This window comes from Panicum hallii, chromosome 7 (assembly GCF_002211085.1).
Source record: "Panicum hallii strain FIL2 chromosome 7, PHallii_v3.1, whole genome shotgun sequence".
Taxonomy (NCBI): Eukaryota; Viridiplantae; Streptophyta; class Magnoliopsida; order Poales; family Poaceae; genus Panicum; species Panicum hallii.
In genome coordinates, this window is record NC_038048.1 from 4,625,468 (window position 1) to 4,695,450 (window position 69,983).

At 44.6% G+C, this 69,983-nt stretch overlaps 6 protein-coding genes across 7 annotated transcripts; 3 read left to right on the forward strand and 3 right to left on the reverse strand.

The window, feature by feature from the left end:
• The first annotated feature begins 655 nt into the window (after positions 1-655).
• On the forward strand, positions 656-4,995 carry LOC112900215 (9-cis-epoxycarotenoid dioxygenase NCED5, chloroplastic-like). The gene is made up of 2 exons (XM_025968996.1): positions 656-2,100; positions 4,305-4,995. Exons 1-2 carry the CDS (start codon positions 1,019-1,021, stop codon positions 4,951-4,953), a joined length of 1,731 nt encoding a protein of 576 aa, XP_025824781.1. The 5' UTR covers positions 656-1,018; the 3' UTR covers positions 4,954-4,995.
• A 2,489-nt stretch (positions 4,996-7,484) lies between these two features.
• LOC112899759 (sterol 3-beta-glucosyltransferase UGT80A2) lies at positions 7,485-18,052 on the reverse strand. Of its 2 annotated transcripts, none has more exons than XM_025968360.1 (14): positions 17,632-18,052; positions 15,232-15,413; positions 14,756-14,995; positions 14,506-14,617; positions 14,256-14,426; positions 13,342-13,405; positions 13,200-13,257; positions 12,371-12,548; positions 10,900-11,030; positions 9,464-9,566; positions 9,300-9,376; positions 9,077-9,124; positions 8,631-8,780; positions 7,485-8,020 (listed from the first exon to the last, which is right to left on the reverse strand). In XM_025968360.1, exons 1-14 carry the CDS (start codon positions 17,753-17,755, stop codon positions 7,844-7,846), a joined length of 1,815 nt encoding a protein of 604 aa, XP_025824145.1. In that variant the 5' UTR covers positions 17,756-18,052; the 3' UTR covers positions 7,485-7,843. The 2 variants fall into 2 exon arrangements, with proteins under 2 accessions (XP_025824145.1, XP_025824144.1); XM_025968359.1 differs by having other exon boundaries at positions 15,232-15,416.
• Positions 18,053-19,374: 1,322 nt separating this feature from the next.
• On the reverse strand, positions 19,375-22,431 carry LOC112899739 (succinate dehydrogenase subunit 3-1, mitochondrial-like). Its single transcript, XM_025968330.1, has 3 exons — positions 22,101-22,431; positions 20,421-20,486; positions 19,375-19,907 (listed from the first exon to the last, which is right to left on the reverse strand). Exons 1-3 carry the CDS (start codon positions 22,429-22,431, stop codon positions 19,618-19,620), a joined length of 687 nt encoding a protein of 228 aa, XP_025824115.1. The 3' UTR covers positions 19,375-19,617.
• LOC112899738 (protein AAR2 homolog) lies at positions 22,372-31,540 on the forward strand. Its single transcript, XM_025968329.1, has 13 exons — positions 22,372-22,555; positions 22,676-22,758; positions 24,436-24,493; positions 25,164-25,223; positions 26,115-26,244; positions 26,354-26,580; positions 27,504-27,596; positions 27,679-27,750; positions 28,623-28,655; positions 28,782-28,919; positions 30,666-30,722; positions 30,957-31,043; positions 31,119-31,540. The coding sequence occupies exons 1-13, from the start codon at positions 22,430-22,432 to the stop codon at positions 31,152-31,154; spliced, it is 1,200 nt and encodes a 399-aa protein (XP_025824114.1). The 5' UTR covers positions 22,372-22,429; the 3' UTR covers positions 31,155-31,540.
• A 10,511-nt stretch (positions 31,541-42,051) lies between these two features.
• LOC112900313 (receptor-like protein kinase 2) lies at positions 42,052-46,289 on the forward strand. The gene is made up of 2 exons (XM_025969128.1): positions 42,052-45,362; positions 45,470-46,289. The coding sequence occupies exons 1-2, from the start codon at positions 42,395-42,397 to the stop codon at positions 46,000-46,002; spliced, it is 3,501 nt and encodes a 1,166-aa protein (XP_025824913.1). The 5' UTR covers positions 42,052-42,394; the 3' UTR covers positions 46,003-46,289.
• A 388-nt stretch (positions 46,290-46,677) lies between these two features.
• On the reverse strand, positions 46,678-54,145 carry LOC112901257 (tRNA-specific adenosine deaminase TAD3-like). The gene is made up of 10 exons (XM_025970127.1): positions 53,874-54,145; positions 51,632-51,714; positions 51,504-51,555; positions 50,927-50,997; positions 50,204-50,325; positions 49,875-49,957; positions 49,006-49,087; positions 47,386-47,841; positions 47,160-47,269; positions 46,678-47,078 (listed from the first exon to the last, which is right to left on the reverse strand). Exons 2-10 carry the CDS (start codon positions 51,690-51,692, stop codon positions 46,886-46,888), a joined length of 1,230 nt encoding a protein of 409 aa, XP_025825912.1. The 5' UTR covers positions 51,693-51,714; positions 53,874-54,145; the 3' UTR covers positions 46,678-46,885.
• Between the last annotated feature and the right edge of the window lie 15,838 nt (positions 54,146-69,983).

Genomic DNA, 69,983 nt, shown 5'->3' on the forward strand with positions numbered 1-69,983 from the left:
GCAGGGACAAGCCTTCATGGCGAGGTCATCCGTGTGACACGGGTGATAACCAACGGAGCAGTGGTGTAGTGATTATGAGGTTCTGTTCATTCGGAGTCTTGGTTCATCAATGTCGTGTTCTCCATCAATCAAGTTTACCGTACCTCTCGGAAGATCGAGACTCATCCTCCTATCACCAAGAATATCAAAACGTACAAAATAGTATATCTTGGGTAGAGAAATAATTGTAATGTATGTCTCTAAATAGCTTAATTATAATAGTAGATCTTCGAACTTGAGTATTTGCAATGGTACTAATTAACCTTAAATCTAATTGTGACCATTGTTATACTTCTTTGATTGTGTCTGGTCACAGTTTTGGGAGGTATCATGTCTAGTGACACTAGGTTGAGATCTCGCTCGAAATCTCGTTGAAAAATGTTAAATTCCTTAGAAATCCACTCATACTCTGTGTCTGCAAGAAATCTCTAGCTCTCATTGGAAATTTTCGGTCAGTGTTTAAGTTGACATGGTAGAAATCTCCGGCCCGTAGCGCAGTTTTCTAAGAACATTCGAGGGCAAAGTGGTCTTTGTACCGTGATTTTCACATCACTTTATATTTGTGTCTGTCTTTGCGACTTTGCCTCATCACCAAGACTCATGCATGCTGCTCTGTTGTTCCCGGCCGGTTACTTCACTTCATAGCGTGCCACTTCCTCAGCTACGTTGTTCCTGCACTCTGTAGTCTTTTCGCGCATCACTAAGGTGTTCTCCTACTTAACACACGTTTGAAAACTGAACTGACAATAAAAAAGCAAAAATGCTGATTTTCCAGCAGAGATACAACTACACTACACACATGCATGCTACATTTTCATCCAGCTCGCATCCAGCCCGTTATTCCCTCTCAACTCCAGCAAGGCAGGAAATATTCACAAATTAAATGCATGGCTAGAATGCACTATAAATACACACACATTCATTTCCCCAACACGCGCTGCATCAAGCAGGACGGCCGATCACCACGTTTACCTCGATCATGTCGCATATCGTGATGGCACGGTGCGTAGCTTCTTCCCTCACAACCACACCACTGCTCCCGAAGCCGCCGCCGCCGCCGCCATCGCGACCTCGCACTGCTCTACTCACCACCCACCCATGCAAGCCAGCAACCCTAAACCCCATCCAACGCCTCCTCGCCGCGGCCCTCGACGTCGTAGAAGACCGTGTCCTCTCCCCGCTCGAGTCGAAGAGGGCGCTTCCATGGTGCGTCGACCCGGCGGTACAGCTCGCCGGCAACTTTGCTCCCGTGTTCGAGTCGCCATCGCCGGTGAGAGACCTACGTGTCACCGGGGAGATACCTCCGGCCCTGGTGGGCGGAGTCTACATCAGGAACGGTGCGAACCCGTTGCTGCCGCCCCAGGCCGGGCACCACCTCTTCGACGGCGACGGGATGCTCCACGCGGTGGCGTTTACTTCGTCGGCGACGGGCGGCGCGGCGCCGTCGTACGCGGCGCGGTTCACGCGCACCAACCGGCTCGTACAGGAGGCCGCGCTGGGGCGGTGCGCGTTCCCCAAGGCCATTGGCGAGCTCCACGGGCACACGGGGCTCGCCCGGCTCATGCTGCTCGGCCTCCGCGCGGCTGCCGGAGTGATCGACACGAGCCGCGGCGCCGGCGCCGCCAACGCCGGGCTCGTCTACTTCGACGGCAGGCTCCTCGCGCTGTCCGAGGACGACCTGCCGTACCACGTGCACATCGGCCCTGACCACGGCGACCTCACCACCGTCGGCCGGTTCGACTTCGCCGGGCAGCTGCGGACGCCGATGATCGCGCACCCCAAGGTCGACCCCGTCACCGGCGAGCTCTTCGCGCTGAGCTACGACGTCGCCCGGAGACCGTATCTCAGGTACTTCCACGTGGACCCCGCCACCGGGGAGAAGTCCCCCGACGTGGCGGTGGAGCTCCGGCGGCCGACGATGGTGCACGACTTCGCCGTCACCGAGAGCTACGCCGTCGTCCCCGACCAGCAGGTGGTGTTCGACCTGTGGCGCATGCTACGTGGCGGCTCCCCCGTCGTGTACGACAACGGCAAGGCCTCCCGCTTCGGCCTCCTCCCACGGTGCGTACGACACCTTGCATGCATGTGTCAACACACTCCTGCGGGCACATGCACTGATGCGCGATAGATACATCCTATCTGCACGCATGTACAAAAACGCCTTAGCTTCGGATGACGAGATGCATATATGTCACACATTCCTCCTGTACATTCCATCGGCACACAAGTACAAACTAAGGAGTTTCTTCGAGTCCCTCTCCAAATAAACATATGATATGCACAAAAGTATATAAAACATCGAGTGCTATACATTAGATCTGCACATAAACATTGGTATATATGGAAAATATTCCTAACAAAAGCAAACAATGTTTTGCTGTTATAGTTTTAAAATGATGTTTTAGCGAACTAAACGTGTCTATTTTCCATCTTTTGACATTAATTTCGCAACTATGGCCCAAGAGCATTATTTCTCTTCAGAATTTGTTCTCGCCTGGCTGATTATTTTCTAGTGTTTACAAAGATTAGGCAAGTTAGTGCTGACTAATTTCTAACAAGAGCATAACACGTTATTCAGATCAATTGTATTGTACCATCGTCGGCCACTTGATAATATTACCATAGGCAATTGAATTTAGGGAGAGAGAGAAACACACACACATAGAAAAAGTGTGCACTAGACATCGTACGACAGCAAGTGCACAACATGTAACATACGAAAAGAATTATGATCCTAAGAGCTATGAAATAATGTAAAGATGAGACGGATCTTTTTTGTGGTTGCTCTTAACACTAAATAAACCAGTATAGCAAAACAGAGGCACCTGCATTTTAAAATGTAGGAGAACATGTCACAACACTTGGTTAGTCGGTTTCTTCATGTTCTCTCGACTAAAATAGTTTAATCATGTATAAGCAGTTTAAGGGAAAAACATCTTAGATCCATAGCTAATATCTTCTCTGATATGTGTGGACACTGTTACTAGTGATAGTGAGTATTTTAAATTTCTAAACATAATGTTCTTAGGTATAAGTGTGGTTATCAAAGTCTACACACCAACCAGTACCAAAATCTTGTCATAGCCTCATAGGCCACATGTGTGCTTGAATCTCAAACAAGGTAGAGATAAAAACTAGTTGTGTACTATATATCATAATAACCAGATCCTTCAAGAGCCCTTCCATATATGCTCTAATACAAATACCTCACATGCGCATGAGTAGCAGCACCTCAGTTAGTGAGAAAGCACATCCCCAAGCTTACTCTCTTGGCTGTCCCCTCCCTCCCAATCATATATGTTGACAGCTCTAAAAAAATCATATATGCTGACAGAATTTTTGGACCCAATCTTCTACAATAATCTAGCTAAGTTGGCAAGCGAAAACCATATCAATAGATATCACTATCAAATTCTATTTTTCAATTTGCTTTCGGTGCAATTAGGATAAATATTAATGTTGTATAAATTTCTATTTTCATATCTATCATATATCAACAGTAGTGTGGGTGTAATGTTATCCTCAAGGATATGAGGAAACTAACTGTAGTTCATCCTAAAACGAAGAGAAATAGGCAATGAAATATAAAATACCAACAACAATTCCTTTCTCCAAGCCACTTCAGTTTCATCTATGCTAACAATAATTGAAGGTGTTATCTAAGACCTTCTTTGAAATGTAGGAAGTGGGAAATGAAAACACTGGAATGGGTGATGCGTTTAAATGGTGCATAGGATAGAGGATATGAATATTAGAGAGAGAGAGAGAGGGGCATTGGACTTTAAAAACTGAGCTTCATGTTTGTTTTCCAATGGAATGGGGCACAAGAATGCATCCCTAGAAATTTTGACAGCTCCAATCCTTTGTTCTAATTAAAGGGCCTCTATATATAGGAAATTTTGATAGGGATTAGGATCCTCCAAAATTCATATGAAAATCCTTCAATCCAAAGAAGGTATAGGAGAGTAAATGCGTTGGCGACATGACCATATTGACAAAATTTACACTATAAATGCTTGTTTTTCGTTTACCTACTTTTATTCTTTTTACAGGAAAAAGGTAACAGTAAGCACCAATGAATGAAGTTAGGGTCGGAATGTCTCTCATCGATAGTGGGCAAAAATGCTACAGTGTATCAAAAAGTGATATAAAAAAATTATAACTTATATTCGCCAAAAGAAAGAAATTAAATGACGGGAGAAATGGGTAAGATGGAAATCGATACCGGTCGTTTTGATTACTTTTCTTCTGATGATCACTTGCAGATACGACCGTGACGGCTCCAGGATGCGGTGGTTCGACGTGCCGGACTGCTTCTGCTTCCACATCTGGAACGCATGGGAGGACGCCGATGCCGTCGTGATCATCTGCTCCTGCATGACGCCGCCGGACGCGCTGTTCTCCGACGGCGGCGGGGGTGCGGATAGCGTTCGCGCCACCCTTTCGGAGATCCGGCTGGACCTCGTAACGGGGCAATCGTGCCGGCGGGAGATCGCGCCGGGGCTCAACCTCGAGGCCGGCACGGTGAACCGGTCCCGGCTGGGCCGGAGGACCCGGTACGCGTACCTCGCCGTGGCCGAGCCGTGGCCGCGGTGTCGCGGCGTGGCCAAGGTGGATCTGGGCACGGGGGAGCTAGCCGTGCGTGAGTTCGGCGCCGGCCGGTTCGGCGGCGAGCCGGCGTTCGTGCCGGCGGCTGGCGCGTCGTCGTCAGAGGAGGAGGAAGATGAGGGGCACGTGGTGGTGCTTGTTCATGACGAGGCGGCGGGCGCGTCGGAGCTGGTGGTGATGGACGCGCGCAGCATGGAGGTGGCAGCGACGGTGGCGCTGCCGTGCCGGGTGCCGTATGGCTTCCACGGCGTGTTCGTCACACGGGAGCAGCTCGCCGCGCAGAGGGCAGCTTGCCTTGCTTGCTAGTGGGAGAGAATATGATTGCTATGCTCCAGATATTTGTGCCGACCTCCCACTTCCTTTTGATGTTCGTATTCATATATGCTGCCCTGTCTTCTACTCCACAATGTAACGAAATAAATTGCACTTTTACCATTTTCCGTCATGCAAATAAACTATGGCTTTATTTGCCATTTATTCGTTCACTCCAGCTTTGAATACTTCCTCCGTTACAAATTATATGTTGTTTTAGGATGTCTAAATATGTAATTTTTACTATACATATAGATATATCCTATATCTACATATATAGCAAAAACTACACATCTAAATTTGCCAAAACGATTTACAATTTGGAATGAAGAGAAGGGAGTAGTAATCTTAATTAAAAATTTGCAATTTCTATATGTTTTAAGCAGGTTCGGTCGGGTTGCTCAACTCTTAGAAAAATGGTATAAGTGAAGCTATACATTCACGGGCGCAAATGGCAAATTATATGTATTAACAAGTCCAAAAGCAACATGTATTTTTTTATTTCCTCATATTTTGCCCTTCTCGTACTGGGGTCATGCTTTTATAAGGGGGCATATAGATGCAAGTAAAATAAGACAGTCTGATTTTTTGGATTCTTGAATATCTTGGTATGTTTAATGCTTTTGTACTTCAAACTTATTCCTTACCACTAAGTAGAAAAAGTTCTAAAGATCCACATCAAAAGTACCTGTAGAAAAATGACCCGGTACTAATTCTAACATTAGTACCGGGTTATCTTCCTCCCGGTACTTTTGAGGTGGATGGAAATATCTAGAGATCTTTTAATACCGGGTGGAGGTCACTTTTAGTACTAGGTGGTATTACTACCCGGTACTAATATCAGATAACAGATTACTTTAAATAGAAAGTATCCCCCTCTCAATCACAACTGCTGTATAGGTGAAATGGCAAGGGAGGTTTGCCTGAGGTAAGAGGTTGCGGGTTTAAATCCTGGCCACTGCACGCGCGTATATTTCGCTTGAAAAAATCACGTGACTTGTGACTATCTGTCAACTTCTCAACTTTTCGGGTGCCGGCCTATTCCTAGGTTTAATATATTTTTTTTGACCAAAACATTTTAGTACCGGGTGGAACCTTTACCCGGTACTAAAAGGAAGCTTTAGGCACCGGGCGAAACACCCGATGACGAAGCCCGTGACTTTTAGTCTCGGCTTCGTAATACCATTCCTAGAACCGCTGGCCGTTTGTACTTGGTATTGAAGGCTCGCTTTCTAGTAGTGTATGCTTGTTCGGCACTGCGTAACTGATTCTTTCCAAAAATTTCATTGAAATAATTTTAGCCATTTTAAATTACAAAGCTATCCGACAATTTTTCAAAGATTTAAATTCGACATAAAAAGAGCATCTCCTTCCAACAACATTTTTCTTGCACAATTTGAAAGCTAATATCTTGCATGATTAGGTATATTACACATAAACCCGTGTAAAAGAGGAATCCTTTTAGCGCACCGTGTTTATCAGGCCCCTCATCAGGAAAAGTTAACTTCCATTTAAATTGCGAACCCCAACAACCCCTGTCCCCCCACCCACCATCCCAACCCAACCCTTAGCCATACAACAACAAAAAAATGCTTATAATTCTACCAAGTTCATTGAAGATGTTCATATTTTTGTCATGCCCATCCGCCCATTTGCTGAAGCAAAGCCAAAGATCTCACGTGCCATGATAAGACTTTGTGCGTTTTGAGGATAAATAAACAAAATGACTCAAGTATCTCAAAAGGCAGCCCATGTCCATAGGGTTCTAAATTTTGCTAATTAATGGTGATTAAGGCTACCACCATATTTGATATTGTAGTATTATTTCGAGGAGGAGCTAGATGTAGTTGCTACGTGCTAGAGCTAAGACGGCAGTTAGGCGGATGTTAGATGATTGGTTATGTAATTTTGGACAGGAGGTTTTAATCAGGACTCTTCTTGGGCTTGCAGACCTATAATCCTTTTTGTACATTTTTTTTACATAAAATGAAAAAATAGGTAGGGGCATCCCCTACCGACTTCGGTAAAAAAAGAAATAGCAACTAAAGCCACAACTGCTGCTTTGGACTCAATAGCAAACTATGGCGATCAGGTGTGCAGTTTTGCTGTAGTGGCATTCGGGAGATTTGAGGTCGAAATGATTAAGTGAAGCTGATCAGATCAAGTTTTGGGTGTAGGACCGGAAGAGCATAAGAGCTCGGAGTTTGCAATTGCTTCAGAATATCTAGGAAGAGTACTGCTCTATATGCGCGCACAAGCACTACTCAGCAAGTACAGCTCAAACGTAGTACAGTCATACGGGTAGTGTTTCTCATCAAGGAATCGAGCACGGGTTTTAGAATTTTTTAGTCCGTCTGAGTCACTGTGAATAGGCAGCAGGCTTACAAATGGGGTGGACGACGCTGCGCCGTTTCTCTGATGCTGCCAAAACAAGTTGGCAGAAAAAATGTTCTGTTTCGCATATCAATGCTGCCTATTTTTCAGATGATGCAATCGTGACTTTCTCAAAATGAAGGAACAAGCGATAACGATGTTGCTACAAGCAATTGAACTAAAATCGAACCTCTTCAGTCTGTCATATACAAAATGGATTGGCCATGCAGATGTGAGATCCTCGTTTGCTGCACGTCAAACTTGCACATCAAAATTACGCACGCCGCAAGCTAACCACACCAGACAAGCACTCTTTACACATCAAATACCCAGAGGGGTAAAAAGGGGTAAACAAGAAAAGAACTGCAAAACGCACACTCCAGGCCCTGGCTTCTTACATTGGGCGTAACATTCTTTAACCACATACTGACATAGAGCACATTCCATGAGATACGATAACTCCTCTCTTCCTCAAACGAGGAATTGTATACCGTGATCGATGTGTTTTGCACTATGAGCAGCCCAAACATTTACTTACTGGACCGAGGAACTCCAGGAAGCTTGATGATTGCGGTGGACTCTGATCCTCAGTTTTTGAAGGCAGGTGTCTGAGGAATGCCCTAACAGCACCTGTCACCCCATCTTCAGATTCCATGGCTTTAGCCAGCTCCACAGCCTTCTCTTTCACCTGAAATTACATGGGGTATTTATTCGTTACATTTAGGGTGGATGAGTCTCCTCTGACTACTTCCATCTGACATGGTCACAGACGTGTGGGCCAAGTGTGTCAACAACACAAGAAAGTTAAATCAGAACCCGCTCCCTGCTACTCAACACTAGGCTACTAGTGAAATAACACATCCAACACTACTTTTATGTGGCATAGGAGCTCTAATTGTAGTTTGCACGTGTGTATTCCAACCTGTCCCACGTCAATTGCCAAGAGATACAAGCTGTTGGCACCAAAATATACTAAATGTTTGTGATACATGCTAGAATTGAAGAATTTATATTCTACACGAAACAGAAACCACATGTTACCACTAGTCTTCTTGTTAAGCTTAACCCCCATGGGAAATTAATGGTGGGGGAGCATAATACTTAAGGTGCAGCAACCCTCGCTCATTAGACTAGTTGTTTGGGTTGAGTCAGGCCCGAGGCCTTTGTTGGTTGTGGGCTCCGGGAGACTTGGGCCTGGTGGTTCTTGCTATCTATCTCCTCAGTATCGAGTCGCAGGGAAAAACAGCAATATCAAGAAAACAATTTATGCTCTCTAGCCCAAAAATTGCATAACTTACCGCTGGTTCCATCATGAACTTTATAGCATCGACCAATTTCTGCAAACCAAACTGATCAACTGGAATTGGTGGAGGTCCTAGCCCTCTTGCATGCACCCGGTCGCCCCAGAAAGGTTGGTCACCGAAGAAAGGTACAATAGTTGTAGGACACTGCAAAGTCAGACACTAACATGAACAACTAAATTAAGTACAAGAAACCTCCTACAGTACTGGTGTGCAGCAAGAAATGTGTTTTAACATATGCTTGATTCCATCCTATTGCAAGCATAGGCTGAAAGGCTAGTGGTGGTAGTTTAAAATGTCCCCCTCTTCTCAACATGTGTTTGCGTCAAGGATAGTGTGAACCACTTCCAGAGCCAGAACAAAAAGTCTGTTGTTCAGTGAAACTTACAAGAACAACGAACAAACTATTGTGCATAGAACTAAGACGTGGAGAGAGCGCTTACCGCCGCTTTAAGACCAGCAGCTGTAGTTCCAGCACCACCATGATGCACCTATGTAGGCAGGGGGGGGAAAAGACTAAAGCATAAACCTCCACTCAAATCTTAAGTAGCATAAAGTCACCATCAAAGTATCGAATGCGAACTTGCAGTCACTATAATTAAAATTTTACAAGGTAAGACAACAAGCTAAAAGAGAGATGTTCCAAAAGTTCAAGCAGTGGCTTACCACTGCCTTACACTGCAGAAAAAGCCAGTCGTGAGGGCAGTTGTCCAGTAGATACACAAAATCTTTTGGTTCTGCCACTGCCAAAAATTCTGGATTCTGTTAGAATAGAATCAGAATATATGCCAGGCAAAAAACTGCAAAACAAACTAAGGATAGGAACTTACAGGTCCCAAGGCCACCCCAGCCTTTGTTAATGATACCTCTCTGTCCAGTAATTTCCAGTGCTTTGACAATAATTTCAGTCATCTTTTGTGGCTCTTGAACTGGCTAGTATATCAGGAGAAAATACAAGTCAAATGCCAGAAAGTTGTTAAGGGGAACCTATGATGGCATTGGCTTGATTGCTCTACAACCTGAGAAGATATTGACAGACGCACAGAGCCCCTATCACTATTTTCATTCATTCAAGTGTATAATTAACTTTGTAGCTTATCCATATGCAAGCTTATAAAAGACATAATCAAGTAACACATATTTATACATAAAACAATCAAAGGTGGCAGCAGTTCATATGCGATCACTTTTTATAGTGATATATCGGAACACAGATTTCGAATGAATGAAATACTACAGATCTAGAGATGTTCATGTCACGTTTAGTATTTTGAGGAGAAAATCACAAAATTCTGACATACCAGCTGGCAAAGGGTGTTCAGGGGTGATAGCACAAACTAATCCATTAGCAAAAATTAGTCTCTGGTGTCAAAATGAGAGCGAGAGCGCAAGGGGGAGGAGTGAGTAAGGAGAGTACTAAGAGTACTAGAGCTGATCAGTTTGTGAGTGAAGCAAGTTGATCAGTGAGAGGGGGAGAGTGAGGGGAGTGTAGAGCTGGTCAGTTTGTGAGTGAAGCAAACTGGTCAGTTTGTGAGTGAAGCACGGAGTGTGTGCATAGTTGACAGATTAGCATACAGCAGTAGTGGCTGTGCGCTAATTGGAGTCAGCAAAGTAAAAAAGTGTTGGCGTGTATGCAGGAATTAGTGGAGGTGATTCTGCATACACGTATGTTAGTGGAGCTTGTTGCATGAGTGTTTTGGCTGAGTTGTGCAGTTAAATTGCAGCATATCGTGTGCGTGTGTGTGTGGTGTTAAAATCAGTGTAATCATTGTGTTGAGCTGTGGTGAAATAGAGCAAGAGGGTGCTGGTGTGCAGTGCAACATTAGTGTGTGTATTTGAGTTTTCTCTAGTGTTAGAGTGGGTGATCCTGGGAGCTGGTGAGCTAGTGAGGCTAACAGTTACATTCACATATAAATGCTACCAAAAGACTACAAAGCTCCAAATGGATAAACTGCACTGTTTTCAGTTATCATAACTAGTGAACATAGCTTTTAAGATGTTGCTATGCAGTAAAACAGCTAAGGGTGCTTATGGTACAAGCACTGTCAATGGCATTAGGATATAATTAACAAAATACATCATATGCATGTAACCCTATTTAGACAGGAAGATTTAAGTACAAACTACATACACAAGTGCAAGCCAAAGAAAATTGCCAGCATGTCTAGAATACTTTAATACAATGAATTAAACAATACAGTTGATCAGATCAAACAAGATTACAACTTGTATAAATTAAAAATAAAGCCAGGTTAGCTGATCTTACAAGGCTACCAAAACCAACATATATGGGCTTGTCACCAGCTTCAAGCCATTTCACAAGTGGTTCAGGAGGTACATAATTGGAAGCCAGATCAAGGAAGCAAAATCCAACAACATCAATCTTGGGGCCCCAATCTGCACTTCAATACATGAAAATTATATTGAGATGCTGGCCCATTCAAAAGTTAAAAAAAATGCTTGAGGCTAAACCATAATATGCAAATGTAACACAAAATGTTTTGACAACAAGCTACTACAGTAGTGCATTATGTCTCCTTAAAATTAACTATATAGGAAAGCTCCTTACAACTACAGTTAAACAAGCAATTTTTCATGTTATACTTCAAATGACAGTTCCCAGAAATTTTAGACTCCTGAAAACTACAGGCAATTATGATGTTACTAACCAACCAGTTAGGCAGTCATAACTGAGTAACTGACACATGCTTTAATATAATAAGAAGTCTACAAGAGCCCTCCCGTAAGTCATTCAAAAGCTCAGGTACATTACTTCTCTAGTGCCATGAACAGTTAGGTTCTTCACTTATGCAAAATTTGTAATGTAATGTAAGTTCCTTTTCAGTTAAACCAACTAGCACATGTGTTTACTCTCTTCAGAAACCCTGACTCTCCTATGACAATCTTTTTTATTCATTGCCACTAAGGTCTTGCAAGTGACAACATAGCCCAAAAGAGTGGCAGATGGATGAATGATGACCATGATCACACCAGCATCAGGACGGTGCCATGGCTTAGCTAAGAAGGTGAGCATGTGCCACAGGGTCGAAGCACAAGATCAAGAGAAAGTTGGGAAGGAGGGACTTCTATTTCCTTTCTTCAGCAACAACATTGCCATGTCTCTTATTATCGAGCATAGCCTACAGATGGAGTTTGGAACCAGCAAAAGATAGCCTAATTTAGAAACATAGTTCCTGACTCATATAGACCAAATCAAGATGAAGTCCATTGGAGATAAATTACTAGCCAGGTGAGCCACTGCTGGACATCAAGATGAAGTCCCTTGGCTGACATCTGGCTGTGGCGCTGTGCACCACGATATGGTGCTGTGGGGCTCCGCCATTGAGCTTGAAGCCTACTATAACATCTCCATGACATGAAATCTATCGTATTTACTCACGGTGATGGTGATAGCTCTGTCCAAAGAAAAATACATTTGTAACAGTGGCTGACCCACATCACTCTGTGTAGATTGGATAACTGATTAGGTCAATGACAGATGGATCTGGTATTAACATCACTTTACCATCCATATTAAGATCTACTTCATGCAAAGACTTTTTTTGACATACAGAATTTTTTCAGAATAGATCTTCAAGATTTTAACACCTACTAATAGATTAGCTGCCACCAGAAAGAGATCCTGGTTCAGACCCACATGCTTTGACAACTAATATGGGAAAAGAATGACCAGTTAATTGTACAAATTTCAGCTCAAGCCAATAGGTATGGCAAACCTTTTGGTTTTGGGACTAGATGAGGACTCCAAATGTATCCATGAGGAATGTCATTGCCAGAACCCTGTGCACCACTTAGGTATGTTACAGGACGGAGCTTCAACTTTTTCTTTCTAAACTCATTTATCATATCTCTTATTCCAAGCCAAATCATCGAGTCCACAATTTGATATGAAAGCTGCAAATGGAGAAATAATTGTAAAGGCAACGTATCAAACCAGATAGTCATCAAGATCATCCAGTCAAGTATGTATGCTCTAGAAAATGCCTTCGGCTAGTGAGTTTGGGCTTGCTTTCCGTTGCATAAGAAATAAAATAATTGTATATTAAATCAGATATTGTCATCAAGATCATCCAATCAAGTATGTATGCTCAAGAAAGTGCCTTTGGTTAATGAGTTTGGGCTTGCTTTTCATCGCAGAAATTTTTCATTGATTTACTGAATTTTAACAACAGTTTGCATCATTACACTGATCTGATATCCAGATTGATATCAATTGCACACTGACAGGACTGGTCTAACAAACAACTTTTAACAACATAGGATAACATATCATGAAATGATAGTAGATACCTAGATGTTTCGGTTATTCACCGATAACTAAACATTTTCTGAAGTGATCGACTTAGTTCTTTTGATTTGTGGATTAATGAAGAGAATGGAATTTGCATGATGATAAAGCATTGAGATGACTATTATGATTATTCTCCTCATGAACTTTCCATTTCCAATCATTTAGGAAGGTCCAGACCATTTGGGAGCCGAGATGAAGTCGAGTAAAAGTACTATTTTTCCCCAAAGCTAATAAGTAAAACAATGTAAACTTACTCGATATCCAGCAGATTGCTTGACACGAGAAAGAGGATGAGGAAATTCACTAGTTGGCCTGAATAAACAGCAGAATTTAGAACTGCAAATACAATAGCAGATCTGTACTCTTTAAAGAAAAAGCAGGATAAAAGAGACTCACGTCCATGGCATGGTAAAGAATATATGAATTGGCACTTTTAGTGCTTCCGCCACATGCGTATGTCCTGAAAAACAATCATGATTATAATTCAAATGAGTGAACTAATATAGGCCTTGATCACAAGAACAAAAATACGCTGGAAGGAGACAATCAAGTGGCAGCATGTAGAATTAACTGTAACGTTGATTTTAATGGAACCTGTTTGCATTGTATGACATAGACTTCAAGCTAAAAAGATTTTGCTCGTAGTACTTTTGAGAAACGTTGAGAAACTAAGCAAAAAAATAAAGTGTCACAGAAGGCTGGCTCATAAAGAGGTACTATGGCCTGAGCCCTCTTAAAAGCTATGGCTGGGCAGTGTCTTTTGGTGCAACCTGAATGTTGCTTTTGCCAGCCTGGCAAACGCACTGCCTCCACATGATCAGGTCTCAGCAAAATTAAGCTTGCCTGAAGTGAAATTGATAGGACGATTTTTCTCTTGCAATCATTATGTGATTTTCTACATGAATAGTCAGACTGTACTTTTCTTCTCTACTGTAAACCAAGCCAAAGTAAGAAATGGAGGTACCTCTACAAGAAATATGAAAAGGAAAAACATGACTTTACAGATGATAAGTTTGTTGCTATATAATGTGTCAAAGGGAAAGATCAGCATACTACAGATGAATAAAGGAAGTAATCAATCTACGGTAGAATCATCTTAAGTCAAAAAAGTGTAACTAACTGTCACATGCAGAATCTATCTTAACTAACTGTCACATGCAGAATCTATCTCAGGAACTTTTTCTTTCCTTCAATTGAGGATTGTCTCTAGTGTTGGTTACAGTTATAATAAATGAAATAGATTTCGATAATCGGAAAAAAAAAACAAAGCAAGATGCAAAGAACCTTTAAAATAAATGAGATATACTGACCATAAGCAGGTGGGTTCGCAATAATTGCATCTACTTTGAAAGGAATGTCAGTGTCAGGATCAGGATCCTTGCATGCAGGCAGCAAAGAAAATATTATTTCTTTAATCTGTTTTCTTTGAATAGCAATTTCTGATGGTCCCGAAGGTAGGAATCCTTTATTCTTCACCATGTCTGCTCAAATTATGAACGTATCAAATACATTAATCTTAAAATAATGTAAAAACTCGGGAAAACTTGTTAAAAAGCATACATTCAGCAAGTATTTTGGGATCTCCACCAAGCGGGTAAAACTCCAGGCCAGCTGTTAGTACAAACTCCTTAAAGTTGGCATGAGTTGCCAATCGCACACGGTGCCCATAATCCTGCAACAAAAATCAGAAATGACAAATGCTGGCATTCAGCTGCAAGAAGCACAAAGCTAACCTGAATTAACACAGAGAAAGCGAGATAGCACCAAAGAGAGAGAACTGGATTGATAACAAGTTTCAGCAATGACTGACCTGTAAGCGTTTTCCTATAGCAACAAATGGCTGCACATCTCCTCGTGTACCCACAATAAGTATAACAATTTGCATAGGAGGCCTGTATGGTATGTCTGTTCCATCCAATGATTCGTCAACAACAACTTCAGTATAACCATCCTCTGTCCCACCAGATGCAGCTGGTTCCAAACCACTTGGCACATCAACAACCACAGTTCCATCATCTTTTACTGTAGCAATCCGATTTAGCATTTTGAGCTGCATGAGGTGGAACAAAGGTAAGGAAACAAAAAGATCAAGAAAAAAATGAGCAGAAAGCTGCAATCTTCCTACTAGGAAGCCTTTAAACTTTTTCAGGAGAACATTGCAGTATTACGTATGACTTCCTCATCAGTTCCAAATAGACATTGCATTAATTTTAAAATATACTGGTAATTAAAAGACAAAAAAATCTCAGAAGAAATGGATAAAAACGAGCCCTGAGATATATCCACCTTCTTTTTTATTGGAATCCTTTCATCAAATAACTGTTTAGCAGGATCATCAGCTGGATTGTTTTGCCGGCGACGCTCAGTTCTGGACCTTTCCAAATTTGATGGGCCAGCAGTTTCATTGGTTATTTCATCATTCTTAATCACCCCAGGCATGGTACTTGCTCTATGGAGGCCTCTGTCATCTACTGGGAAAACAAAAGATAGTCATGTTAGCAAAAAGAAAAAATAGATAGCAATTTTCATCGCTAACTATATTGAATCAAGACTAAATTGTACCAACAAAAACTACAATAGTACAGGTCAGTCAAATGCAAACCCCAAACATAGGTTTGGCTGTGGTTTAAAGTTTTCTGCAGCAAGCCATCCTTAATAGTTGATATCAACTAAATCATACTTAAGTTATACTTGATTCACTGAAGCTGAGTGCAATGCTGATTCTCAATATAACCAGTTCTAGTAAGGTCAACTCATTGATCACACCTAAATACAAAAAAAAAACAAATCAATGCAACCCACTAATGTTTGATCACCTCAGATCTCAACGGGCATGACCTCTAAGCATAGCAGACCAAGACAACAATACAATGTCCACCATGCAAGATCCTGTCAACCTAAATGAATCAAAAACAACATGCCAGCATGTGATAGCACCTAATGTTGAAGGTCCCCTCTGACTGATCTGTAGCTGGTACCAGGAAAGAAGAAACAAAATGTTCCTCTTCATGCTTCTTGAGCACGATTTTTTACATACCATAATTAATAATCATTTTTAAACTAAAGCATGATGGATCAAAGGTCGAGCAAAGTTCAATTTCAGGTACATTTAGAAGAAGAAGAAAACCATTGCAGTGTAGATTTAAGACATTTTTTAAAATCACCAGCATTGGTGTAAGGGAAAAAAATCTATATTTCAACAGCTTGTCAATATAGACTATGGATGATTTTCTCGAAAGGTCAAAAGACAACTGCAGTTGCCATTTGCCAAAGATTCTAAACCGACCACTTCAGTCCAAACTTAAAGATATATACAGAAGGAAATGTTGGCCCTATTTCCACAGCTTATGATTGTGCCGAACCTGCCTATTGGAAAACTGGTGAAACGCACACCAAAATTATTCTGCTTATTTGGTTCATTCTCAGATTTTGCTTGCTAATAAACTGCTGCTGAATCCTGTTATTTTAAGGCTTTTAATCTGAGGAGAAGTTAAAAAAGATAAGCGGTGCCAAACAGGGAGTTATCTTCTAGTTTGATGAGCAATAATGTTATTCACAGTTCTCATTATAGCCAGAAAGCACAGACCATGAAAACCCGACAAATCCTCACCAAAATACACAAAATACTAAAATTACATATTGTTTGACCAAAGCACACCGCTCAATGCTCTGATAAGAATGTGCAGGTCTAACCATGGAGCATGTAATATCTAGGCCGCTGACTTCATTTCAACAAGCCATAAGCCTAGAAAACAACCCTAAAAAGACTACCATGGGAAATGGCACATTTATGTGTCCGGCATGTTTCAGCAAGTCATGAAACTGTTAGCAAGACTAAACAGAGCAAGATATCCAATGTTGCAACCTAACAGTTAGATTGTGTGACCAACAGAGACATCATCAAAGAAGTTACTAGCATAAATCAAAACGTGTCTGCCAATGTGTATGAATGCGCAGTAATCCACAGTTCTGCTCACTGATTACCTTAACTCCTTAGAAACATCATTTTGCGGACAATCTATACATCTGAGGGGTTAAATTTTCTAATTAGGTTCAAGAAACCATGGTCCCAAAACTAAGAAAGTCCAGCAGCACAAATGGTCACCAGAAACTATGAGCACCCACCAGAGCAGAATCATTCAGCGAGACCAATGCTGGCGTGCCAATGCCTAAAATTAGCACCCAACACAGCACGCAATTGGCACCCCCTAGAAATAGGATATGGCTGCCTAGCTCCAGCACGCAAAAGAAAATGTTACCCAGTACGTCACAGGGCAGGCACCGAAACTAGGCACACCACAACTGCTGAGCACTGGGCACCGAGATCATTTCATCCCCAGGCAATATAAGACATGGTTTTCCTTTCAAAAAAAATAATGCATATGGGTTTCCTTTAAAAAAAAAAGACATATGGGTTTGTTCCTGCTCGCCTATTATTATCCCACTGATCACGATTCACGGCCGCACGAAGTGGTGTGCTCGCATAAACAACACCTAGACGAGCAGGGATGGATAGGCTGGTGCCGATTCGCGGAGACGGGACGAAGCCGACGAAGCCGAACCGGCCGCCTGCCCCGCGCGCAGCACACCCTGGGGCAGCGGGGCGAAACCCTGGAGCCCACCCGACAGAAGCAGCACCGAAACCCCACGAGGCAGCACAGGAGAGCGGAGGACGCGGGAGATCACCTGCGGAGGACGGCCCCACGGCCGGGGGGCTGTTCCCCGAGCGGTCCCCGTTGGGAGCAGAGGGCGCCGGCGCTTCCCCACCTCCCGCTCCCGCGACGCCGCTGCCGCTCTCCTCGGCCGCCATTTATAGACGGCCCGCCCCCGCCGACCGACCGGCGGACGGAGGTTCCTTCTCGCGAGCCGCTGCTGCTGCTGCTGCGCGCCGCCAGATCCACGCGCTCGGCGGGTGAATATGCTTGGCTTGTGCTTGGCTCCCTCCCTGGCTTTCGTGCGGCCGGGTGGATGGAATTGGAACTCGCTGGCCGTGCGCCGCGGCGGAAAGCGGCGGAGGGAGAGGAGAGAGCAAAGCAAAGCGGCCGATGCGATGCTTGCACCTGCCTGCTGCCGCGCTGTGCTCCTCTCTCTCTCTCTCTCTGTCCGCGCCTGCTGCGCTGTCATTATTTTCACTTTTTTATTTATGCCTTCCCTTTTTTTCGCCTTTATTATTTTCTGCCTTTCCCCCCGTCCCAACGACTCAACCTGAGCTGTGAGCTGCGTAAATAAAAAAGAAAGAAAGAAAGAAAGATAAAAGACAACCCGTAAATGGCCGTATCCTTTTCCGTTTCCCCGCGGCGAATCACACTGTGATTGTGTGCGCGAGCAGGGACAAAGCGCTGGCGGTGGCACGTTGCCCCGATGCCCTGCGTGGGCACTGGGCAGGTGGTGCGGTGGCGAGGGCAGTTTGGAGAGCGTTTTTGACCGCCGGTGGAACGGATTTTCGGCCCAATCCCAACGCAGACGCAGGCGCAGGCGCGGCTACTGAGCGAAAGTGGCTACCGTTTGTGCTAAAATTCTGTGAAATGATAGCAGCTACGCAGCAAAAGTAGCAACCGTTTTTGCTAAAATTTATTGGAATAATGTAAAGGTTCTCATGCGACCTAAAATATTTTTTTCTCGAAAAGTTTTCTACCAAACACATAAAGCACATAACAGGCATTTCGATTTTTGGTAAATCAAACTTTCTAAACTTTGGCCCCTTCTGTTTTCTTCCTAGCCTTGGAACGACATAAGTTGATTTGTCTTTAATGATGATTTTGTTACAGTAGATTTTGCTATGCATTTATTAAATATGATGAGTAGTATTTGTTCATAGAATGAGTAACGCGCTTGTTGGGCGAGAGTGCATGCATCGGAGCTTCCCTCCTATGAACATAGTTTCAGGGAAAAGAACTATGATCAGATGTATATGCTGATAAATATTTTGATGTGTAAAATGTCAATTTTTTTCCCCGACGAAAGGGTGTTAAAACTCCATGTTCTCATATGGGCATGTGGATGCAACTCTTCATGTTCCTAGGTTTTGATTGTCTGTAGTTGCAGACAAAAGTTACTACACGCAATGTTGATGATGTCTACAAGTTTAGTATTTTATATGAGGTATTACCTACAACTTCATTGGTCCCCTTGGTTTTACAAGAAACGACTTATTTCCGATAATAAACATTAGCTTACGACTTATATTAATCAACATGTAGAGTATAGGCTACATTGACAATTTTTGGGTTGTCTACGTGCGGAGGTCAAGTGTTTCAAGCGTGCAGACCTTGAGCAAATGATCACACAGCTCACCCCTCAAAAAAAAAAAAATCACGGCACAGCTAATACGGATAGAAACAAATTTGAGTGTTGGTGGGTTTCAAAGCACTTGATTGCGTGTTAGCATTCTTCTTTTCATTTTTCCCTTCTGAAACACTGCAATGGCGATGAGAGCACTTGCGACTTGTAAGATGTGCATAAAAAATCAATGTTCTGGCCAAATTTGCAGGCCACATAACACCATATACATTCAGAATGAGATCGTTACACTGATCTTTTGATGGTCTTACTTATTATACCCAAATTTGCATAACGAAGATGTTATTCCAACCGCACCCAAAGTCAGTTTAAACATAAACCAGATGATGAAACAGTTGCAGAAATCGGAATTGTCGATGCCGCAGTTCACTCTCAAACACCAAACATCAGGCTGAACTTGGTGGCAAGAGGGACGGATATGATGGCAACTCCCAAAGCAACACCGAAAATACGGTGCGAGATTGAGAACGTAGCACTGAACTGTGGCTTCTTCAGTGGGAGGTGGGGCGACAATGGGCGGTTTGCAACAGGAGCTGCCATGGGGCGGCTTGTATGCAGGGTTCGGCTACCAGGTGCAGACACATTTGGTCGCAGGGCTGCTAGAGGCAAAGATGTGTAGCCTCTGGCTTGCTCAAGATTTGAGCTCGAGCCACCAAGAGCACCTGAAAAGATGAATGCAATAAATTTAGAATGGTCAGCTGTGTGTAATGAACTGAGCAGAGCCACTGCATTCCACCTAAAGCACATGTAAAGACATTGATATGCACATGATTTACAACAAAGGATGCACTATGTAGAAGGTTGTTTTTCCATGGAGCTGTACACCAAATTATGCATTATATCCAAATAAAAAGAAATGGCCACGTGGTATGGATCCTTTGCCTCCAGGTCCCACAGAATTCGTGATTAACCATGAAGTATTTACCTACCAGATATAATAGTTCAAAATGACTGGCGACCCATGGACATTATTGATCTTCACTTGACTTAAGCTCAACACTCTTATGCCATTTCCAACTATATTACTAAATATTCAAAATGACAATCTACATGGAAAGATACCAGTGGCGCTTTCAGCCTGCCACCATCTCCTAACGAGTACCCAGTGTTGTTGATAACTCAAAACTATGCAAGAAGCATAGAAGACAAGTGCAGGTCTCCAGGAGAGTACTTACCACGGAGAGCAAACGGAGCATCTCTCAAGGGTGGAAACCGAGTGTTCTTGTTACACGTCTCCATTGCTGCACATTCAACCAATAACTGTGCATTAGCATCAACACATAATCACAGTTTGGTAAAAAAAATGAATAGAACATTTTGCGAACCTCAATGTAGAAAGATTAACTAATTAATCAATTAAATTGGAGAATATCCAAATCAATTGATCCTAATAAACTTAATTGTTTAGAACAAACCAAGTAACGTATTTCAGCAAATTCCTGGACCCTAGTCAGTCTCGAAGCTAACCAAAACCTGAAATATCAAAATGCAGGACAATCCAACATAACATCTTAGGCTCCTCATTATATAAACCTGAAATATCAAAAGGATATTGGAAGTTCTCACAGTACAGAGAACACAAATTTGAGCATTATGTCATTGAAATTTCTAAGCGCTTCACTCATATTTAAAGAGAGCCTGTCTAAAAGTCCACTTCACTCACATTGTAAATAAGCACAAGCATGAGTTGTCATATAGTTAAACTATTATAGCTAACTTACATTTTCCACTTATCGTAAATGAAACAAACTACATATGTCTATCCTACAAAGTCCTGTGGATTTAAATGCATCAAGAGGAGAGATATGCAAAAATAGAGCTACCTGTGGTTTTCTAATACAAATAAATTGAAGGATGCAACTTGTAACTACACTTACAGCAGTGAACAAAGGAGATCATGATAGAAACACTGAAACCCCAGTATCATTACAGAGATTTGCACAAAATCAACTATCCATAAGAACATGCAATATTTCAATCCTAATACATAAGTCATATCAGGGTAAGACTTAATATGAGGGATGAGACATCCATTTGAACCCAACAAAAATTTTCGGAGAGAAAAAATAAACACAACAACACGAGATACATGAAAGTACTCATTCCAGGAAGGAACATTAGGACCTGAGATATCTGCAGAATAAACCGAGATATCCAGTGAAGAAAGGTAGTGCTTCCTTACTGACAATAGAAGCAAAACTACACTGTTGTGGAGGCACACAAGTCAAGAAAGTTTTGTATGTTAACGCTACTAAATTATTCACAAATATTACACTTTTGCTGGGGGCAAAAGAGCTAATACCAAAAACAGTAAATGTGTAAGACCATTATTTCTACCCACAACTATATTATAGTAATTTTAATTCATTTGGGGCATGGTACTGAAATGGGTTCAATGCAAAATCAACCATGGTATTGAAATGGGCCACGAATTCAAATTCAGGTGTTTGGATGACCATTGAATAGGCTTTTGGAATCTTAGAAAGCAGCCAAATTCGGATGTACACAAATATGGGTTTGGGCGATTAGCATTTGTTCCGGCATGGCAGACGACCACTACTCCAAAGCAAGCACAACAATACTCCATGCCGCCTGCGCACAGGGTTCTCCTTCGGCCCGCCGCCCGCTGGCGGCACCCCGTCGAGCAACCGCCCCGACGAGATCCAGCTCGTAAAGAAGCCGCGGCCGCAAGAAAGGAGAGGAGGGGGCCGCGCCCGCGAGGAGGAAGAGGAGGGGGCGCTGGTCGTGAGGAAGAAGAGGAGGGTGCCGCGGCCGCAAGGAAGACGAGGAGGGCGCCGCGACCTTGAGGAAGAAGAGGAGGGGAAGCTGGCAGCGAGGAAGATGGGATCTCTGACCTTGGCGCCGGACGAGGGAATCTCCGGCAGCGGTGGTAGGCGGCGGAGTTCCGGCAGCAGAGGCCCGTGCGTTCTTGTCGCGAGGGTCGCCGATGGGCGATGGTTGGAGACGGAGAGACTCAGGAGGGGACGGGTTTACGGGCCTGAACTGCAGAGATAAATGGGCTGAGCCCATTTCAACCTTCCAGCTTTTGCAGCCCATGGGCTGAAGAAGACGACGGGCTTCTGGAACTTGTCCAAACACGTGCAGGTGCAGTCGTCTCGCCCCGTTCCAGAACACTCCCACACGACACACGAGCGCCACCCCAGCGAGCGCGCGCTCTACTGGCATGGCGAGCGGCGGCGGCGCTGCGGCGCGGATGGACCCGGAGGCGGCGACGGAGCTGGTGCGGAAGGGCTCCACGCTCCTCCTGCTCGACGTCCCCCAGCGCACCCTTTTCGGAATCGATACCCAGGTAGGTCTGACTCCCCCCCCCCCTCCCCAACAGGCAACAACCCAATCTGTCAGCGCCGTTCGTGCGTGCGTCAAGCGACTTACGGGATTTCTCCTCCGCCTGCTTCCTGTGCTTCTACAGGTGTTCTCTGTCGGGCCCAAGTTCAAAGGGATGAAGATGGTGCCTCCGGGGCCCCATTTCGTCTACTGCTGCTCTTCCAGCAGGTATCTGTATGAGCTAGCTACAATCCCCAATTCTTACAACATGTGAACTAACTGTTATTCGGAAATGAGGTGGATTTGGATGATCTATGTGCAAATAACTCAAAGGCAAACTAATACCATATTGCAATAATCGATTTCCTTTCCGTTTTTTATTTCGAATCAGTTACAGTTACTTGTGCTACACTTCCATTCTTGTAGATTGTCTGTTGGAAACATCCAACAGGATTAAATAACAGAAAGCATGTATCTTAGAGTTGGAGGTCCTCTTTTTTTTTTGTCATATGCAAGTGAGATATCCTACTTTTACTTTGAATTACTCACAATCTAAGTACTTTTAAGGAGACTATGCTACACACGGCATATAGTGTAACTCATTTCCTGCAATAATGGCACCCAACAGGCTTATATAGTAGTATTAGATAAGCAGCATCATGCTGCTGCTTTCCTCTTCTCTTGTTTGATCCCACTATGCAATGTTTTTCTTGCTGCGTAAAATGGGGGAATATTGGTGTGCATGCTCTGTTTGTTTTACTTTCATAATGCCCCGCAGTCTGATGGTCTGTATGTATAATGCCATTGCTTTACGTAAGAGCAACTCCAACAGCCTAGCTAAACTTGTTTTGTTATGTAAAAATGAAAAATTAACCCTAAAACGGAGATCCAACAGACCTTTTATCTGCCTCGCTTCTCTATCTGGGTAGCTATCCCCCCCCCCCCCCGGCCGCTAGCTATCTATGCCGAATAGGTCAGACTCGCCATCGGCCCGTCTCGCGCGCGCCAGGCGAGTTCCCGCGCCTCCCTCGCGCTTCCACGCGCCCTCCCGCCAACGCGCTCCTGCGCCCCTGCCGCCCTTCTTCTACCTCACTCAGCCGCCATCGCGTTGTGGCCTCTCCCTTGCGTAGCCGCCGTCGCGCCTTATCCCGCACGCACGCCCTGCCGCCGTCGCACCATGCCGGGGTTGCGCGCTGCCGCCGTTGCCCTTGGCCGCTCCCGCGCCTTGCCGCCGTCGCCTCGCCATGTTTAGGCCCCCGTGTCCCCGTTCATCGCTGGTTGGGGAAGGGGGTGGCGGCTTGTGGGATGGATCCGCCGGTAGTGTTCCCCTGTCCCAATTCGTTGTGGGAAGGGGGGATCCGGAGGGAGACGGTGATGAATCCGGCGTCGGATTGATGCACCGTCCTGTGCTTCCTCCCACGAGCTTCCATGGCCAGCTGGGATCTGCCGAATACCGATTCATTCGACGTGGAGGAGGCTTGTAATGGTGAGATGCGGCGGCAGCGTCTAGCGTCCAGGCGTCGATGGCGCGGCGGCAGCGTTCTCATGCCCTCGCGTCCATGTGTGACTTCCTCGGTGCGGCGGCCAGGCGGCAGCATGCAGGCGTGGCTTCCTCACGGCAGTCACCAGGCGCCGGCGGCCAGGCATTGCATCATCGCGGAGACGGCCAGGCAGCGGTGCCCAGGAACTGTCGATGGAAAAAAAAAAGGAATCACCAGGAAGGGAGAGTCTGATTTGAATACGGAGAGTCTGTTGGTTTCCCCACCGTTTAGGAAGTCTTCTATTTTTTTTAGAGTCCTTCTCAAACTCTAAATTTAGCTAGTATTTTACCTAGTCTCTTGGAGTTGCTTTAATACGGTATGCTATACTATACTGACCATTTATCCACAACCTAATCACATTTAGGAGTGGGAACGAGTTTGCACCTACTGTCGGTTTCTTTCTTACTACTCAACCATCTGAGGTACTTCTCTATATTGGCCCAAAGCATGTTCATAAGTTTATTGACAGCAGAGGGGTTATTTCACGGATTATTCTTTATAGGATTAAAATGTATGTAATTCTTTGATTTTTTTGGCTGTTTGTCACCTGTCTCTTAAAGATAATTTGTCTTTGTATATTTGAGATGCACTATTGAATTAACCAATAAATCTATTAGATCAATTGCTTGTATTACTTTAATTATATATAGGCAGGGAGTATCAAATAGGATTGTAAATCATAATGTAACACATTTTATGTTTATCTGTACCCTTCATTTTTGTACTATAGTTCTCGATTTGTTCAGAAAAGATACGTTAGCACCACCATTTCAAAAAATGCATAGTTCATACTTGTATTTTATATTTATATAGTTACTCTGCCCTGCCCATTTTCGTCCAAATTATACTAATGAAAGGGACTGGAGGGATTACAATTTTGTCGGTTTATAGGATGTGGGTATGGAAACAGATAAAGAAGTATAGGGTAATAATAGAAACTGGAAGAAAAATCATGGTCTAACAAACCAAAATCACAATGCATTGCATGTTAAAGATTTGAAGTGGCTCTATATTTTTTCGGCCAGAAAAAAGTTACTGATGACACTTAACTACACTTTTACATATACTCATCTTCTGTGTGGTGATTTTCAGGTGATTGTTCGAAAGTGGGATGCACAAGAGGAGAGGTTAATCAAATTGTCAGAAGAGGAGGTAATATATCAAATATTATTAGAATCTTTTAAGTAATTTCTGGACCTGTCCCTTCGATAGCTAATAGAAAATATGAAACTATAGCTTTATATGATAATGGATGCTTTGACCAAAGACATTACATCAGCAAGAAGTACCAATGAATTGATGTGAGACGTAGTGACGCTGTAGATAGAGTAATCTATTATTACTGATGCTTGCAAGAAGCTCTATTCATGCTCTGCTTCAATTATTCTTATTCATATCTTACTTCTCACATTTTTCATGCATACTATTCAGGATATTCTACTGTAATCAGATGACATTAACCTGTATTTAAGAAAAGATAAACAAAGTGCACTTTGCTATATGTTAGTGTGGCAGCTTCAAACTCTCGTAATTTTTCTTTGCCCGATGGCTTTATTTTGCTGTGAACTGTCTTTCTCCTGTAAATTTTTAAGCATATAAGGCTAACTCAATTTGCTGATAAGGCACAAGATGGATGGCCTCAACTGGAATAGGACATCTCTATATTCTATCTACTGTGTCTGCACCACATGTGACAAAAATAACTATTAGAGTATATTAGGGATATCTCTATATTAGGTAGATTAGGATTGTATCCGTATCCTACCATATCTGTAGGAGAGGCTCCTTGCCCTCCAAGTCATGTACCCCTATATATACCGGCCTAGGCCTCAATGCAATCAATCGATTATACACAACCTATTATTCTACAATAACAGAGTATATGCAACGCATTTAGTTTAGCGAATTTTATGCCCAGCTTATTCTGTTGTCAATGATAAATGATATATGGAATATGAAGCAGATAAGAAAAGAATATGTATTTATTCCAAAGAATCAACTCATGCATGCCTTTTCAGTATACTGAAGTTTATTTTCTGGTAGGAAATCAGATACTCTGAAGCAGTAAGGCGCTTTGAGTTTGATGATCAACTTGGACCATACAATTTGGATTCTTATGGAGATTGGAAACAACTTTCAAGCTACTTGTCACAGAGTGCCATTGAACGTCTTGGTATGAGATTCATTCCTTGTTTTTTTTTGCTTTAGTTGTCACATCATGACATGTTTGATGAAATGAATTAATGGAGTAGAGAATAATAATGTTTGATTCATTCATCCAGAACCTATTGGAGGGCAAATTACAATTGCATTGGAGTCATCATGGATGGATAAAGCTCCCCAAAGTGACATGGAGAGACGCTTGATGGAACAATTAAGAGAGACCAAGTTTGCAAAGAATGCTCCTGTGCAGGCTGAGCGGAGAGGATGCTACTACACAAGTATCCCTGCTTCAGTTAAGCATAAGGACGTCTCTGGGGGTGACTTGACAGCACTGAACTTGGACAAAGTAATGTTTTTTATCATTTACTGCTTCCGATTCAAAATCTATGTCGTTTAGCACATCGACATGGTCTACTAGGCAAAGCTTTTGACCGATAATTTCTATGAAAATATGATGTTTCCAATAATGGTAATAAAATATATTACTTTTTATGGTGAGTCTAGTAACATCGATCTTATGTTGTCAATCTTTCTAAAAAAATTATATTGATGGTCAAAGCTAAAAAGGTTTGACTGGTGGGAATCCTAAAAGGACATACATTTTGAACCAGAGGGAGTACAGTTGACCATACATATAACAATCTGGAATTTGATAGTGTACTCCTTGTGTTAGGCGTATCTTTTGTAAGCCTCTATCCTAAGGACCAGCCTTGCCAGTCAACTGTGTGATGGCAGCAGGCATTTAGCAAGTATAGAGCAACCATGCCTTCACTTGCATAACCATAGGTCATATGACATAGGGTGTAGTAGTTGTAAAAGTACTGGGAGTTTGGCCTCTACTGTAGCATGTTAGGCAACATCTTTGTACTGAAACCTTTGCATGTAAATGTAGAGAAGAGGCTAGCTGGGAAACTTTATCCAGCAGCACTACGTTCAACCTGTTCATGTGTTCTTCCTAGATCTCATACATGAGCATGGCTAACAGAATTGAACAGTACAAGAGAGTGCAAATCATAGATTGTTTGTCAACACGGTGATCAAAAGGCCTGACTATTAATTTATTGTTGCTTAATACTTTCATATGTGAATCATACTACCATCTATAGTTTGCTTGAATATAATACAATCTGCAAGTAGTTGCTAAATTTCTGCTATTATTGGATTGTTTGCTCAAATTAATCCCTCCTATAGATGCCACTTATAAAACAGCCTTGACATTGAGTTTGGCAACTTATAATTGTTTATTGATGCGGCTTTTCTACTTCTTAGACAAGCTTGCTGGAAAGTGTTTTGGCAAAAAATTATCAAGGCCAAGAAGATTTACTCTTGGGGGAGCTGCAGTTCGCTTTTATAGCTTTTATGGTACTACAGACAATACTAAAAAATTTCTACAATGACTTACACGTTCGACTAGACTATTCTCTGATGTATTTGAGTTATGTAGATGGGCCAGTCACTAGAGGCTTTCATGCAGTGGAAAGCATTAGTCAGCCTTCTCTTGAGCTGTAGTGAAGCTGTAAGTATTATTCTATTCTTTATCTTAACCAGCATTATTATTGTTTTTATGAGGCTTCCTTTTACTGTACAATGTTGCTGAAACATGTTTATTCTTATGGTGAATACATAGATTGTTATAATGTCATGCTCATGTATGAGATCCGTGCTTATTCTTGGATAATGTCTCTGTTTCTTATTTTGTTACATCAGTGCTTTGTATTGATGAAATTGAGAGACCATGCTTCCACGTGAAATGTTTCATTCACAGTCCATAACTGTTTCTGTTTTTAAGTTTCAATACTTCATTTTTTTAGACCAAAGACCATTGGTCCTGCTTTGTATTAAAAGCAAAATAGTTTAGGCTGGGGATACCAGCATTACAGACAGTTGGATAAAAAAAGAAAGTGCCCCCGGCTACCACTAGCCTAAAAGACACTACAACCTCTTACCCCCTCTAACCGGTTCAATACCTCATTAGCTATAATTAGACCCTCTCTGTAACAGGTTCTATGTCTGAACTTCTAACTCCATGAACATCTTGATGAAGCTAAGTCACACTACTGTATGAAATTTCTGATGAAATTACATGATGATTGGTGTATGTTAGATTTTAACAGCTCATACAGTGGTCATTGTGGTTCAAAAGTTGCTGGGTACTGTAATCTGGCCACACATTAAAAAAATCATGCCAGGTATTATAAATTTGGATCCCAAAAAGCAAGGTTGGAAAAACTCAAAATGGATAGAAGAAGACCACATTATGCTAGCCAGGGCAGGTGGATGGGGTGTGTGCGGGTGGTTTGGGGATGGGGGTCTTGATTATTTCTTTCTCTATTATGATATGGATAATTTGCATGCTTGTTTGACCCTTTCTTTCCTTATCCCTGGCAGCCTCTTCATACAAGGACTAACCTGTTTGTAAAGGTATTATCTGGGCATTCTACTATCATTTCTGAGCTGAAGCATGTGTTTATTAATTATCTGGGAGAATATAGCAAACCATGATGACTAACAGATTTCTATCTGTTATCTGCTTTGTGTTGCATTTAGTTTCTTAGGACATTTTACTACCAACTCAAGCATGGATTTCAACGTACCCAAGATTCCAGAAGTGAGGATGTGGGCAGCTCTCTGTTTTTGGATGAAGCATGGTTTTCAAGGGACATATTCCTGTACCGTCTTTCCAAGGTAATTTTTATTTCTATAGTGTTGGCAACAAGATATGCACAAGGATTAAGATATTATTATTGTTGTCATTTCCTAAACTTAATTATGTGACTAACCAGAAATATATGTTAAAAACTGGAAATGTGGCATACTAAAAGCAATTGACCATATCTTGATATGTTGAATCAGCTCCAACAAGCCACCAACGGCAGGACTGAAGTTCCAAACTTTCAATTTTAAGTTGATTTCTGGCTGATGCATCCTACTCTTAAAAGTATTCAAATAGTTGTGGGACTGCTTAATCAAACTACGGGATTAGTAAAAAAAATTATATTCTATCTATGTGCCACTCAAGAATTATTACCTTTCACCTTTGCTTTTGTTTACTTCTGTAATATCTTTTTTGGAAATGGTATGTCCAGTTTTTCACCATTGCATCAGGTCTAATATTGCAATGTCATACCTTAAGCAAAATATTTAACTTCGCTGGGTAAAGTGTGACACTCAAGTAGGTTTTTCTAATTCCTAGTCATCAATTGGAGGAGTACTGATACCTCAGGGTTTCCTTGGTTATTTATTCACTATTGAAAATACTGTAGAGGGAAATAATTATTCAACAGCATATTTGCCTAGTTTATTTTTGTCTGGGGTCCCTGAAATCCTGACATGGAATTTGGAAAAGAAACTGCTTGACAAGGTATGGTAGCATAAAGACGGGTAAACTGCTTGGAAAAGAAATCCTGACTCAGCAAGGTAGCATAAAGTTAAATCTTGGTAAAAAAAAAGTTTCTAGGTGACCTATCATTCAGCTTATTTTACTTTATAACAAATGTTTTATCATGTGATGTTTGTTGTGTAACGGCAATGTTATGTTGGCCTAGTTTGACAAAGAAACAAGAATAGGCCAATTTATCAATGCTCTGTCTATGCAGCCTTTAAGTATCTTCTAACTACAATTCTACAAAATACATGATCAGCGCTAGTTAGTACATCCAAAGAGAGCAGACAAGCGAAGGAAATAATCTACTTGGCCCTCTGCTGTAATCTGTAGACCCTTTGTTGGCTGCCAATAGGCTCCCGCCAGTGGTTATGTGATGTAGCAGTACTGTTCACCATCCCACCAGTGCATAGATAAGAATATTTGGCTCCTTGTTAGTTAGGTTGTTTCTCTATTCCATTTGTTAAGAGATCATATCGGAGTATTTTTAAAGGTAGATTTGTTGGTATGGATAGTCTAGCTTTCTATCCATTATCAACTAAGCTTCCGTCATCTTCTCATCTAAAGTTCTGTTATATCTGCCCATAGTTTATCTTCGCTTCATATGCCGTGATGCCTTCATCATGTGTCTTATGTTTATTTGATGCAAACCAAGGTTCCAATGTGCCTTATGTTTATTTGATGCAAACCAAGGTTCCAACAATGGTATTGCCTTTTGGGTTTAGCATCAAGCTGTAATATCATGGGATGAGTAAATGGACAATTTATCTGTTCAATATCCTAGTTTCTATTGTGTTTTTCCATCTTTGAATGTTTTAAAATGCCTATTTTATACCTAAAGGAAAGGCGCATAGAGAAAAAGAAGAGGATATTAATGTCAACTTGATGTCCAGATTTCAGATTTCTGACCTCAGACTGCAAAGTGAACCAAATATCTAAACTAACACATCCAAACATGTTTGAGTATGAAATAGTTTGCCTGAAATTATGCTGGCATCTTAATAAATTGCTCTACATGCACCTCTGATTTCACTTCATTACTGTTGCAGGATTTCTTTACAGTAGTATTTGAAGCCCCTGTCGTGGATGGAGACCTTCTATCATGGGTTGGCATTTCTGAACTTCTCTTTGTGCACAAACCTTGCTAGTGGTTCTGTATTTTGTACTTGAATTTTGCATTTAAACTGGTAACTTCCAATTTTGTGATTTAAATAGCACAGCCAGAACTAGTTATATGGTTACTGTGATCCCTGGATTAATTTGCACAAATGATGAGAAATTGGTTTCAGACATATTACTGTACACTAGAATCTCTCTTAATATTTCCATCCCATATGCAGGCTAGAAAACTAAAATCGCTTCTGGAGACTACATTTGGATGGGATCTCGAGGACAATGCAGTGAACCTCATTGATGAAGATGACGAGGTAAATTTGGATCATGATTAAGCAATAGCATGTCTCTGTTACACTCTAGTGAAATTATTCTTTGCATGAGCGCAGTTTGCTCCTGTGGTTGTGGAAATGGATGGGTCGTAGGCTAATGAGGTTGGATTCCATGGCATCTCTGGAGGTTATGGTACGCCTGGAAGAACGCAGAAAACTTGCAATGGTCCAACCTTTTATACTTCGATTGGTATGTTAAGTCACGCACACAATGTTATTAGGATCTTATGATGTTCGGTGTTGATCTAGGCACATGGTGGTGTGCTGATGTCTATGAAGTTTTATTTCCTGTGACATGACTAATGATGGATTTAGTTGCCGGTTGACATCTTGTTTTTGAAGATAGGGATAAGTAGGATCCTTTGATAGTGCTCCAGTGGTCCTGTGGTATCCTAATTGCAGGAGTGTCTGGCCTGTATATATGTGAAAGCTTTGACTCTATATCTGCATCAACAACAGTATATCTTTGATTGGTAGTACTATGCCCCATGGGCTATTGCTTATTAGGCAAAGTATGGGCAACGCTTGGGGTTGTTGGTTTTCCGTGTATGGGACAGCATAAAAAGTACTAGCCAAAGTTTTTTTTTTATCTATATAATTAGCCAAAGTTCTTTGAACTTCAATTCGTGGCTGAACTTTGCAACGCAGTACTTAAAATTTTCACAGAAATTTAAATCCCCGCAGTGCCAATGATTACGTCAGTTGAAGCCCTTGGTGCTGTGCATTTGACACAGATGGGTATTTGGTGGCCATTTGCTCCTTAGCTGATTGCAGTCTTGGAGCAAATGGCACACGGTTGAGATTCCTCTCGCGGCCAACATGTTTTGGAGTCTGTTTCGTTCACTTTCCTCCTCGACGATAATTCAAGTGTTGTAGGCCCCAATCTCCGGGACAACTAAAAACTATCTTTGCGTTATGCTAAATTGCTAATGCCTCTCGGGTCTCCTTTTTGAGAGGGCGAGTGAGCTTCCTGCTGATCCCATTGCAACCTCGTTGGATCGATCCCCTTACTTGCAACGGCAGCGTCATGCGCCCATGCATAGAAGCCGATCCCGGTGACCAGGGCTTGCAACGGAGTTCGTGGGAGCGTGGTTGAATTAGACTGTCCCGGGATTCCTATTTCAGCTGCTTTGCGTGCAACGTTATTATAATTACGGAACCATAAGTCCACATGAACTACAATTTCATAAATTATATAGAAAGATTGGCCAATGCAAACCTATTCAATATGTTGAGTAACTAGACAATCGCAATATTAAATTTTGAAAGAAATAAATCATGATAAGCACAAGAACTAGCATTTTTTAGATGTAATATACTAGAAAACATCAACATGAGAACCAGGATCTTAGGATACATGTTTATAGAACAGATCAGACCACAACATACGTATATACTGAGCATTTGTAGATGAGAAAGTCGTGACTAGAGCACATACGTTGACAATGATGAACCGCCGCAGTTGTTGACCACGGCGGCTAGCCCATGTGGTGGGAGAGTTGACTCGAAGACTGAAAGAACATCTAGACCCGTGTGGGTTTTGGTGATTAATGAAAATAGTCTTAAGGGACTAACGCATGTAAATGAGAATACTTTCAGATGTTAGATCACATGTGCAAAAGTTTGGAAGCACGAATTCCCTCAAAAAATGAAAAGAAAGATGGCAGGAAGACCCTCGTAGATTTATCTTGAAATGTTTTTATCTTTGAGTTTTAGGGCATGTCCTACAAGGGGGACACAAAAATCATTTGATGAAGGTATCAGCGTGCTTGAAAATACCATAGAGACACACTTAAGCCTACACAAACACCTAGAGTGAAATTCCTTGAGATGTTCGCCTTCTATCGGAAATTTCCAATTCCCAACGGAAATTTCCGGCTCGGGTGACAGAAATTTCCGATGGCTCAATGAAGATTTCCGATCCTTCAGCCGGAAGCGAGTTCCACCGGAAATTTCCAGTAGACGTTGGAAATTTCCGGTCCATGTGACGGAAATTTCCAGCTTCTACTGAAGATTTCCGCCAAGTGTTGTGCAATGACCCGTGACCCTACATATACCCTCTCACTCGCCCTCTTTACCACTGTTGCTCCCATCTCACCAACCCTAAGACAAAAACTCTCTCTAGCATTCATTCCTCTCCCACTTTCTTCACTCCAGAGCCTTCCTTACAAGATTGGAAAGTGAAGCTTGTAAGAGCTTGAGTGAGAGAGCGTGCGTGAGACTTGCAGCCACCCCTTAACCACTTGAGGTCTTCATTAAATCGGTTCTTCCTAGATGGCTAGGCGTTGCCGTTGAGCACTCAACTCGTGTGAATAGCCCCGGTGAAAGGATCTTTGATGTCGCCTAGAGGGAGGGGTGAATAGACGGTTTTATAATTTTACATAAAAACTTGTAGAGGAATTAGTAACTTAAGGAATCTCCGGAGATTTCTCCAGAATCTCCGCAACTTTCGGAGTTTCCGCAGAAATCTTCGGAGTCTTCGGAAATAACAAAAGTTTCACAACACGCCTAAGAAAACTACAACCAAATGTAAATCAACGAATTATCATACACCGGTGAGTTGTTTCCAAAGTATTTCACTAGAAGCTTGCAGATCAAACCTTCTCAAGTGATACATCGAAATGAACCTAGAAAGGAGCTAGCACAAGCAACAAGTAGTATCAACAAATCAAGAACAAGTGACATAAGGATTTGTTTACCGAAGTTCGGATCCCTTCACGGGTTCCCACGTCTCCGTTGGGTGCTTCCAAAGAAGCCGGGTCGTGCTCAACCCTTTCCCCACTTCACTTATTGAGTTCTTCCCTTGCAGAGGCGAATTCGAAGCCTTCACAAACTTCCCGCGGCACACCACAAGTTTGGGTGCTCACCGAGCGACGCCTAGCCATCTGGTAGGCTTGACCTCCAAGAGTAACAAACGCCACGAAGATTTCTCGCTATGAACTCAGGTGCTCAAGAATGGATTTGCTCATTTTCACTCAATCTTCCCTCCTAATCTCTCTCTCAACCCCAACTCACTTCTCTTCTCAAATCTCTTGCAAATCTAGAGTGGGGAGAGCTTCTTAGAGCTGTGTATAAGTGTATTTCGTGTGGAGAAGTAGCAGCCACAAATCGGAGAAGGTAAGGGGTATAAATGCCCATCCCCAAAATCTAGCCATTGGGCTGTTAAGTTCTAGAATCTCTGAAAAACTCCGGAGTCTCCGGAACTAAAAACTAGCCGTTAGGTTCAAAATAGGTCCGGAGACTCCGCAAAAATATCCAGAATCTCCAGACAAAGTTAGCATTTGCCTTTTCTCAGAAATCTTTGGAATCTCCACAAAATTCTTCGAAATCTCCGAAAGCTTCGGAGTTTCCGCAAAAATTTTCGGAATTTCTGCAGGTCTACCAGGCAGCTTAGTTGACCTAAGAGAAAAGGTCATAACTTTTTACTTCGGACTCCAAATTCGATGATCTTGGACTCTATTGAAAGCTTATTCGGGGGACTACCCATTCTAGCTTAAAACAAGGTCCGAGACCACACAATGCAAGTGTTTTGACAAGTGTTTCTCTCATATTAGCACTTGAAAGATTAGGTTTGAGGACACAGACATAAGCAAAGCTATCAACATCATGTTCCTCTTGATAGTACGGCATTACCTATACTCAAAATCAAATAATGAACACAAAATAAACCTCTTGAGCTTGAATATCTTTACCATACCGCTTTTCTTCAATATCGTACTTTGAGGGTTTGCAAATATTTCTTTTGCCTCTTTCTTAAGCATTATCCTTCTTGAGCTAGTGCCTTGAGGTTCTTCACCATATATGATCAATAATCAACTTGACATCCTCAAGACACCTAAATCCATATGATTCAACAATGACTGAGCTTAGCAACTTGTGACTATCAATGGCCTTGATTGGTCCATAAATGTTAGCACTAACTTGCTTCTTCACCCTAGCATGGGTTCATCGGTGCCAAGCCCTTTGCTTGCCCATTTAATAACTATTCACCCATTTTAATAGCCTTTTAGTTCGAGTAAATAGCTAAAGTAGGTGATCGACTGTTTAGCGTTCACCGTTTAAGCTAACACTGTATAAAAGACACAAATTTATAAATTTTGGACAAAGTAAAGTCACTACATGGATAAAAAAAAAGGAAAGGAAAATAGGAAGGCATCTTAGGATTTGTTTGGCATGGCTCCAACTCTGCTTGGAGTAGCTCCACTCCAAAACTCTAGTTGGAGCTAGCTCTGGATTGAGTTGGAACTTGCTGGATGGGGTGTTTGGCATGGAGGATGCCCCCAGCTCCAGAAAAAAAGGGTTTTGAGGGTGTTTTGCCATCATTGCCCTTGGTTTGTGGGACCCACATGTCATACTCTTTTTTAGCTCTAAGTTTATTTGCAGAAAATCCTTTGGAACTTCTAACTTCTTTCAACTCTACCCCTCCCCTCCCTCTCCTTTCTCCTACAAGTGGGCCAGGCTCCTTTGTTTCTCCTCCTCCCCTTCGCGTTCACGGCCACGGCCGAGGGCCGCGGCAGGCATGGCAGCCAGCCCGCCGGTGGCGGCCTCGCGCTAGAGGTCCGGCGAGGGTGGACCACAGCAGCGACGAGGCGTTTGGGGCAGACCCGAGCCCCTCCTGCGCAGGAGGGAGGGACGGCGGGGGAGGGAGGGATGGCGGCGGCCCACAACAGCATCTCAGGAGGGGGAGGGTGGAGGAGGGTGGGCGGCGCTTGGCGGGGGAGGAGGGGCAGTGCCGGCCCATAGCAGCAGGGCGGAGAAGGGGGCGGCGCTCGGGAGCGGGACGACGGAGGAGGGCGGGCGGCACTCGGTGGAAGGCAGGTGGCAGTGGCGCCCAGGAGCGCGCGGAGGGAGGCAGGCGCGAGGGGAGGGACGCACGCCGAGGATAGGGTGGGGTGGGGGGTGGGCTCGGGAAAAATAGAAAGCGAACCTTTTCTTGTGTAACGAGTGGTAGAGGTGGGTAATTTTTCCCCAACTTCACGTCGAATTTCAAAACGGGCTGTTTTGGAGCTGCGGGAGAGGTGCTCCAAAACTTCTAAGTTTTTTGAATGAGCTCCATGGGGTTTTGGATTGGGATATTTGGCTATAAAATTATTTAGAGTCAGTGGAGTTTAGCTCCAGAGCCATACTAAACACGCCGTTACTTTGTTTGTCGTGAGGTTCCCATGATGCTCCTTTGAGGTGGGCCGTTCTGGGTGCATTTTTGCTAGTGGGCTGTCTGAATCTGGGTAGTTAAATTTTTGGCGCCCCTATAGGAGTCTCTCGTTCCCAGAAATTCTTTTTTTAGTGGGAAGAGAATAAAAATGCGTCTCATAAAAAAACGTCTCTCGTGGTGGCCCCACTTGCCTGTGATAATATGATACAGCTCGCACAGTGGGATCGTTTCGCGGTAATTCCTTCTCGCATGTGCCTGCCTACAGGGCCTAGTTACTTGTAATCTTGTGCTGTACCTGCTGTTGAAAAAAGCGGTGCAAATGGAATCTAATAACATGCATGTGGTGCCCTCATTAACCTCGGGATGTGGGTAATTTATTTGGAGGTCTAAGCTTTGAGAGCAGAGGAGGGTGTGAGATGGGTGGTGTGGTGTGATTATGTGCAAGCTGCTGAGATGCTTTTTAGGGTTTTGGGGTTTTATTCAAATACGATACTCCTCCGAGAGACTAGACTGCAGGTTTTGGAATTTATAAAATCACCATAGACGTTTTGGCTGTTGACGGACATGTCATCTTCTGTAGCACTAATCACATATGTATGCCGAACTAGACTCGCGTAGGTTGGTTCCACCACAAGAAATGTTTAGGAGTTATGTTTACCATCATGTGGTCTACACTAGCAATTTCTTATTTATTGGTGAGTTATTCCTATGTACCACTGCTGTATTGTTGTAAGTTGTTTATTGGTTTTGATTTTTGGTACCATACATCTAAGAAAGAAGTTTGCTTGAATTTTTTATTTGGTGGATTATAAAAGAACTTGAGCTATACTTTGGGCTGCTTGAGACCAAAGATAAATTGGTGTTCAGTTGTCACCATATGAAGGTTGAACATATTATCATCAATATTTTGTCTCAAGTTTTCTGAATGAAAAAATGGCCAACTTTTATGTGAAGTGCCATCGTTCAATTATAGCTGTAACTAACAGCTCCAAGTAAAATAGAGCTTATGTTGCATGCTTTGAAATAGTACAGTTCATGCTGGAAAAAACATCTCTGAATTGTTTAACCAGCGCTTGCTGTAATTTACTACGATAACACTCTACTACTTGGATCTAGGAAAGAAAATGGGCATTGCATTGGGATCTAGAATCTCTTGTTTTTGCGAGTAAACCTGTTGCTCCAGCTTTGTGCCTGCAGGCTGCAGAGCAAGTAAGCAGTAATTTAGTGGCATTTGGTGAGAAGAATTTTTACAGCTTGCTCCGCATGTACTTTTTCCAGGATCCACATGCACTGCATGATTCACTTCTTGAAGTTTTAACAGTTTAATCTCTACATGGGGCATGTCTTTACGTCTCGCCTTGTTACCCACAACCGATCATGATTCTCTGCTGGACGGCTTATTAGATCAGTTCTTGGGGTTTGAAATGTACAGTGAACCATATTGATCAGAACAAAAATGGTCAGCATTTCGGAAACATGTTGCATTAGTAAATTGTAAAACCTTTCAAAATTTCCAGTATTTTACATATACAATTTAATCCTCTTACTCTATTTTTTTCTTCATGAAATGGCTTGATTGAGGTAAAGGTAAGCGTGAGAAGTGTTCACGTATGACACTGAGTCACTGACATAACTACAGCTCTTCAACCTATAGCCCTATTAAAGAGGTGTATTATACGAGTGGGATTCATGAAGAAATTTGATGTTTTAGAATACTGTAAGACCAAAGAAAATTGAGTTTCATCATCAAAATTTATATGGTTTTAGCATCTCTCCCAATATATTTCTAATATTTTCATACACTACTTTTGTGGAATAGATCAAATTTGTGTGAAATTGTAAGTTATAATCAGTCCTTTTTCTTATTGCCAAATGTTAAAAAATTATCATATTAGAAAATATGGGAAATATGAATATAATTAGTTAATATATAAAGTTTGATTTTTTAATCCTAATTGTGGGGGGGTGGGGGGGGGGGGATCAAACTGAACACCAATATTACTATTCAATTCTTGATATGTAGTCAAGTCTTTGAAACCAATCATAATGTCTTAAACGCACACGAGTGGCAATCTCTCTTGTCACTATCCCATGATACCAATTGGCCGTCAAATGGGTCCCCTGTGCCAAACTTTCCAGTGTGACCCGGTTCTTTAAACCCCCAAAACCAGGAACTAGCAGCATGACCTAACCAATTCAGTGACATCCAACAGCTAAAGAAAAAAGAGACAACTCAACTTTAGGCCAAAACCTATATGCGCAACCAAAAGTTGATTGGTGACCATTGACTAGAACTTTGGGTTGTAGGGAAGCTCGTGATTTAACATTGTGGCACAACTGTTTGGATTTTTCATTAGTTCAACTTTCACCAGTAATAGCATGAAGAATATAGGATTAGTGTCTCATGCATGGAGAGGCGGGGACATATGTAAGCCCATTTGACATTGCAATCTTGTTATGGTCATATTTGTTTCAGCTTGTAGATTGTAAGAAGCAGCTTGCATATAGTAACATTCTACAAGCTTGAGAAGTTGCTTGCTTATTTCAGCATGCAATTCTAAAAGCTACAATCCACAATTCCACACCGAGACAAAGGCCTATGTTTTAGAATGCTTTTAGATATAGTTCTCATTTATTTTTGAAATTTAGCCACAGAAAAAGATATTATTGTCTTCCATCCATGATCGATCGGATGAATGGAAATGTGGAAGGGATAAAAAGTAGGATAATATAATGACTTTAATTTCAGTTCCATTTGCCAAACAACCTGGAGGATTTCACAACTGTTTTTCCTTGACAACACACACACAAGAAGCATAAACTACACAAACTAACTGTATACTCAGACAATTAGCTCCTGCCAAGCAGCACGCACGAGCACACAGTTAGTTTGGCCAGGAGATTAGGCTAGGCCACAACTTTTTTGCTCTTTTTTTGGCTTAGGCCTCGTTGTTTTGTTCTCACTCTCCTATATTAATATAAGAACGGCAAAACTCTTGCCAGTTCTTTTTCAAAAAAAATAAACTAACTGTGTCCCAAAAAATAGCACATAAAGAAAAGAAAGCATAAATAAATATCAAAACAAATTGATACCATCATTTTCAACTACATTAATCGTACATCGATCTTCCCCATAAATCACAAGTAACCACATTCTTTTTCATATCTACAACCTATCGGGTATATTGTATTAGCAACTACGCACGCTCGCACAAGATTGGAGTGCTATGCCCTCTTGCTGACTTCACGAATGCAGGAAAATAAACCCTCGTTGTGCATGACCCTTGTGACACTAGTATATGTATCATGGAGACAATGAAGGATGAACCCCTCGACAAGTCATCCTAATCCAGTGGTCTTATGCCTCCCAATTCCTTCTGCTTTACCTCAAAAGAAACCCCACAACCCCATTCAAATTGAAACTACACTCTGAGAGATTCTTTTCCTGGGGCACAATTGACTAGTTACCTGCAGCCTAACATGGCTCCAATTTAAATAGGTAGCTACAGACCGGAGCCCGAGGCAGAGGCCTAACATTGAGCCATCCGGTTAAGCTGAGGCTGTCAATATTTTAATACTAGATTAGACAGAGGGTTAGACTGTAGTGTAAACACTGTTAATGTAGTACTAGGACTAGTAGTAGTAGTACTTGTTTAGGAATAAGGCATCATAGGGCTAACGTGGTAAAGTTGTTAAAGTGTTAACCTTCAAGCCGAATGTTACCATTTGATTCTAACTTCTGAAAATATCATGTTTAAGTGGCACAAAACACCGTACCCTTGCCTTTTCAGTATTTATTTGCAAGAACACGGGACAGTGTTGTGGGTAAACCTAGTATTAGTGCAAAGCGAATGATATCGAATGTGTTTTTGTTTTAGATTGTTGACAGTCCTTCACGATTGATTCTATTGTATTAATACAGATCTTCACATCAATTTGTCAATAGAAACAATATTTGAAATGCCAATCCACAAAAAACGATATACTAAAACACTTACATAGTTAAATAAAATGGATCATGAGAAATTGTTTCACTACAAGGAGTATTTCTCATGATTCAAAAGACATGAGACGAATATTGTCTGTTCCTTAGGTTTGCTGGACTGACCCAAATTGACAACTCCTTGTTTAGGAATGACTTGACAGATATTTATCTAATTTGTTAATGTCTCACACTCATGGTTTAGTGTTGCATGATCTTAGTGCATAAAAATATGCATCTAGAGGGGCTAAAATGCGAATGCAAAGGTAAAAAGGACCGACTAACGTTTTACCTAAGTATAAGTAATTAATCCTCAACTCACACAGAGTAGTCTTTTACCTTTGTCTTGGTTTGTGTTTGATTAACTAACCCCTTGTTACTTGCAATGGAGGCTGTGGCACTAGCTCGATCATATCATCTAAAATTGCAACTCACCGCTTGCTGTGGCACTGTGCAGTGTGGCATCATATTCATTATTCATACGTGCGTGGAGGTGATGACAACTTGAGAAGGCAGCACATATGCATCTGCAAGAGTACTATCACCACGTAAGATGCTATGGAAAGCTGGTAACTAATACTAAATAGTTACAGTAGTAACTAATCTTGTTTAGGCTCTGCGCGCTCGCGTGACGTACGCGTGATCCAATGAATAACCCATGCCGGCATCTTCACATCTCTATGCTAACAATGCACTACTACTGTACTGGACTAACCACTGGTTTGGCTTAGAGAGGGACAGGCTTGCAGTGCCGTACGCTAGCTGTTTAATCTATCAATGGTTAGTCTGCGGAACAAACGATATCTATACATACATTCAGAATTAACAGATTTATCAAATTGCTTGTGCAACTTCAGATAGCTGATTGTACATTATGTTCAGAATTAACTGTATCAACTAACCTGGCATTCTACACCGGCTGCTCATTTTGTGCCAACTTCATTTTTCCCTCAACCAAGATTGATAGCGAAAGTATGGAGTTAAGTAGAAATTTTAGGATTTGAACAAGAAAATCTTCGAGGCCAGTTATTGTAGCTCACAACTAGTCTGGAAGAAATTTTTCTTCGTGACGTGTGCCTTGGAACGTTTTTCATTAAAAGGAGATGGAAGAAATGTTCAAACCTTTGATTGGGGCTATATGCCTATATCCAGTGCCAACACCGAGAACCGAAACTTTGAAAGCCGGTCAGGCGATTAGTGGTATGATAGAAAAGCAGACTGCATAGCTAGATATGATCATCACATTTTGTTGCTATCTACTAGCTAGTGCAGTTTCATAGAATGAAAAGAATTCATAATATTTACTCTAACAATTCAATTCAATCGAGAAAGAGTATACAGATATCCAAGCACATTTGGAAGTTGAATTTAGGTTTTAAGCAATGGATGTTGGAGCCACACTATATCTGCATGGAAATAAATGTTTATCGCATTATATAAAAATGCCTGGAATACATATATAATATTAATTGCGCTCATATTTGATGGAATTAACAACACGTTCGTTACCCTCCGTTCTTCGTTGGGATTTGAAAACAATCTTTAGAGGTATGTTATGACCATCAATTTATTTTAATCTCTATAAAGGCAATATCGTATCGAATAACACATCGAAATATTAATGTTTTTATAGCATTTATACACTAAGCATGTATACAATTTGATTCAAATTGTGATGTTTGACTTTAAAGGCATATTGCAGGGTGCGTGTAGCATTGCAAGTATAGAAAACACTCAAAGCAAAAGAGGCAGGAAGCGAGCCATTGCTAATCCCTCCTCCTCTCCCCTAATTTGTCAGTGCCTCACTAATTTCTTTCCCGCCCTCCAATGCAAATGCTTTCTCTCTCCACCACCAAGAGAGAGAAGGCCAGAGAAAGAACAAGAGGGCATTGAGGGTTTTGAGGAGCCCGATGCCTTGATGCAAGAACCCATTCATCGTCCACCTCTTCCTGCAACAACCGAGCAGGCAAGCGGCAGGACACAAGCAAACACCTTACTTTGAGGGTTTTGAGGAAGAGAGAGAAGCAGGGGAGAGAGAGAGAGTCTGAGAGGGAGAGAGAGCTCCTCCTCCTTCCTCCACACAGCTAGCATTGAATCCATTCCATCTCCATTGAGATCATCGCCACTCCCGGGGCAGCAAGCAAGCCCTTGCTTGGTGCATTGTGCACTGCCCGAGCCCCAAACACCGCGCAGTTTTTCATGCGGCTGCCGTTGCCATTGCCATCGCCAAGCCCCATGCGCCGCCGCCACCTCCTCCTCCCCCTTCCCCTCCTCTTACTCCACCTCCTCCTCGCCGCCTCTTCCCCCTCCGCTGCTGCCGCGGGCTCGTCAGAGGTCGCCTTCCTGACGTCCTGGCTGAACACCACGGCGGCGCGGCCGCCCGACTGGTCGCCGGCCGCGGCGTCCCCGTGCAACTGGTCCCACATCTCCTGCGACGGCGCCGGCGCCGGAGGGGGCGTCACGTCCGTGTCCTTCCAGTCCGAGCACCTCGCTGTCACCGTCCCGGCGGGCCTCTGCGCCGCGCTTCCCGGGCTCGTGTCGTTCGTGGTCTCTGATGCCAACCTGACCGGCGGCGTCCCTGACAACCTATGGCGGTGCCGCCGCCTCGCCGTGCTTGATATCAGTGGCAACGCGCTCACCGGCCCCATCCCGCCGTCGCTCGGCAACGCCACGGCGATGGAGACGCTGGCGCTCAACTCCAACCAGCTGTCAGGCCCCATCCCTCCGGAGCTCGCCGGCCTCGCGCCGACGCTCAAGAACCTCCACCTGTTCGACAACCGCCTCTCCGGCGAGCTCCCGCCTTCGCTCGGCGAGCTGCGGCTGCTCGAGTCGCTGCGCGCCGGCGGCAACCACGACCTGGCGGGGCCGATACCGGACTCCTTCTCCAAGCTCTCCAACCTCGTCGTGCTCGGCCTCGCCGACACCAAGATCTCCGGCCCGCTCCCGGCGTCGCTCGGACAGCTCCAGAGCCTCGAGACGCTGTCCATCTACACCACGGCGCTCTCCGGCGCCATCCCGCCGGAGCTCGGCAACTGCTCCAACCTCACCAACATCTACCTCTACGAGAACTCGCTCTCCGGCCCGCTGCCGCCGTCGCTCGGTGCCCTGCCGCAGCTGCAGAAGCTGCTGCTCTGGCAGAACGCGCTCACCGGCCCCATCCCGGAGTCCTTCGGCAACCTCACGTCGTTGGTGTCACTCGACCTCTCCATCAACTCCATCTCCGGCACCATTCCGGCGTCGCTCGGCCGGCTGCCGGAGCTGCAGGATCTGATGCTCAGCGACAACAACATCACCGGCACCATCCCGCCGTCGCTCGCCAACGCCACGTCGCTGGTGCAGCTGCAGGTCGACACCAACGAGATCTCCGGCCTCATCCCGCCCGAGCTCGGCCGCCTCTCCGGGCTGCAGGTGTTCTTCGCGTGGCAGAACCAGCTCGAGGGCGCCATCCCGGCGACGCTCGCGTCCCTTGCCAACCTCCAGGCGCTCGACCTCTCACACAACCACCTCACCGGCATCATACCGCCGGGGCTCTTCCTGCTCCGCAACCTCACCAAGCTGCTCCTCCTCTCCAACGACCTCTCCGGGCCGCTGCCGCCGGAGGTCGGCAAGGCGGCCAGCCTCGTACGGCTGCGGCTCGGCGGCAACCGCATTGCGGGGTCGATACCCGTGTCCGTGTCGGGCATGAAGAGCATAAACTTCCTCGACCTCGGAAGCAACCGGCTCGCCGGGCCGGTGCCGGCCGAGCTCGGCAACTGCTCGCAGCTCCAGATGCTTGACCTGAGCAACAACTCGCTCTCCGGGCAACTGCCAGAGTCGCTCGCCGCGGTGCACGGCCTGCAGGAGCTCGACGTCTCGCACAACCGGCTCACCGGCGCCGTGCCAGGCGCGTTCGGGAACCTAGAGACTTTGAGCAGGCTGGTGCTCTGCGGCAACTCGCTGTCCGGGCCGATACCACCGGTGCTCGGGCAGTGCCGCAACCTCGAGCTCCTGGACCTGAGCGACAACGACCTCACTGGAAACATCCCCGACGAGCTCTGCGGCATCGACGGGCTCGACATTGCTCTGAATCTGAGCCGGAACGGCCTCACTGGGCCGATCCCGGCGAAGATATCGGCGCTGAGCAAGCTCTCGGTGCTCGACCTCTCGTACAACGCGCTCGACGGCAGCCTCGCGCCGCTCGCCGGGCTGGACAACCTTGTGACGCTCAACGTGTCGAACAACAACTTCTCCGGGTACCTCCCCGACACGAAGCTCTTCCGGCAGCTCTCGGCGTCCAGCCTCGCCGGCAATGCCGGGCTCTGCACCAAAGGCGGGGACGTCTGCTTCGTGAGCATCGACGCCAACGGGCACCCGGTGATGAACACCGCCGAGGAGGCGCAGCGCGTGCACCGCCTGAAGCTGGCCATCGCGCTGCTGGTGACCGCGACGGTGGCGATGGTCCTTGGCATGATCGGCATACTGCGAGCGCGGCGGATGAGCTTCAGCGGCGGGAAGAGCGGCGGCGGCGGCGGCGGCAGCGACTCGGAGAGCGGCGGCGAGCTGTCGTGGCCGTGGCAGTTCACGCCGTTCCAGAAGCTGAGCTTCTCGGTGGAGCAGGTGGTGAGGAACCTTGTCGACGCCAACATCATCGGCAAGGGCTGCTCCGGCGTGGTGTACCGTGTGAGCCTCGACACCGGCGAGGTGATCGCCGTGAAGAAGCTGTGGCCGGCCAGCACCCACGCGGCGGCGTGCAAGGACGACGGCACGAGCGGCCGCGTCCGGGACTCGTTCTCGGCGGAGGTGCGCACGCTGGGCACCATCCGGCACAAGAACATCGTCCGCTTCCTGGGGTGCTGCTGGAACAAGACCACCCGGCTGCTCATGTACGACTACATGGCCAACGGCAGCCTCGGCGCGGTGCTCCACGAGCGCCGCGGCGGCGGCGGCGCGCAGCTGGAGTGGGACGTCCGGTACCGCATCGTGCTCGGCGCCGCGCAGGGGCTCGCGTACCTTCACCACGACTGCGTGCCGCCGATCGTGCACCGGGACATCAAGGCCAACAACATCCTCATCGGCCTCGACTTCGAGGCCTACATCGCCGACTTCGGCCTCGCCAAGCTCGTCGAGGACGGCGACTTTGGCCGGTCGTCCAACACCGTCGCCGGCTCCTACGGGTACATCGCCCCTGGTACGTACCTACTTTTGAATTGTAAGCTTTTGCTGAAAATTGTCGCAATTATTTGAGATGAACATTGTTTCTGAATTCTGATGAACAAACAATGGATGATCGTGCAGAGTACGGGTACATGATGAAGATCACGGAGAAGAGCGACGTGTACAGCTACGGCGTGGTGGTGCTGGAGGTGCTGACGGGGAAGCAGCCGATCGACCCGACGATCCCGGACGGCCTGCACGTGGTGGACTGGGTGCGGCGGCGCAGCAGGGACCGCGCCGGCGTGCTGGACCCGGCGCTGCAGGGACGGTCGACCGCCGAGGTGGAGGAGATGCTGCAGGTGATGGGCGTGGCGCTGCTGTGCGTGAGCCCGACGCCCGACGACCGGCCGACCATGAAGGACGTGGCGGCGATGCTCAAGGAGATCCGGCTGGAGCGCGAGGACGTGGCCAACGTCGATGTCCTCCTCAAGGGCGGCTCGTCGCCTCCGTCCCATCATGCCGCGGCGGCAGCGACGGCAGCCAAGTTGGCGTCATCGTCGACGTCGAGCACGCCGCCGTACCGGCAGGGCCCGAGCAACAGCAACAGCTGCAGCAGCAGCAGCTTCTCCGCCATCTACTCCTCGTCCAACAAGGACAAGTCGCCCTTTGGCTGAAGCTGAACCAGCGCAAAAGCAGGGCCGCAAACTAAACATCCAGGGAGGTGATGTGATGCAGCACCAAGTTGTTCTCAGCAGATGAAGAATGTCGAGACTGTTTTGGAGCAAGTTAGTGATGGTGGTGAGCTTTGTAAATGATGAGAGGATAGGTTGTTTGCATTTGTTTCTGTTTATTTTTTGGAGGACATAGGATTAGACCTTGGAGCAAAGGCTTTAATGCCTTTTTTAATGAGAGCTCAGTGTATGTTTGTTCGAATAAAGATGGAAATTCGGTTGCATGCTCATGCAGATGTGCAAGATTTAGCAGTGTTTGCAATGCTTAAAGCATTGAAGCTTGTTTTGATGTAAAATGGCCGAGTTCTGATTGCATTGCATCTTTCAGAAGATGCAGACTAGCATGCAATCTCTGTACAAGAGAAATGGGTATTACTATTCATTTTCGCCAGCTTCTTGATGTAGATTCTAAAGTTCGTATACTTAGAGAAAAGTGCGGGACTTAAAAGTTGTATGCAACAAACAAAATTTCTGAACCACTCCTATATGAACTATAGATTGAACAGCTAAATCAGGATCAGATAGCTCATAGCTCCTTGAAACAGCAATAGACTCTGACGCAAATTGTGCACAGTAAAGGCAAAAATAGCTCCAGGTCAATGCCACATCTCCAAGACCATAAAAAGTCAATAGCATCCAATTATATTAATGAGGAAAGATGGAGCGAATTTTAGTGATAAAACAGAGGTAATATTCTAATGATACAACAGGACACTACCATGGAAGCCTAATCCGAGGCCCTTGTACCAAAAATGACATCCATGCTGCAAAACAGAAAGCCATGGATCCCTCCTCCAAGAAAAATGGAACAGGAGGTTCTATTCTATCAGCATTGTTTCGAACCATCATTCAAACCATTCAAGTATGCCTCAGGTACTGAAACCCTAAATACGTTGTAGTGATGATTAAGACTTTTCTCCCCATGCAACCTGTAGACTCCACCGAGTGCTCCATTAACTGGATTAGGCAAAGCGTAGAACACACGCTTAAATCTATGATGTACAAGTGCCATCGCACACCTTCAAATAAAGCAACAGGTAAGCAAGACAAACAATAAGAGGGGAGAAATGATGTCAAAGTTGGATGAAGATTGAACTTACATTGTGCATGGTTCCCAAACAAGGTAGATATCAAATCCTGTACACAGATATGGTCTGCTTGTTTCGGACAAGTCGCTGCAGCATGATTCATCTGCAGATTGCTCTTTATCCTGATGTTCAAATTTGATCAAGTCAGAAAAAAAAGTAGAGGATCATTGCTAGTTTCATAAAACAGTAAATAAGTAATTGCAATGAGAATTTTATGCCAACAAGCAATAAGGCTCACTTTTGTATCTGTCTTTAGCCTTTTTGCCGGTTCATTATAGTTCTCCAGGTTGCCATTTGAATCTGGCTTCGTTATTGAAGTTGAAGAAGGGAACATCATTCTATCTCTCTCAGCAGCATTTTCAATGGCAACCATGGCAGCGTGTCTTAGAGGATGCCATGCAAAACAGCCTTTACTGGGCAATGGCTTCTGCTCCATAGTCCTTTGTTTCGTCCATCCCCAAGGATTTATACATGATACTTCCATGTTCAAACTGTTGGGTTTAGAAAGAAAGAATCTTGGAAGTAACAAATTACCATCATTATCAGTTGGTTCACTCAAAGAGCAGGTATCATCTGCTCTGACTTCAGAAAATTTGTTTCCTTCTTCAGATGTATCATGCTGGTGTGTCTGGTCTGTAGCCTTTGCAATTATTTGTGTACTTGATGGATCAACAATAACGGCAGTGTTGCCCACCTGGAACATGCAGATAACCATAGTGGAGGTTAGCGAAAAATACTTGATCAACAGAAAACATACAGCAAGATAAAATAAAACTGTGCAAATAACTTAGTATGCTTGACCAACACTTGATATTACAGCAAGACAGATTTTGTCCATTTGCAATTTTTTCTCTTTAGTGATGCTGGAGGATCAAAGAGTACCCAGTTTTGATTTCTTTGATTTCAGCATTATAAATAAGACCAACTCTAAGGGCAGCTTCAATGGCACCCACACTCATGTTTAGCATAGTAACTTCAGGTCTAGCTCAGAAGTTGGGACTAGGAGGAGAGAATTCAAACAAATTTATGTCATGACCTATTATCTTAAGTATATGAGGTGTGTATAGTGTATACCTTCTCACCCTCTCGCATAAATTTTGATGTTAATACAGAAATGTGCAATTGTCAATTGCATTCCTATATCATGGCATCAGATCATTGCAAACCCACCTAACTTCACTTGAAACCACTGCAGTCCAGGCATGCAACTTATATCAGTGAACTAGCTCACCTCACTTGTGTCATCCCTCATCACCATGACCATTATAGGACTGAAAACTTCCCCTTCAATCTAAAGCCATTGGTATCCAATCTGTCATCACCCCACGAGTTCCGATCAGTCATTGCTGGTCTCTAGTCTAGTGCTGCAACAAGTCCACCATGATTGCTCTTCGAAACTATGCTGCCAGCCTCGCCATTACTCTAATCCAGCAGCAGCCAGCAGGACATCCATTTGGTTTATGTTTTGACCAATTTAGTTGTCACCCGGGTAAATTTTTTTTTGTCAGGAATTAGTCTCGCAGCTGCCAGAACTGGTTTCCCAGGTGGGCAGGCAGTGTACTCGGTCTCCAAGTGATCTGCTCTGCTTGTTCATGTCATTCATTGGTGTCTATGCAAAACTGCGGAGTGGTGTTGGGTGTAGTTGCTATCCGAGTAAAAAGGATAATAAATTAGATGTACATAAACTTTTGGAAACGTTTATGCCTAACCAAAATAATTACACATATAACAACGCTGAGTAGCATCCTACTAAAAGAGTACAGCATAATCCCAGCCCCACATGAGATTTACATTTGAAAACAGTGAAGCACAATATAATATAGCTTCAACAAAGTAATCCAAAACCAAGAGTGGTCACCTTTGATAATTGAATAGCAGTCTTCATGCAATTAAATATTGATGGTAATTCCTCCTCTCGAAATCCACGGACAATATCAAGGCTGTAAATTAACAAAGAAGTCAATCAGAAAGGATGCCTATAGCACAGAAGAAAAACTGCACGGAGACTACTCAGTAAAGCTGCTGTATTCAGACAACTCCATTTGTTAGCACTGAAACTGTATCTACAGACAACAGAACTACTGAACAGTTCCAATTGTCAATTGGATGCAAATGTTTGTCACTGTAATCCCATTCTGTCAAATAGTTACTTCAGTAAAAAAATGGATTAATCTTTTGTAAATCATGAGCCATAATTTCATGTTAACAACAGGAGTCTATCCACACCACCATCCATTTGAACTCAAAACCCAAGAGCTATGCAACTGATAGTCAATGTCATTCCATCGCTGAACGAATCCACAAGGCCATCTATAGACCATAGGTAAAGTTGCAGATGCAGCTAACCAAACAGTCAAAAAGGCTCATCAAGAATAGAACCATGACGCCTGATGGAGTAGAGCACCGCCGGTTCAAGGGCAGGGCCATAGGGTAAAGCCTAGAGTTCCACCTTCACAATCAATTGAAACTGCTTTTCTGGCAACCTTGGTCGGGACATGGAGAACTTCTAAAGAAGTCTTTTGATGCTGATTGAAACTTTGAAGCAATTGACTCATTTTAAGATTCAGCGACATAATTATTTTTCTCCAACTTTATTGATACGTTTCTTTGTAAAAACAGGGGCCCCACAGGTCATTTGTTCTACTAAATGTTGCACGTGTGAGCGAAGAAACTACTTTTGGTAACCGACATTATATATACTCGTGACATGTAGGAGTTAGGACATACTCGTGCGCAGGATGGTAAGAAGTTGGCCAAAGTTTGCACTGTTCTTCCCATTCCTCTTTTGATGTAGCAGGACGCTTGGAAACCTGTGAAAGACTTTTACAAATAGTAAATGTCAATATGTGATAGGGCACATAGTAACTATAACTAAACAAGTAAAGATTCTGTCAAGGGGTTCAATTTTTATGCATCTAGGGTGATTTGGTATAAGATAGTTATACCTGTAGGCACAAACCTAGAGCTATCATGTCAGAATCGCATGGTTACTATTTTCCAATGCCCAACAAAATTGACAAAATAAAAGTTCACCCAAGGATGAAAGAATTACTTACTTTAGCAGCGAAAGGATTCAAATGATAAGTATCCACTATCTTTTGCACGTCATCAGGAATCTGTTTGCTACAAGTTTCATACCCAGTAGAAAGACATAGGATTATTGATAGCTCAGATTTTCCTGCCAAACATAATAAAACACATAATTAGAAAAATAAATATTATTATTTATATTGTCAGCCGAGCTGAAAAATACTGAACTGCTCAATTTTAGTTCCACATTGTGGTGGATGGTTCCGCTTTTACTAGTTTTTAGATTAAGGATTCTGACATAATTTCTTGTTGTAAGGTAGGCGCAACTTAATACTGTGAAGTTTTCAGTTTTGTTTCCATCTAATGATTATCATCCTTATAGTCTTTAGAAGAAGTGCTAAGTATCTCACAAGAACATCAGTACAGAAGGGCACCTTTGCATAGACTGAAAAAACAATTACTACACCACATGTAAAAATTTTACAAGATGAACAAAAAGAAGAGGCATCTCTGCATCACTATGAACCAAAAGGAAAATCATACTGATGATTGTGCGAAAGTAAATTTGATCCATCAAAAGGTGTGCTTGACTAGAACTAAAATCTGTATCTGATGTTCAGGGGTATTTCTAGACATATTGCATGTCTCTTAAACCATGTGTTTCCAGAAAGCTAACGACACATCTTCCATGAGTAGTGTGCTCAGAACGAAAAAAAAAATCAAGATTGAGATGAATGTGCATATTCTACCGCATTCAGTACGTCGACGGACCCGCTTTACATGCCTCAAATTCTCCAAAGGGCATATATGGCTCAACTGCCTGCAACCAGTATACCATTAAAACATTTCTGGTAATGGTTATCACTTATCACACCAGTTGGTCAACTTTGAGTCAAATAGAGCAACTAGGAACATGTCACAACTCACAAAGATAGAAAGATGTAGCATAGTCGCATCCGCAAAAATTCAAAGAAAGGTATCTGCATTCCTATTTGTGAAACTCGGTGTCGATATTTCTATTGAAGTAGAGAACTAAGAGAAACATTGAGGTTTTATGTCATGTGGATGTAACATAACTGAAAATGAAAGACATGATAGTAAATTTCTGTCCAATAGATTGAAATTTCAGATGAAAATTTGTCTTTATGGACACCATTATTTATCAAACACACAGCCCTCCAACTATTATTTGAACTGAATTTTAACAAAACAAGAAGTAATGCCCCCTGCACTGTATTTAATTTTAGACCGAATTCCCAAAGCAGTACCGACTTAACTGAAAAGTTTGAGTTGAAGCTAAAACAATAGGGATGGAAATTCCTTTACCTAATAAGTGTGTTTGCTAGCTTGGACTCAATCTTGGCAGCCACCACATCAACTGGGAGGCCCAACAAGAAAAACAAAAAAAAAAATTAGCTACAAAAAATAAAGATTAGAGAAATCAAAGAGAATACCTGTAGAGTCCTGGATGGAGGTAGTCAGGTTGCCAGGGACCTCAGTTAACTCCCACTCCATGATTACCAATCCTCAAATGAATCTGAAATCCAGAAACAGAGAAATCATGGGCAGATTTTAAAGCAAGCAAAACAATTGTAACATAGTAAAAATGCAATCTTGCATAGATGGGTTGAAATTAGGCCCATCCAGCCCGCTTATTTGGGCAGGGGAATTGAGTGAGCTTCTATTTTTCCCAGCAAACCTAAGGCCTCATTTGGCGACTGGGGGAAACAACCCACATGTGTGATAAACCTCCCAGTGATCAGGTGAACCCCCGCCTCCCACCCAATCCCAGCACAGGGATCAGGCTGTCGCTGTCAGCTCCCTGTCCGCTCTTATTCTGACACGAGATGATAGTACTATGCAGAAACAGCGCAGGGATCTGAATATATAGTTGTGCATTGTTCTGACACCGAGATCATAAACGGCAACAGCTGGAATACAAAAGCTAACACAGATAATACTACGCAGAAACAAATGCACTTGTTTCTGTCACACATGAGAAACAAATGCACAAATTCTGTCACACAGATAATACATGCAGAAACAAATGCACAGATTCTATCACATGTGAGGAAACAAATGAGAAACCCCAAAGAAAGAACCAGTCTCAACAGCTCATTTCTGAGAGAGAAATGCATACACTACGTACAATAGCAAAGAAAGTCTCCAAAGCACGTGATGTTCTTAGAAATATGAATACAAAAGAAACAAGTTCACCGAAGCATTTTTGGCAAGAAATACTACGATAATTAGTGCCAAATTCTGACATCTCAACCAAGATAACACCACCCCCATGAGCAATAGACACACTACTGATTCTTGCCCTTGCAGACAGAATTGAGACAAGTGTCAAACATTAAATAGTTGGATCTTGATCTGGTAGTAGCACTTAGCAGGTCCTATTCACAAAAAAAAATTATTAAATAGTTGGGTCCAGGGGACTTCAGATACAAGGAAATAGTAAATATTAGCATATACAAGTCTTGATTTTGAATCAGACACCACTATAGTAACTTGAATTACGAAAGTTAACTACAAAATTCCTAAATCAGGAGCTATATCATACACTAGTTAATCATTACTAGATATAAACAGCACCTATAGAGTACAGCTCGTGTGCATAACAGAGCACTTAACTAGAAACTAATCAGAGCTAGAGGAAATAAAATAGAGACCTAAGCTTGAACTAATACAGCTACTGCAGGTATTTTCATGTAAATCCAAAAGCTGATAAACTACTCAACTGCCAAAACAAGCAAGTAATGATAATAATGATAATGATTAAACAAAGGAGTGCAACAGTAGCACTGGCGATGTAACTGAGCTACAGATCATTTGCAAACAGGCAAGAATAATAAAAGCAATGGAACAAACACCATACCAAGCTCTGCTGATGCAAATAGATAAACACATCTGTTAGGATCAGTGCATTGATCAAGGAGTACATTACAATGCAATACTTTATCTGAACAATGACGATTGCTACTTGGCAACCTGATCTGAAAAATCGGATCTGATCGACAAGCAAAGGGCAAAGATAATTGATTTGCCAAGTAATCAGAAGCTAGTAATCAAGAGTATAAACCCCAGTATCCAACAACATGAGATCTGAAAGAGCCATGTTGCAACAAAATTCTGAATGGTGCTTGTCTAATGCGCTTACAATTAATGGAGTAGTCTTAGTGCCTTATCATGTGATTAATTTGACTTGATGCTCACAAGAAAGTTAAGCTACCCGGTGAAATTTTGCCCGTATCAGACAAAATAGAACTTTAGATACATGGCAAGGTTGCCGAGAGGCCAATGGGCATCCTCTGCAAAAACATCCACACACTGATCTCACTCGCTGCCGAAACAAATCGCAAGATATTAAGACGGCACATCGACTGCCAAACACTCGCTCACGGTCTTTACGATAGCAAGATTCAAGATTTTTCCACGAGTAAAGCGAGCTGAACAAAAAAACATCAGACTAGTAGTGGTAACGAAGGACAGACATTCAGTAGGCGCAACCATGTCTCCTCTAGCTACTGCCCAAATTGATTAAACTTGCTACCCCTTCAAACCATTTCCCTAGAAACTGAACATTCCCAAGAAACAAAATCGCAATCCACAAATGCATCAACGAAGAACAGATGCATGAGTATGGGATTTAACCTAGCAAGAAGGGAAGCAGCAGGAGGAGGAGATATGCACCTGAGGAGTCGCCGCCGTCCGAATCTAGACCGGCGCGGGAGCAGGAGTAGGCGCACCTGGTGCAGGCGTCGAACTAGCCTGCGCCAAACTCGCCGGCGGCCGCCGCGGGAGGAGTCACTGCCGAACGCGAGGGGTTCCAGCGGCGGCGGCAGTAACGGTTGGAGAGGACGCCGGATGAAGAGGCGAAGTCAGCAGAGTTAATGGCGGACCGTCGTGGCTGGCGTCCGGCGGCGGCGGTCGGGGAGGGTTTTGGAGCTGCCCTTTTCCTCCGTCCGTGCTTCAGTATTTGGGCCTCGTGACGTATTAGGCTTTATTTGGGCTCCTACGACAGTTCGACATAACGGACCGGGCCCGTGTTCAGAATGCCCCGCAACCGGCCCTCGTACTCCCTGGGCGGGCTTTGACCGGCGGCGGCTGTATCCGGCACCAAGGACGGACAGTATGGGCCTGTTTTGTTCACTGTTCCCAGAGAGCCAGGCTGAAAATTTTGGCCTGGGCAGCCCAAGCCTGTGTTGCGCTGGCCCGGGCCGCGTGTTTGGTCTTGTGGGTAGTGGAAGCGGGCTCGAAGCAAAGACTCAACGATATTGCTGGCCACAAGGTCCACCACCCAAGAGTTTTTTTAAAAAAAGGGTTAAAAAAAATTAAATTCGAAAAAGGGGTCGCGGCTGAGAACATTTCGAAAAATGGGTGTCTCCCGCCCAATAAACGGGCGGGATGAGACATCCCGCCCATCCAACGGGCGGGCGGTCGGCGAGGGGTCGAAAATTTTTTCGCAGGGGTCTCTTCGCGAAAGTTACGCGACGTCCCGCCGTTCCAACGGGCGGGGTGTCTTCCGAGGGGCCTGTCAGATATAGAAGAAGCGGAAGCAGGTGTGAGTTGAGTAAGTCTTGTCAACAACGCTTCGCACAACTAAATACTAACACACTGTTTACTTCTGTACTTCTCCACCGCCAAAACACAATGACTTATGCAATTCATACAGGCAGGAGCGAAAAACGAGCTGAATGAATGATCAGGTGCTTCGGCCTCTCTTTCTACGGTTGGTTTCTGACATCGATCAAGATTCAACATTCAGTAGGTTTGCTTTGACGAGTTCAAGGTGGAAGCTTCGAAGCATCAGTGAAGAGAGTGACCCGGAGCCCATCCTTCCTGTACGCATTTCTTCCTTATTTTGAAAAGCAGCACGGGGACTTCATCTGCCCATGATTGATTCCCTCACGAGGGCTATGATTTATATATAAAAAAGGATTCTAGATAATCCTGACGTCTACACAGAAAGGAAAGGGGTGAACTCCTTCCATCTTGGATTTAGTTGCCCTGCCTGCTTTGTCTCAACGAAAGCTTTTTTGTAAGAAAAGGAAGAAAGCCAGCACTTCGTGCCGAAATGCGCCACTAATCAAGCTAAAAGACTACCTGATTAGCTTGACTTATTTGCAAAGGCAAAGTTAATGCAACCCACCCTTATCTACTTCCTTTCGATGCTTGCCAGCAGGAGAAAGATCACTAGGTTCAGTCTCTGATCTGATCAATAGGGTTCCCTAGGTACATTCCGTTTCTGAGCGGTCTAATAATGTCTTTGCTGGTTTCTCATAAGCGTATCTTCTCCCACCCAGCTCGATTCAGCTAAAGCCCACCTTCTTTTTAGACTGTAGGATTTCTATTTGTTTCTGTTAGATCAGGTTCGATCCCTTGAATCCACTTATCACTAGCTATCGCAAGATAGGCATGCAGGAGACCTACGCTACGCAAGCCGTTTTTTCGCAAGGTACGAGGAGAAGTATGACGGCTTCCAAGGGGCCTCCCGCCCCCCCCCCAACGGGCGGGAGGTTCCCTCGAGGGGCATCCCGCCCTTCCAACGGGCGGGATATCACCCCCCACTATTTAAGCCCCCCATCCACCCTTAATTCTCATAATATTCATCAAAAATAAAAAAAAGAAAAGGAGGAGAGGAAGAGAGGAGAGGAGAGGAAGCGGCGAAGCCCTGTCCACACGTCAGTTTGGAGGTATTATAATCGTATAATTATTAATTATTTTTACGAATATTTGTTAGGGTAGTTATACGTAGAATAGTTTTTAGTATTTTCAATAGCTTTTAGAAATATTTGTTAGGATAGTTCTATTTTAAATAGTTTTGAGTATTTTTAACAGTTTTTAGATATATTTCTTAGGGTAGTTATATTTTGAATAGTTTTTATAATTGCAATAGTTTTCATATATATTTCTTAGGGTAGTTATATTTCAAATAAGTTTCAGTATTTTTAATAGCTTTTAGAAATATTTCTTAGGGTAGTTCTATTATAAATAGTTTTTAGTATTTTCAATTGTTTTTAGATATATTTCTTAGGGTAGTTATATTTCGAATAGTTTTTATAATTTTAATAGTTTTCAGATATATTTCTTAGGGTAGTAATATTTTGAATAGTTCTCAATATTTTTAATAGCTTTTAGAAATATTTATTAGTAGTATTTTCAATAGTTTTAGATAAATTTCTTAGGGTAGTTATATTTTGAATAGTATTTATAATTTCAGTAGTTTTCAAATATATTTTTAGGGTAGTTATATTTTGAATAGTTTTTAGTATTTTTAATAACTTTTAGAAATATTTGTTAGGTTAGTTCTATTATAAATAGTTTTTAGTATTTTAATTGTTTGTAGGAATATGTCTTATGGTACGTATATTTTTCATGCAGATATGGCGCACTCCTTGACGCGCACATCGACGAACGGCACAGGTCGTACCTAGCAGCGGTGGAGGGGCAGGAGCTTCATGAGTTGTGCCCTCTAGCAAAGGAGTTGTTGCACCTGGACGACCGCTGGCTTGACAGGTGATACTTTATATTTTTTAACGAAACTAATGTATAGCTTGTACGATAATTGTAACCACAATGCAAAATATACAGGTTACGTGAGGCTGGTTTGCTGCCACTCGCAGGTATGCTTCAGGCCGGCGACGGCCAAGACGGTGGCGCCAAGAAGCGGATGCAGCTGGACCGCTCTCTACTTGCAGCATTGGCGGACAGGTGGCGTCCGGAGATGCACACGTTCCACTTGCCGTGCAGGGAGATGGCCCCCACGTTGCAGGACGTGTCGTACCTGCTCGGGCTTCCCGTTGCGGGTGAAGCTGTTGGCCCGGTTGCCGTGCCACCTTTCTAGAGGGCGGAGCTGCAGGAGCGGTTTGCTCCAGCGAACCCGCCACTTGTTGTGAACGTACCTGATTTGCCCGGCCCTGCCAAGAGTTGGGTAATACAATTTAGGGTACGTTCAATTATTTTTTAATTAATTTAATTGAATCATATGTGACTACCTCTATGTTTTGAACAAATATATTTCAGGCTCAGGATCTGCACCCTCTGGCTGGGCAGTACGAGGTGTCGCGATACCTGGAGGCATATCTGTTGTGGTTGTTCGGCTGGACTCTTTTCTGCAACTCTACCGGCAATTATGTGGACAAGGTGCTCATGCAATACGCGCGCGCGATTGCGGATGCGGAGCCGGGCCAGGTACCTGGGTGGAGCTGGGGATCGGCAGTGCTTGCTGCCACGTACCGAGGCCTTTGCCAGGCCTGTTTGAAGACGAAGAGGACCGCCGTCATCATAGGCTGCCCACTTCTGCTGCAGCTATGGTCGTACGAGCGATTCGCCATAGCACGTCCCCTAATCAGCGAGGAGCCTTATCCGCCCGAGATGTATGGGATGTGGGACGAGGATAGCCCCACAATGGGTTCGCTTTGGACCGATCGACGGGTAAGTTCTTTTAAGGTCTTTAATTTACTGTTGTACGTTTCTGTATATGAGGAGTACCGATGCAGTTGTGTAATTTTGCAGATGAGCTGGGCACATCGGCAGGTCCGAAAAGCATACCCTCAGTTCGTATCCGAATTTGATCGGATGCGGCCACAGGATGTCATCTGGACACCGTACACCGCTGCGGCTATCCAGACACGTGCGCCGCACGGGTTGTCTTCCCTCTGCACGCGTGACAAGGAGTACTGGCTGACAAAGGCAAACCTAGTGTTCGATATTCTCGTCGAGCCGTACTGCGTCGAGTGTGTGATGAGGCAGTTCGGGCGACGACATCACTTTCCTCTCCTACCTCGAGCGTTCCAGGCCATGCCGCGCAACGTACATGAGTAAGTTTGTGATAACTCGTTTTGTATTAATTATATATTCGTTATCATAAAGCAATGATGTCCTTCAAATGTTTGCAACAGATATTCGCGCAGGGGTTATCATGCCAACGAGGTCAACTGGGTTGTCAAGATGCAGGAGTACGTAGAAGGGTGGCTTAATGCACGTGACGATGTGTGGGACGAGGGGCAGCCACACACGGAGGCGTCATACGCCGCATACCTCCGCTGGTACCTCCTTCGCACGCGTCCGTACGTCACTCTTTCACGTATTGATGACGCGGAGCATCAGCACCAGCCGACCATCTCGGACACGTATCCCTCGTACCGTGATCAGGAGCAGCGTGGCGCGGTACGTCTTTCGCAACTTGAATTATTAAATCTTATTTTTATAAAAGATCGATAACAATATTACTCTGCATCCCATTACGTATGCAGATTGATCTGATCAACTTCGCGGAGGTCGAAGCTACATCTCAGATCACGTTGCTTGAACGTGGAGTACGTGTACCGGAGGCGCAGTACAAGAACAGCTTGCGTAAGATTCAAGACAACTTGGCGCGAGCGTTACGTGCACTGACGTGTCGCGGCAGAGACGACGTGGGGGCCTCCAGTTCATCTCATGCGTCCGCCCACGTGTACACAGCTGGCCCGTCGACCTCTGTAGCACCGCACGCAGCGTGCAGCGGTACTGCCGCTAGTTCAAGCTGTAAGTCCTTTATAATTGCCATTTCGATCACCTTTGATTTACACGATTAATTTTGTTTCTTTTTATAGTCATGCACTCGACGGCAATGGGACCTCTTCCTGCAAGAATGGAGCCTCAGACGTTTGGCGCCTATGCTCCAGGAACGTCTCTCCCGTCACGTTCAATGCCAGCTGCACCAGCTGCACCGTACTCTCAAGGCTATGCTCACCATGCATGGTCGACGGGAGCTCCTGCATACGGTGGTCCATTCGGTGTGCCGGACTGGGACGACTGGGAGGGCGGCTCCGCCACTTGGTCGGAGCTGGTGGGCGGCGGCGCCGATCCTGACATCATTGGTCCATCCCAGACCTACGACGCTCCAGGTGCACAGTCCCAGGATGACCCGTTCACGCCTACACCTCCTCCGCCTCATCCTCACCGTGCTCCAGATGCATTTACGTACTCGGAGGACCACATACGCCGACGTGCTAGGACTAGGGGGGGAGGACCAAGAGAGCGCGAGGTCCGGGACATGCGGGGTAGATACTTCTGATTTGGTGGACCTTTTATATTTAAACTATTTTTGTATTATACTATTTTCTTTTTAATTGGTTGATCTATCGTACTATCGTAATATTTAGATTCTACGTCGCAAAACGTTATCGTTTAACCATATTCATACGAGTTTTAGATAGAGCAATCTTCTTCGTAAAATTAAATTAAAATTTTATATGTATACAAAAGAGCATGGCGAATCAATATTGTATTTGAAAATAGTCCGAATTTCAAATAGATTGTAAATCATAAATTCCAACAAAAAATAATAAAAAAATAGGGCCGTCAACATCCCGCCCTCTGACCGGGCGGGATCCCTGCCTTAGGGACCTCTTCGCGAATAAGAAACTTTCTTATTTGCGAAGGGGCCCTCGGGAGGGGCCTACAAAAAATTTCTGGAACATCCCGCCCTCTGGACGGACGGGAGGCACCCATTTTTCAAATTATTCCCGACTGGCACCCCTTTTTAGAATTTTAATTTTTTAGCCCTTTTTTTAAAAAAACTCCACCACCCAAAGGGGGAGCTATCCCAAGATAGGATGTCACCTAATGGACACGTACAACCTCGTGCTGTCAAAGCATGCGCTACTCTATTATAATCTCTATAACAAAAAGCAACTGAAAAAGGCTCGAACGAGAACCTTAACACTCTTAACCTCAAAAACAATCGCGCCGATCGCCACAAGCGCGAACCTAGCTGTCTCCAATGCCACCGAAGAATCTGTTTCCACGATCTCATTACTGATGCCCAGCGCTATTGCAGCTCTGATCCCCATCAAACACGCAATCATCTCAGCATGGAAAGCATCTAGCAGATGCTGACAGTGCCCAGCTCCAGCCTTGACCACGTCGCCCTGGTCACGGTGCTCGCAGTATACGCACCATCACTATTTATTTTCAGCAACCCCGCGCCCGGTTTCTTCCACCTTTCCTTCCGTCTGACCAGGTTGTGTCGCTCCTTCTCCCCTGTTGTCTGAAACTCGTCAGACATATAAGCTATGCATCCAGCAATGGTAGGAATCGCCCTCCTTTTCTCCCCTTCACGCACTCTGTTCCTCTCCCACCACCATTGCCATAACAGTACAACTGTCCTCATTCTTTCCTTCTCCTCCACGACTCCCTCCGGTGAATCCACCTCCGAGAGCTTTGTTCTGACCTGTTCCAGGCCTAACTCCTGCCATACAGGTTTAACATATTTGCATTTGAAGAAGAGATGACCACCATCCTCGTCTATCCTGCTGCAGACCACACACCGAGTATCCAGCTCCATTCCCCTTTGCTGCAAACACGTTCTGAGTGCCAGAGAATTATGCGCCATTCGCCACAAGAAATGCCGGATCTTCCCAGGACACTTCAGAGCCCATAGTCCCCGCCATTGCTCCTTCTCCAACACAGCTCCACCAGATGATGATGATTGTTTTCCTCTTCTACTCCTTCGCTGTTCGTGTTCTCTCTGAATTTTGTACGCCGATTTGACTGAGAAAATGCCTCTATTATCATAATGCCAAGCCACAATATCCTCCAATTCTGTATGTACTGGGATGGACAGAATTATCTTGACATCCTCCTCGACAAAAGTCTGCCTGATCAGCTCAGCGTCCCAGTCTCCGTACCCGGGTCAATCAACTCATCCACATGATTAACCAAATTGTTTCCCCTACGTGTCAGTGGCCTCCTCGTCCACTCCCTCGGTAGCCAAGGGTCTTCCCAAATTTTAATGCGCTGCCCATTGCCAACACGCCAGATCATGCCATTCTTAAGTACCTACTCGTCCATGTGTAGGACATTCCCCCAGTACTCTTAGCATTCAGCACATTGCCATCTCTGTAGTACTTTGCTTTCTGTTAGATCGGGGATCGACTACTGCGTGGATATAGCTTGGAAGAAAACAAATAGATCTAATACAAGCCGAGCGCGTGAGAGATGGAGAGGGGAAAAGGGGCACGGGATTATACCTTCGTGCCCTCGCGTCGCGGGCGATGCAGACGTGCCCGCCATGGTCGGGGCGGCGCTGGTGCTTGCGGTGGCCGAGGGTCGGATCGCGGCCGCGGGCACGGGGTCGAGGCGATGCGTTGACGGTGGCCGCAGGTGGAACTTCCCGCCGCTGCTGCGCCACCTTAGATCGGTTAGGGCTGACGGTGTCGGTGGGGTGGCGGCGGCGACGAACCTTGTGTCATGTGCCGCTGGCCCTCCATCTTTCTTTTATAGCGCAGCGCGACGGGGTCCCACTAGCTAGGAACAAGCTGGGGCGCCCCCGATCAGGGCGCGGAGGCCCATCGGGCCCGTTGGGGTTCGATGGTCTCCGGAAGATCAAACTAACACTTTCAACACTTGGGCAAACAGTGAGTCGGGATTCTGAATCAGTCTCCACCCTTGCTTTGCTAACATAGCTAAATTAAAGATACGTATTTCCCGAAAGCCCAGTCCACCTTCACCCTTTGGCTTTGTTAGGATCTCCCACCGTAGCCAATGCATCTTATTATCCTTCTCCTGATTACTCCACCAGAATCTGCCAATCATCGAGCTGATTTGATCACACATCTCTTTTGTTATGTCAAAACAGCCCGTAGCAAAAGTTGGAATCGCTTGTGCAACAGCCTTTATAAGCACTTCCTTCCCCGCACCCTAGAAAGCATCTTTTCCTTCCATCCTTGTATTCTCTGCCATATTCTCTCCTTCAAGTAAGCAAATACTCCTGTTTTCGACTTTCCCACATGAACAGGCAGGCCCAAGTATCGCTCATTCATAGTCTCCTTTTGGATATTCAGTTCCTGCATTACCTCCCTCCTCTTTTCATCTCTGGTATTAGAACTAAACATAATGGCTGACTTTTCTTTGTTGATCATCTGACCCGAACACTCCTCATACAAGTTCAAAATACGTTGTAGCTGCTGAGCATTGCCTTCATTTGCACGAAACAAAATTAAAGAGTCATCGGCAAATAACAGATGCGACACACTGGGAGCACTTGGGCAGACCCGAACACCTTTCGTTTACCCTCCGCTTCGGCTTGTGTTAGCAAAGCTGAAAACCCCTCCGCACACAACCGAAACAGGTACGGTGACAAAGAGTCACCTTGGCGTAAACCTCTCTCCGGTATGATGGAACTTGTGAGCATGCCATTCACTTTGATGCGGTAGGACACTAAGGAGACACAATTCATCACTGCATTTACCCATGCTTCAGCGGAACCCAATTTCCTCATCATATCCCGCAAGAAACTCCATTCAACACGGTGAAGGACCAAATAGGCGACCAGAGGGGGGGTGAATGGGAGCCTCAAATTCAATTTGAAAAACTGAAGAGAAAAGTCCCGATTACACCCAACGCACCTCGGACGAAGAGTATCAGTACCGCATAGCTCAGAACGACTATCGGCACTAGGAATACTCTTGACACACAATCGGAAGCTCGATCGAGAAAAGTTCGAACAAAATCTCACAAGTTCAACCACGCAAACGAAGATCAGAGCAAAGCGTTCGGAAATCCAAAATATCTCAGAAACTCGAACAAAGGGGTTAGAGCATAGATAAAACAAAAACTAGAAATACTGGAATGAAAACTAGCTAACACAAAAATAACTAAACTAATTTTTGTTTTACTTTTTCAGATTTTAATTAAGCAAAAAAATAATTAAACCTAGAGCAGGTAAATAAATTTAGAGAAGGAGCTAAGCGACTAATACTAGAAGGCAGCCCTAAAACATGATTTGCTACTCAAAAGGGACCTAAGGAAAAATCTAGCAAAATCAACAGAAAAAGAAAAACACTGGTGAAGCAATTCATCGAACACCTTACGGGCAGATGAAGAACGAACATGATCAGAGCCGGGATTTCCCACACACGCACTCGATTCGTCTCCCTTCACAAGAATCACACAAACACGAAACCACAAAGCTGCTGAATAATTTTACCGTAGCCTCCACTAGGTGCCCTGCACCGGCAAGCGCACACGCCCTTGGCCTTCCCTTGTGCTGCAGCCGGGCGCCACAAGCTCAACCTGCCTTCGCTAGCGCCTCCTGTTGCGTGCACTGCTAGCTCAGGCTCTGCCTTGTGTTCAGCGCTGCACTGCTGAGGCTGCTGCGCCAAAATAGAGGGGGAAGGAAGAGCACCCCACCAGGACTACCTCAACCTGCGCAAGAACAGAAAATCGACCAAGGAAAAGAAAAGCAGCGCCACACCAAACACAGCACGACGAGATCACAGAAATTACAAGAATTGAAATTGAATCAACCGCCCAGAGGGCAAGAGGAGGAAAAGGCCTCCTTTCCCATCGATTTGCAGTACCAGGTCTCAAAGATCCATAGGAAAAATCCTAACCCTAGGTGAAAGAAGGAAAAGAGGAGGAGAGGAGGAACTAGAAGAACAAAAGAAAACAGAAGGGGGGCGACGGGAACCAGTGGGCGCCTGAGTTGGCTGCCCTCCTCTCTCTTTTAACCCCTCTAACTCTCTAGACTAAAGACTAAAATACCCCTAGACTTAACTAGACACTAGAAAGCCCGTAGGGGCAAAACCGGAAAAGATACATTGGACTCATCCGACGGCTGAGGTTCTTTCTTTGAGTCGAAGTCTTCTCCGTGATGCCGCCGTGTGGACGAAGATCCGGTCCGCGGTTTTGGAGGATCCGCAAAACCCGGGTAGGTGGCCGGTTTTGAGAAAATCGCCAAAACTCCACGCGCGGGAAGATTCCCGCCTCCACGTCATGGCCCTAGACGCCGTTCCCGCCTCGGCCTTCTGATGGCCCTAGACGCCGCCCGACGACTGTCACCTCCTCGCCCGCAGCGAGGCCCTAGACACCGTCGATGCCCGTCGCCTCCGTCAGTCCCGAGACCGACGCCCATGCCTCCATGACTTGGCGTCTTCAACCACCGTCCGCCTTCTTGGTTTTGTGGCGCAAACCAAGAAACCCGCCTTCCGTCGCCGCTTGCGTCCTCGATCCAGGAGTGGACGCCATAGCTGCCGCCCAGCCCGAGCTCCTCCACGGCAACTCTACGTCGACAGTCGACACCCGTGTACCTGCAATCCAAAGACCAAGCGCACGATCACACCACACGGTTGACAATTCACTCATCACAGGCAGGATAGAGTACTCAACATTCCTCAATCTCCCCCTTGATGAGTGCATTGTCAACACACCACCTGAAACCAACGAAGTGATAAAATAGAAGCAAGAAAGTGAAGAACTCAAGCAAGTGACAAAAGCTCAGAAAGTCAACAATACTCACTTACTCAAGCACAGATCGATTCCCTAAGACAAGGGCAACGGCTCGACGCAATCGATCAAAAGCCAAAACATGACTCCTCAAAGACAGAGGTTACGCTCGACGCAGTCATGCTGGAAGTGGAGGGAAAACGAGGAAAACCAGGAGCCAGAAACAAACAGACACTCCCCAAGCAAAGCTTTTCCCTCTCACAAGTTCAACTCTCATCACATCAAAGCCTTGTGCGCAACAAGTTTCAAAAATCAACCAAGTCTCCCCCTTGTTCGATCACCTCTCCCAAAAATTCTCCTCCTTGTTGGCACATGCACACATCAAGCCTAAAACTCCCCCTGAAATCATGCTATGCAATGAATGTCGTGTAGAGGGTGTACGTGAAACATTCAGGCATACGCAGATATGATCAACTAGTGACAAGCATGTGTGCTTCATAAACAGGAACTGAATCTAGCTCAACAGGATATATCAATCAATTCTAGAGCTAGCAAGTTCAGTTCAGCAAAAATAAAAGCATCACCCATGATCTAGCAACAGCAAGTAGGATAAAGAAAGCAGTGCTAGTCAAACTCATACAAGGTGATCCAAAGCAGCCAATATATTTTATCATGATTCAATTCTGCATTTCAAACTTATCAAGCAAGTGATTTTGCCAGGGGTTGAAAGCTTGTCGTGCTTTACTTAGCAACAAGGCTAAGCCTATGCCAAAGGCAGTCAGAAGCTTAAGGCACTCACTTCAGTCATGCACAGCCTTACCCGGGTTCTCACTAGTGCTATGTGAGCCATCCCGAAAGCTCGATCAGTGCGACAAGCAATCCCACCTGGATCTTTTCATTCCATTTCAGACATATTTTTAAACAAATTTAACAATTTTAGCTCATGTCAAAGATTACAAGCCACACTAGCATGATTAAGATAGCAAAGCACATCAATACATCCTATCATGCTAGTAGCCAAGACAGGGTGACCATGTTTTCAGATTTTCAAATCAAAATAGCTTAACTTAGATGATATGACATATACTGTGGAGCAAGCTATGCATGATCGAGTCTAAGAAACTACACTAGCAGGCACTAGAAGATCATAACAGTGTATACAAGAATGCCAGTGCAGTGTAGCAATGCAAAATGCAAACATGTACAATGTATATGCACAATGCAACTACCAAACCTAGAAAATGAAGAGAAGCAAATAAAACCTATAAAGCTAACCAAAGAAAAGTCAGCGATTAAAAGGGGTAACAAACCCCAAGCTCCCCTCGCAAGCGAGCAAAGGTGTCCTGCTCAAGTGGTTTTGTGAGGATATCTGCGGTTTGCCTCTCTGAAGGGACATGGATCAAGTCTATGTGGCCTCTCTCATGGTTATCCCGCAGGAAATGGAATCTGATATCTATGTGTTTGGTTCTGGAGTGTAGGACAGGGTTCTTTGCAATGCTAATGGCTGACATGTTATCTACAAAGATGGGAACCCTACTGAAATTCAATCCATAATCCTGCAAGGTTTATTTCATCCAAAGTATCTGGGAACAGCAGCTAGCAGCGGCAACATACTTAGCTTCTGTGGAAGAAAGCGCTACGCTAGCCTGCTTGCGAGAGGACCAAGACACCAAAGATGTACCGAGAAATTGACAAGTGCCGGATGTCGACTTGCGATCCAACCGACACCCACCGAAATCGGCATCAGAAAAACCCACCAAAACCAGAGAAGAATCCGCAGAATACCAAAGACCAAATTCAGGGGTGAATTTAAGATACCTGAAGATGCGTTTCACCACCTGCCTGTGGGAGGTGCGCGGAGAAGCCTGGTATCGCGCACAAAGGCCGACTCCGAACTGAATGTCCGGCCGTGTCGCCGTCAGGTACAGGAGAGAGCCGATCATGCTCCTGTATTCCTTCTGGTCCACCGCCTCACCGTCCAAGTCCTCATCAAGCGCCGTCGAAGTGCTGATCGGAGTCAGCTGAGGTGACAAGTCACTCATGTCGAACTTCCGCAGCAAGTCCCTGGTGTACTTGGCTTGATGGACGAATGTGCCCTGAGGAGTTTGCTTGATCTGCAGCCCGAGGAAGAACTGCAGCTCACCCATCATGCTCATCTCGAACTCCCTGGACATCTGCTCAGAAAACTTGGAGAAAAGAGCATGAGAAGAGCCACCAAAGATAATATCATCCACGTATATCTGAACTAATAGAAAATCAGTGCCAGACCGCATGAGGAACAAAGTTTTATCCACACATCCCATTTTAAAGCCCTAAGCCAGCAAAAAGGTTTTCAATCTATCATACCAAGCTCTAGGTGTCTGTTTCAAACCGTAAAAGAGCTTTTTGAAGTTTATAAACACGGTTTGGAAACTTGGGATTTTCAAAACCAGGGGGTTGCTTCACATAAACCTCTTCTTCGATAAAACCATTCAAGAAGGCAGATTTAACGTCCAATTGGAAAACTTTAAAACCCTTGGAAGCAGCAAATGCAAGAAAGATTCGAATAGCTTCCAAACGAGCAACAAGGGCAAAAGTCTGCTCAAAATCAATACCCTCTTTTTGGCAAAACCCCTGGGCAACAAGACGAGCCTTGTTCCGAACAACCAACCCATCTCTGCTTGTTTTTGAAAACCCATTTCGTTCCGATGGGATTACAAGCAGGTGGAGGCTCGACTAAAACCCAAACTTGGTTTCTTTCAAAATTTTCAAGTTCCTCATGTATGGCATTGACCCAATTAGAATCAGAAAGAGCGTGTCCAATATCCTTGGGCTCAAAAGAGGCAACAAACGCTGAATGAGCAAAACCAGCGATACTCGTTACCTTGGACCTGGTGACTCGCTCGTTGAGATCACCTAGCATCTTTTGAGGTGGATGACGACGCTGAATATGTCGAGGTGCTTCCCGCGTCGAAGTCGCCTCCTCCTCAACCAAGTCTGGTGTCTCCTCAGGTGCAGCTAGTGAAGCCTGAGTCACCTGCTCGATCGGCCCCCGTGAAGTAGACGTAGTCGGATCGGGGCCGTCATCATCGTCCGAGCTCGTGGCGGAGGCAACTGGGTCCACAGCACGCGTGGTAGCCTCAGCCTCGCCCTCTGCAGCTTCTTCCTCCTCATCTTCAAAGATGGAGGTGCCGAGCTCATCATCTCCTGCATCTTCAAAGACAGAAGAATTGCACGGTGCAGTCTCATCGAAAGTGACTTCACAAGTCTCTCTGACGATGTTAGTATCAATAATCAGCACACGGTACGCTCTAGAGTGAGAAGCATAACCGAGAAAAATGCCGTCAGACGAGCGAGACTCAAACTTATCAAGATTTCCATCTTTCAGCACAAAGCACCGATAACCGAAAACTTTGAGATGGTCAACACGGGGCTGGCATCCAAATCGCAACTCATAAGAAGTCCTGTGCATGAAAGCACGCAAGAAAATGCGATTGGACACGTAACAAGCGGTGTTAACCGCCTCAGCCCAGTATTTGCGAGGAGTCCTATGCTCATCGAGCATCATCCTAGCCATCACAACCAGCGTCCGATTCTTTCGTTCTACAACTCCATTCTGTTGTGGAGTGTAGGGAGAAGAATACTGGTGTTCAAGCCCTTGATCACTGCAAAAGGCGTCAAAATGAGCGTTTTTGAATTCTGTGCCATTATCACTGCGAATCGCTCTCATGGCCTGGGGTAGCTCATTTTTCAACCTCAAGATCAAGTCTCGAACAAACTCAAAAGCCTCATCCTTGGTTCTCATGAAAAAGACCCAAGAATAGCAAGAAAAATCGTCCACGATCATAAGAACATACCACTTCCCACCAACTGACATCACCCGAGAAGGACCAACTGTGTCCATCTGTAGCAACTCTCCAGGGTGAGCGGTCATCACCTGATTAACAGGCGGATGAGAAGCGGCAATCATCTTCCCGTGGCGACACGGATGGCACACAAGGTCCTTTTCAAACTTCAATTTGGGCAATCCTCGGATTAGGCCAAGTGAGCTTAGTGTTGACAACAAATCGAAGCTCAAATGTCCAAGTCTCCTATGCCACTTCCACAAATCGGAAGAAGGACCAGCCAACAAGCAACGAGAAGGGCTAAGAGGAGTTCCAGAAAAGTCAACCAAGAAAACCCGATCGCGAGGTGTAATCTGGCAAACCAAATCTCCTCTGGAATCCAAAACACGCGAACAGAGAGCAAAACAGAGAGCAAATTAAAACCAAGATTTGAAACCAAAACAACTTCTCTCAGGGTAAAGCGATCAGAAACTCGAACAGCGCCAAGTCCATGTACCTTTCCTCTTCCATTATCCCCGAACACAACGTACTCCTTTGAGCGCATCGGGGTGAGGCTGGAGAACCATTTGTCATTTCCGGTCATGTGGCGCGAACAACCGGAGTCCATGATCCACCTATTCTCCAAGCCTCCAACCTGCACATCAGTAGTGAGACAAAGGGTGAGCAAATGTCTCAACACTGGGGTTAGCAAAGTGAGAAGCAAACCAGTGTCGAGCCATTTGCTCTACAGAGGGGTTAGCAAAACTAGACAAAGCGTATCCCCCGTCCTGTCTACCGCGTGACTGACGAACACCACCGCGAGGAAAGCGTGGATCCTCAAAACCTCCTCCAAAGCCTCGGTCCCATGGTCCATAACCATACTGAATACTACCAGGTGCATGGCCGGCAAAGCGACCACCCACTGGAGCACGGTAACCACCACCGTCTCCCTGACCTCCACCTACACGGCGCACCCAAGCATCTTGCCTACCACCATGCCGAGGAGGACCATGCACCCGAGCAGAGTACATGTCCGCGTTCCATATCTCCTGCACACGCCTCACAGCACGCTTTCTTTTGAAGCAAAAATTCTCCAGGTGACCTTCCCTGTCACAGTACTCGCAGTGGTACCTCACCTCACGCTTGGGAGGTGAAGGCCTAGCCTGTGGACGAGGAGAAGCAGCCCCCTTCCTCTGGGCAACCTGGGCTGCGGCAGCAGGGAGCGTGTCGAGGGGATTCCTCAGCTCATTGGGTTTTGGAACCCAAACCTGCTTCTGCGGAGGTGCTTTCAGTGGTTCTTTAAGCACACCATCCGTGGGGTCAACAAGCGAAGGCTGCGTGCTTGTACTAGCAGTGTTTCCAGCAGCCTTACCGATCTTATCATACAACTTGTCAAAGTCTGACTTCGTGTATGTGTAACCGACCCCAAACCCATCACCACGCTTGAACTGCTTAATCATCATGCCCAACTGCGGCTCACTAGCAGAAACCCAACTAAGAATCGCCCTAAGATAGGTATTCTCATTCTCCAAGTTGGCTTTCTCTACCGCAAGATTATCCAAATCAGAGATTAAACCAGGGCAAACAGAGCAGTCAATAGGTGGGCTAGACTCCACGACCTTAGTCTTCCCTAAAGACTTAACCAAGGCGTTCTTCTCATCTAGCTTCGACCTAAGCGTGGGACAAAGCTTGCAAGCACCAAGCAGAACTGGCCTAGACTTCATCTCCTCTAGCTCGCACACAACAGTAGCAAACTTTGACTGCAACGAAGCTAGATCGGACTTAA

What these genes read in the sequence shown, in the direction of transcription:
- LOC112900313 (XM_025969128.1), top strand. Translation starts at nt 42,395, where the DNA reads ATGCGGCTGCCGTTGCCATTGCCATCGCCAAGCCCCATGCGCCGCCGC. An exon ending in CTACGGGTACATCGCCCCTG is followed by an intron (nt 45,363 to 45,469) that starts GTACGTACCTAC and finishes ATGATCGTGCAG; the next exon opens with AGTACGGGTACATGATGAAG.
- LOC112899738 (XM_025968329.1), top strand. Translation starts at nt 22,430, where the DNA reads ATGGCGAGCGGCGGCGGCGCTGCGGCGCGGATGGACCCGGAGGCGGCG. An exon ending in TTTTCGGAATCGATACCCAG is followed by an intron (nt 22,556 to 22,675) that starts GTAGGTCTGACT and finishes GTGCTTCTACAG; the next exon opens with GTGTTCTCTGTCGGGCCCAA. An exon ending in ATGGAGACCTTCTATCATGG is followed by an intron (nt 30,723 to 30,956) that starts GTTGGCATTTCT and finishes TCCCATATGCAG; the next exon opens with GCTAGAAAACTAAAATCGCT.
- LOC112899739 (XM_025968330.1), bottom strand. Translation starts at nt 22,431, where the DNA reads ATGCCAGTAGAGCGCGCGCTCGCTGGGGTGGCGCTCGTGTGTCGTGTG. An exon ending in TTCCCTCGTCCGGCGCCAAG is followed by an intron (nt 20,487 to 22,100) that starts GTCAGAGATCCC and finishes TTGAATGTGCAG; the next exon opens with CAATGGAGACGTGTAACAAG. An exon ending in TGCTCCGTTTGCTCTCCGTG is followed by an intron (nt 19,908 to 20,420) that starts GTAAGTACTCTC and finishes TCATCTTTTCAG; the next exon opens with GTGCTCTTGGTGGCTCGAGC.
- LOC112899759 (XM_025968359.1), bottom strand. Translation starts at nt 17,755, where the DNA reads ATGGCGGCCGAGGAGAGCGGCAGCGGCGTCGCGGGAGCGGGAGGTGGG. An exon ending in TTCTGCAGTGTAAGGCAGTG is followed by an intron (nt 9,125 to 9,299) that starts GTAAGCCACTGC and finishes CTGCCTACATAG; the next exon opens with GTGCATCATGGTGGTGCTGG. An exon ending in CTGCTGGTCTTAAAGCGGCG is followed by an intron (nt 8,781 to 9,076) that starts GTAAGCGCTCTC and finishes CTGACTTTGCAG; the next exon opens with TGTCCTACAACTATTGTACC.
- LOC112900215 (XM_025968996.1), top strand. Translation starts at nt 1,019, where the DNA reads ATGTCGCATATCGTGATGGCACGGTGCGTAGCTTCTTCCCTCACAACC. An exon ending in CGCTTCGGCCTCCTCCCACG is followed by an intron (nt 2,101 to 4,304) that starts GTGCGTACGACA and finishes GATCACTTGCAG; the next exon opens with ATACGACCGTGACGGCTCCA.
- LOC112901257 (XM_025970127.1), bottom strand. Translation starts at nt 51,692, where the DNA reads ATGGAGTGGGAGTTAACTGAGGTCCCTGGCAACCTGACTACCTCCATC. An exon ending in TCTTACCATCCTGCGCACGA is followed by an intron (nt 49,088 to 49,874) that starts GTATGTCCTAAC and finishes GTTAATTTACAG; the next exon opens with CCTTGATATTGTCCGTGGAT. An exon ending in GTTTGGGAACCATGCACAAT is followed by an intron (nt 47,079 to 47,159) that starts GTAAGTTCAATC and finishes CTTTATTTGAAG; the next exon opens with GTGTGCGATGGCACTTGTAC.